At 52.9% G+C, this 70,389-nt stretch overlaps 1 protein-coding gene across 1 annotated transcript; it reads right to left on the reverse strand.

The window, feature by feature from the left end:
* Positions 1-15,945: 15,945 nt before the first annotated feature.
* Positions 15,946-35,368, reverse strand: SH3TC2 (SH3 domain and tetratricopeptide repeats 2). Its single transcript, XM_084268924.1, has 17 exons — positions 35,323-35,368; positions 31,916-32,020; positions 31,541-31,668; positions 30,457-30,562; positions 29,970-30,113; positions 29,642-29,843; positions 28,914-28,987; positions 26,953-27,148; positions 25,785-25,921; positions 25,263-25,304; positions 23,480-25,159; positions 23,186-23,366; positions 21,596-21,746; positions 20,046-20,168; positions 19,340-19,490; positions 18,555-18,751; positions 15,946-18,196 (listed from the first exon to the last, which is right to left on the reverse strand). The coding sequence occupies exons 1-17, from the start codon at positions 35,354-35,356 to the stop codon at positions 18,005-18,007; spliced, it is 3,843 nt and encodes a 1,280-aa protein (XP_084125050.1). The 5' UTR covers positions 35,357-35,368; the 3' UTR covers positions 15,946-18,004.
* Positions 35,369-70,389: the final 35,021 nt, after the last annotated feature.

The following is a 70,389-nucleotide window of genomic DNA, read 5'->3' on the forward strand; positions in this document are numbered from 1 at the left end:
TGCTGCTCCCTGTGATGGACCCATCCTGCTGAGTTGCAGTCTGTCTTCCCTCTGCTGCTTCTCGGAGAGTTTCTGTTCTTTGTCAGGCCAGGGACAGTTTTACTGAATCTTGGATTTCACATCTTCTTTTTAAACTGTCCCCAACTAGGGGCAAATTCAGCAGTTTCACTGCTGTGTGATCTCCTTAGCTTTCCCTTCTTAATTTGGGCAGTGGAGCCCTCGCATGCTGTCTCACTAAAAGACAAGATGAGAAATAAATACTGTGGCAGGTCTCAGTAGGACTGTGTCCTGGTTCCCCTGTGGCACTTGCCCCAGATATGTGCAGTGATTTTATCCCACTGGTCCTACGTGTTCCTCCTTCAGGTGTAAGTGGGGACTCCATGGTGGATGGATGATGTTTGGGAGGACAGACTCCTGAGAACTATTGGAAGGTAAAACTGCTCAGTGCGTTGTGCTGGGGCTTTAGGATTTCTGCCCAGTGCTGCTAAGAGGCTGCTGGGAACATCCCATCAAGTGATTCACTTTGTCTCTGCTTTCTCTTCTGACTTTCTGGGTAATGGGACAAGATTTTCTCTGGGGCAAGCACCAAGTTTTGTAATTGTTACTTCCCTATCAGAGGGAGTCCCAGGGATGCTGTCCACAGATAGGTACTCTGCAATCATCAGCCTTCACTGGGACCTGTCCTCTGTCCTCCAGCCTACAGTTTCTGGTCATGGTCAGGTCAGCCTGCGGGATGTGCAGGAGCTGCTTAGCTTGTGATGTCTGTAGAGGAGAGGGCCCCAGAGATGACGGCAGGGAATCCAACATATCAGTTGTCTGATTAAGCAGCAGGATGTGAATCCTTCAGAGATGGAAGTTTTTATTAAAAGGCAAGAGGGTAATTCTTCATTTGCAAACTGACACGATGTTCTGCAAGAAGGAAAAAAAAAAAAGCAGCAGCATCGTAACTGAAAACAACTCACCCAGCCTCAAAACAGTAAATCCAATCAAGCTTTCCTGTTAAATGCAGGCTTTGAAGAACATTGTATTTAATCATCAACAGGGCCGAATCGATAGGAATAATCTGAAGTGACTCCGAGCAGCAGGGGCAGTTTATGTTTACAAAGAGATGAATATTGATGTAACCATTGCAAAGCCCACTCCAGCCATGGCCAGTACATGGGACTGGTGACAGAGGACATGGGCTGCTGGGGAAGGCTCCCCACAGCCTGCCAGCTGAATGCAGGGAGAAGTGCACTGAAAATATGTAGGAGGAGGTTCTTTGCCAAATGTAGACCCAGGCTCTGCTGTTGTGTAGAAGAGCCCAAGACATAGGTTGTTTTCTGTTCTTTTCCCTGCTGCTACTCTAGCTGCTAACAGGCATCACGTTCACACCACCATCCAGGACCAAATGATGTTCTCCCCATCCTTCCACAGGCTCAGCTCCTAAGACTGGGCAGATACCTCACCTGGACCTGCTGCCCACCTCATGGTGGTGAGGAGATCACTTGAGACAGACCTTGAGCTGCTGTGCAATGAGGCAAGGTGGCAAGTTTGCCCTCATGATTTAAGTTGTGTTTGTAGGTTTAGACTATGGCAGCTGCCTTCAGCCCTGTCTTTCCACTGACGACAGGGAAGTCCCAGGGCATTGGCGTGATGCTATCTGCTTTGAATCATTCGGTAGTGAGCAGTGGTGGGTGGGTGCTGGTGTGTGAATCACAGAACTCATAATTGCAGCTCCTGCTTAACAGGCAACTGCTCGAGTTCTTGCTTAGCTTCGTTTGCTGTCCTATTTTCCCCTTCTGCCCAGCTGTATGACAGTGGCTGTTCATTACAGTGGGTTTACTGGGACACTTGGAGATGCCTGTTGCCTTTGGCTCTGGGGTGCCAATAATTTTTTTTAATTAATACTCATGAATTTCCCCCAGATGGAAACGAACAAAAGAGCTGGAGGAGAGGGTATGATTTCCAGTTTCTGGGAGCGCTTTACAAACAACTCAGATGATTAAAAAGGCAAGGGTGCTCTTTTAATAACAGGTTTTGTCAGGATTCAGCCAATTAATTTCAAAGAAAAATGAGGCATTTCGTTAAAGCAGCCACTTGAGCTTCCTTCTCTGTTCAGCTTCTCTTCAGCTTCATCGTGCCTTACAGCTTCAGCATCTAATTCGAAGGGTGTTCATGGGGGACCCCTTCAATCCCCATGAGGGCACTGGGGGGGACTGGCTGCTGTTACTGCTGTGCAGCAGCCTGCCGGCTCCTCCTTGCCACAGGACAGCTTTTGTGAGTAGTTTTGGAGTTTTTTTGGAAACACATGTAAACAGACAGAGATACCTCAACAGAGGGCACGTGTGGGTGACTGCTGAGATGGAGAGCTCACCTTGGTGCTGCTGGTGGCTCAGCCCTCTCCAGTGGCAGCCACCACCTGAGCTGGCAGAGTGCAACAGGCATCATTGACATCTCTCTCTGGGCTGAAGAAGCATCATCTACCATCTGCAGGGAGGTGGCTGCGTTGGTGGGAGAAGGCTCAGCTATGGGATAACCAAAGCAGAGATAAAGTACACAGAAAATATGGAGGAGGCCATTCTCTGGCAACTGGCAGCGCTCCCTGCCTGCTCTCCACAAAGGTGGGTATCAGCTGCCACAGCTGCACCAGGCACCGTGGTCTGAAGTGAGCAGCTGGAGCTTCTGGTGGCTTCTGAGAGTTTTCCACCATGGCCTCTGGATCCCATCCCTCTGTAGTACAGTGCACAGCTATGGCATTACCTGCTGCCTCACAGTGCACAGGGACTGGAGCTGAGAGTTTTCTATCCCAACTTCTATGATTCCTTTGATTTCCTTTTCTCTGCAGAGTTTCTTCCTCTCAGCATTTCAAACTTGGGGAAAAAAACCAAACAAACAAAGTTGCCTGATGAAAAGAATGAAATACATAAAATAGTCTTACTCAACATCATTAACTTGGTGCAGCTTGGGCAATTTCATGCTCCCACATCTCCCAGCCAGCCACGGCCAGTGACTGCAGCTGAGAGTGAAGATGGATTTGGGAAAAAAACCCCACCAAAACAAAAAACCCCAAAGCTCTCTGAGGATTAAAATGTGCTGTGTTGGTTTTTTTTAAATTCTTTATCCATATTTTTCCAAATGTTCTACCCCTAAAATTTAACTGGTGTGTTACAATACAGTATTTAAAGTTTGAATTTATCCAGCACTTCCAGTGTTTCTGAAAAAAAGGTATAGGAAATTAAAAAGAAAGTGCCCTCAGACAAATCATCAACATAAAAATGAGTGGTGACATGCAACTAGTCTAATCATACACCCTTTGTGAAAGCAGAATATTTTGAATGCTGTTCTCCAATCTAGAATAGTTGAGACCAGTATTGATCTGAGAAGACAAAAAAAAGAACAAAAGTCTAAATGGAAATGGGCAGTATTTAAATATTTTTTTTCTAGCTCTCACAATCTGGAATCATACAAGTCAGCTGCATTAACTGGGGGAAAGAGAAATAAAGCATTCAGCTTTAAAGAGCAAGTGAATAGAGTAATCAAAGCCCCTGCCTCTGTTGTCTCTATACTGTCTCATGGGTTATAAAACAAAGGAAGGGACCAAAGGAATCTGTTTACAAAACTGCATTTTCTGATTGTCAGGGGAGATGTTAAAGACACAGTTTGCAGAAACAAAAGGAGGTCTGTCAATTTAGGACACTAAAAAGAAGCCTCAAGAGGTGGTTTCCACTGCTTGTGGTTCAGTGTTCCTCACAGATGCAGTGCAGCCCCACACACTGGAGCATCTCCCACATCCCCCAGCATCTCCATAGCTTGCAGTATCTTTACTCCTAGCCCTCAGCACTCTGGTTAGGATGCTGCCCTGCTCTCCCTGCAGGCACTGCTCATGCAGCTACACGTTACATCCCATGTAGCAAAGTCCTTAGCAGTGCAGTCAGCAAAATCTGATGCTTTCCTTGCAAGTTCTTTTGTGTAGACAGCACAGAAAATAAATGCAATGGAATGGTGACATCTTCAGTGCTAAAAGCCTCCAGAATGGTTGTCCACCTCCTCCTGGTCTTTCCCAGGAGGGTGGTGATGGTGTGTTGGCTCACCACTGTGGTCATCCCCACTGCCTGAGTGCCCATGGCTTTGCAGCAGCTGGTCCAAGTTGCCCAGGGTTCCCCACCATGAGGCAGCTGTTCTGGCCCAGGGAGTCAGCTGGAGATCTGTCCATCAGACTGTGCTCCATGCTCCAGCCCTTTCTCCAACCAGGATACTGGGTAGGTACCACAGCCTGTGGGCATGGCCCTGGGCACAGCCCCTCTCCTGGCTGAGTGCCACGTCTCTCCTCCAGGTTCATCCACATTCCACACAGTGCCCAGCCTGGAAAAGGTTTCTGAGACAATGCTGCTAACAAAAGCCCTGTTGTGAATCACCCACCAGCTCAAGTTGGGACATCAGCTATCAAATTAATCTAATTAGTAGCTACTGCAGGCTTCCAGAGCCATTTGTGCACCGAACATGCCACAGTGGCTGCACAGCCATCTGGCCAAGCCTCAATCTGCAGCCCATCATCCTCCAAGAAATGTGGGCAGGGTGAGAACCACAACCTCTGCATGCTGTGGCCTTGGCATCATCCAGGACAACACAGAGGAAAAGTTGCTTGCAAATAAATGGGAAATTAAAATTAACCATGCCTGTCCTCTCCTGCTGCACTGGCAGCAGCACCTGGGGGCTCAAGGTAGGACCTGTGAGGGTGGTAAGAAATCAGGAAGGGATGGGGAAAATCAGTGTGGGGAATAGGGCCACATGTGCTGGGGAGAAGGAACCCTGCTGACATCCCAGAGATGACAGACCAAGCCCACTCCCAGTTCTGGCTTGGTTTCCCTTGGTCCCTGATCAACCACCCACTCTTGCCCCTCTCACACGTTGCACACCAGGACTGGGAAACACCACAGCATCTTGGGCAATGTGTGCCTGGGGAGCTGGGGATGCCAGGCTGGGGGCAAGCAGCGGTGCCCAAACCTGGGCATGCAGGCAGCAAATAAGCAGGCTATTGCATTTGGTGGGTCCTGCCTGAAGATAAAACCACTGGGTAGTCTGCACTGTAACCTGCACCTTGTTTAGAGCCTGTTAGCAGCCTGCTGGTCCGGCCACCCCTCTCCTGCTGCCCTCCCCTCACTATACTTGTTGGTTAAATAAATGTCTATTTTTGTGCTCAGCTCCTGCTTGTTCCCCACGTACTCGCAGGGAAATGAAGAGCTGTGTTTATACCAAATGGGTTTATTGAAGTATCAGAAGGCACAAATCAATTTACAAACGAAATTATACGGTACCCCAGGAATCAAAACTGACAAACACAGAGATTTGCTGTTAAATTAATAGCAAGCCAAGATAAAAGGCAATGCAGACCATAAAATTAGTCAGGTACAATATACTCCCTAAACTTTAGAGCACACAGACACACTGCTCAATTTCAGAATTAAATAACCAGCAGAGGGGTTTTAAAAGTCAGTATTGCTGGGCACATGGCAAAGTGAATTCCAGAAAGCACTGTGTGTGTCTGGGAATGGAGGGCTTCTGCCTTCCCAGATTCTCTGCAAGTCTAGGACAGTGCTGACTACAGCCCATGGCATGGGCTGCAGGAGGAGAGCACTTGTGGAACTTCTACGGGGAGTTGTTTCACTTTTCAAACTGATTTGGGCAGAGGCAAATTCAACGCTGCCTGCTCTGCCTCTTGGGCAGAGGCTGAGGACCTCCCCAGGTCCTCCCCCTTGCCAGCGGGGCTGAGAATCGGTGCTTCCTCATCTGGCTGTGGTACAGGGCTGAGAATGTATGTCACTGCAGAGCTGGGGCAATACCATTGCTTTGGGAAGTGAACTGAGAGCTCAGGCTGGCAGAGAGGGCACATGGCAGAACACCACCAGAGCAGACATCAGCCACCACATGGCAAACAGGCATCTCGGCTTCCCCAGGGCAGCGTAACCTGGCTCTGGTGCTGTAAAAGTGATGTGATGTTGGAAATGACCCTCAAAGGCTGGAGGACAGCCCCCAGGTGTGCCAGCATGGGACACTCCAGAGATGCTCCCTTCTCCCTGTCCCATGGCAAGGAGGGTCCCTGCTGAAAGCCAGGGCCATGGCATGCTGCTTGCTCACCCTTGGACAGGAGGTGCCCCTGGGCCCGGTGCAGCAGTGAGGTGCTGTGCTAAGTGTATTTTTCCACTGATAGAGCTGTCCTGGCATGGCACAAGCTTCTGCCTGCGCTCTGCGTTCATCCTGAATGACAGGAACAAGATGCCCAAGCGGGTCTCTGACAAAGGGCAGCACCTTGGGCTTTGCTTTCTGAGCTCATTTGACATTTTCACACATGTTTGGTAGGGCTTCTCAGACTTCTGCCGCTTGCTCTTCTGTCCCCTAATTAACTAATGAGACATATGATGAAGCCATGACATGCACAAGAAATGACAGGGCCACCGAGTGCTTCAGTGTGGCGTTCCCCTCGGGCGCCCTGCCAAGCAGCAGGCATGGGGCAAGCTGTCCCAGCCACTCTGCTAATATGCACTGGGATATGAGCGCTTTTAAAGGTGAGAATCAAGCATGGCCCAAAAGAGACTCGAGCCACCAGCACCTCAGGTGTCGGCAGGAGGGGTGGGAGAGCATCACTGGCTTCTCTGGGAGTCTGCCTCTGTGGGAGGCACTGTCACACACACTTGGCTAAAGCCACCACAGAGCTCCCATGAGCACTCATACCTCGAGGACATGGGCTGAAACTCTCCCGGAATGTTCCAGGCTTTGAGCTAATAAAGCTATTACAGGTAAATTAAGTTTGAGCTATCCGATGTTAATCTCTTTGGTTTTCGTTGCCTTTTGTTTATGAAACTAAATACAGCGATGCATAATAATAATTAAAGATTGGCTGATGAGCCCGAAATCAATCCGTGTCTCCTGGGCACCCACCGAGTATCAGTCATTTTAAAAAATCTGTTGTTTTTTGTAAACATGCAATTACTGAAACAGAATGAACACATTCAGCTGATGTATGCCTGTATGTAAAGTGACTCTGGCAGCTGGTGATTTCTACAGGGTCCAGCTTCGGCTTCTCTCCAGAATAAGTCCAGGGCAACCCAGAACAGCTCCTCTTTGGAGCTGCCAGTGTCCCTTTGCATGGTAACTCCTTTCACAGAAGGTATTGGGTTGGAGAGGACCTTTAAAAGCCATCTATTCCAACCACCCTGCAGTAAGCAGGGACACCTTTAACCAGATCAGGTGGCTCAGAGCCCACCTGCCAGCCCCAGCTTCTGTTTTTCTCGGGCAGCTTCAGAGTCTTAGATGCTGACCCTTACAAACCCATCCTCTGGGCCAGCCCACTGGGTGCAGACCCCATCCTGCACCCTAAAAAAATGCAGAAAATGCAGAGGAGCCTCTCCAGAGCAAAGTTTTCCACACTGATCTTGTGGAAGAGGACAAATCAAGCAGAGGGATGTCTCAGGAGCCACCTTTTTCAATGTCCCATTTCACATGAACCAAGGAAGCCAATGTCCCAGTTTTGCTCATGTGAGTCCCACATCCCCATCTGGTGTGGCAGGGGAGATGCAGCTCCCAGCAGAGGCAGCTAAGGCACCGACACCCAGCAGTGCTCCGGCAGCACAGACTGACTGAGGGGCTGTAGGAAACCTCCTGCAGACTCAAACTTCCCAGGCTGGGTTTAAAATCTATTTCATTATTTCTCTGGCGGTCTCAGACCACTGAGAGCTGATGAATCTGTGGGGGTGGAAGTACAGTCATGGCCAGGCTTGTTCACAGATCACTGAGCAACGATAACGAGTTTGTCGCTACTGGTGGCATGTCCCTGGGAGCTGTGATCACAGCCCTATCCATCAGCCTCCTGTGGCTGATCTGTCACAGAACAAGAGACAAGAAACTGGTGTATGGACTGTCCTTTGCTATCCTAAGCCATCCCCATGCAGAGTCCCATCAGCAACTCTCCCTACATATCCTGTTCTGTCTTTGCTGCCATCCCTGTACCCCAGCCCGGCCTCCTTTGCCAGCTCTTCCCAGCACACCAAGGAACACAGCGAGCAGCCAAAGGACACTGGCTGCCCGCCCCAAGAGACACCCAGGCTCACACACAGCCGCAGCTGCCCGCTCCAATTCACCCTCTGTACCCACACATGTGCTGCTCCTTCGCTGCCTGAATGTGCCTGCAGCTGATGCTTCCCTCATGTCAGTGGTTCCATCCCTCTGAAACCCTGAGGTGACTCTCACCACCTTTGTAAGCATGAAGAGAACATTTGTACCCAGGCATCCCCCTCACTGCTTCCCCTGGTGCTTCTCATCGGCCCATGTAACGGGCTTCCCTCATTGTACCTTGTCTCACATGACATTGCAACAGCTCCAGGACAGTGGCTGAGCTTTGCAGTATAAACATGTCATCTTGCCCAGCGAAAGGCAGCCAGAGAAGGGCCATGTTTATTCATCTATGGAACTGAACATGAAACACATTTCTTAGTATACAGGAGCGGTACCAAAACCAGCGAGCACGATGCCAGTCTGAAACTGCAGCATTCAGCCAGTTTTGGAGAGAAGTTCTCTTTTCGTCTCCTTAAAAACCTCCCTTGTCACATCTTTGATGCTTTCAACTCCTGCCAAGGTGCACTCTATGTATAAGGAAATCAAAAGGGTCTGGCAACCTGGACTTGCAGTAACAGATTAAAAACTCCATCTATTTTCTTTAAAAACGAGAAGACAGATGGGTAACTTGATTACAGCCTATAAATGCCAGCTCGGAAAAAGCTTTGTGATGATAAGAAGGTCTTCAACTGAGTAGCAGATCCAGAGCCTGGAAATTGAAATTAGACAAATTCGGACTAGGAAGCAGGGTAAGTAATTAAATAGCAGAACAGCGTGCACAGGGATGGAGTGACTCAGTATCACCCGTGGGCTTGGAAAATCAGGACTGGATGTTGTTCTAAAAGGCTGAACCAGGAGATGTAGGGGCAACAGGGGAACGTGTGTTGGTGCCTCAGAGAGCCCAGAATGATAACTTCCAGAATTAATATCAGTAAAAACCTGAATAATGAGAAAAGATTTGGGATTTTCAAGGGTGCCCTGGGGGAAAACAGCTGAGGCTGTAATCCAGTGGTTGTTGGAGCACCACCTGCTTTCAAGACCTCTGAAAACTCCACCTTGCAGCAGGGAAATGCTGTGGCTCAGTCACGGTGTGATGCACAGCCTGCACATCCTGTGTCTGCAGCAGATCAGAGCCTGCCAGCCTGAAGAACATCTCCTGAAGCTGCTGTACCTCATTTTGGGCTGCAGTTTGGTGCCTGCTGCTTTCAGATCCGTAACAAAGCCCATCTCCATTGACATTGGCATGCAAATATGCGCAAATTGCAGGATCTGGCCCAGCACACATTACAGTCCATTGAAGCTGGCCCTTACTTGCTCACAGGGTGAGGCTGAGCTGCTTAAAACCTTAGAGGTGGACTCAGTGGATAGCCAGGGAGCTATGCAAAGCCTCTCCAACCAGCCTTCTGGCATCAGGAACTGCCAGCCGCTCACTGGGGGCAAGGACACAAGTGTCTGGTCTTGGTGGGAGCACTGGAGCTCCCTAAGACTGGATGGACAAGTTTTTTGAGGTCCAGAAGGGTAATTTAAGTGTTTACACATTCTCAGTGTCAAAGCCTGATAATGACTATCATTTATTGCTCTCTAATTGTACGAGAAGCAACACATAAACAGTTATCCTGGACATGTCTTGACTTGAGGTGTCCCTTAGCTGAGTAAATCCAGCTTAATTAACGCTTCTGAGAAGAGAAAGGGACAAGGCTGGCTGCATGCCACATTCCCAAGAGTTGAGTGTTAGCTCATCTCTGCATCTACAGACTGCTGTGGGCTGCAGTCAGCCAACCTGTCTCACTACAAGAAGCCCTAGGTGATGAGGTGGTGGCCTACAGCTCTGTCCCATGTCATTCACCATGCTGCAGCATGCTTGTCAGCTCATCCCCATCCTATGCAGGTACCAACACCCAGACTCAGGTTGACACTGCAGGCAGCTACCTGCAGCATTCTGGATTTGGCTTGTGCTGCTTTTTTTCTGCACAGAAACACCACTGGAGATCCCCCATCCCAAACTGGGTCTGCAAAGCATCTCCTCACTAAAGATGTTCCATCTTACTTGCTGTTGTGGTTGAACCCCAGCTGGCACCTAAGTACCACGCAGGCGCTCGCTCACTCCTCCCACAGCAGGATGGGAGAGAGAACTGGAGAGTGTGAGAACTCCTGGGGTGAGATAAAGACAGTTTAATAAGTAAAAGCTAAGCAAAACCAGGAATTCATTCCCACTTCCCATGGCAGGCAGATGTTCAGCCATGCCCAGGACAGCAGGGCTCCATCACACGTAACAGGGAGTTGGGAAGACAAATGCCATCACTCTAAATGTCCCTCTCTTATTCCTTCTTACCCCAGCTTTACATGCAGATGTCATAGGGTATGGGATATCCCTTTGGTCATTGGGGCCAGCTGTCCTGGCTGTGTCCCCTCCAGACTCCTTGTGCACCCCCAGCTACTTGCTGATGGGGTGACAGGCAGCAAAGCATAAGCCCTGCTCAGCAGTAAGGAAAACATCCCTGTATTACCAACAACATTTCCAGCACAAACCCAAAACACAGCCCCACACCAGCAACTGTGAAGAAAATTAACTCCATCCCAGCCACAACCAGCACACCTGGATCTGATTTCAGGCCAGCATCTCTCTCCATGTGCCATCCCTTTCTCCTCCTCTGCTGCTTGTGGGCAAGATGGGACAGGCAGGAATCTGCTGCACAGGCCAGTCCAAATGGGCTGCAAGTCATCTGAGCAGTGCAGCGTGTGCTTCCCGTGCACTCTACCACAATGACAGGTACAGATGGGTTTTGCTTCCAGGCTTGGAGAGCAGGGTGTCCAGGAAGGGCTCCATAGCAGGTGGATGAAAGCCAGAGCAATATTGCAAATCCTCACAGTTCCCAGGAGTGAAGAGTGACTCCAGTTCCCCTCCTCTGCTGCCTTCATTCCTCTCACACAGATACTGGACAGCACTATTCTGCACATCAGCCCAGCTGTGAGCTTTTTTGGAAAGTGACTCCCAAACAAGGCTGGGAGGCCAGATGTGGGGACAAGACACGGGCTACCACGGGGATGGAGCAGACTTCCAGGAAAGCCTGATGCCTGGGGAGGGGAGGAAAGGCTTTGTTTACAATAGCAGCTGGCCCAGTGACTCTCCTTTGTCCTGATCATGGGTTTTGTCTATTTTTTGCATCAGCCAAGGCCTCTCAGCCTTGTTTGAAGACAAGGGAAAGGAAAGGGCTCGTTTCCCTCAATCACACAGAAATGGCAGGTGTGGTTTGGCAGGGGTGGGTTCAGGATGCCTGTGAGAGCAGAGCTGTGGCCATGAGGCTGCCCAAGGTAATGGCCTTTAGCCTGGAGAGCTGGATATCATGAGCTGTTAATTATTCCTGAGCTTCTCTCTCAAATACACCCCCTGCACACACGCTGTCACATGAGGATGGGTGAGGGGGTGTTGGCACATCTCAGCCCCCCAAAACCATGCATTTCTCTCTGCTGTTTTCTTTTTTCCCTGTAGTCCATATCTCCCAATTATTTCCCACATGTTCACCTGCCATCTGAGCATCTTCATCTCCTTGACCTATGCAGACAAGCCACAAATGCATATCCTTCCTGGCAGTTCAGGCCATGCAATCCCCTTGGAGAAAGACACTGTCCGAGGAATGGGTATTTTCAGTGTCCTCTGCTTTGCACTCTTGTTGCAGAACAGTAGAAGACTGGTGAGGGATCAGAGTGGCACTGCCCAGGCCAGGCAGTGCTTCATCCTCATCTTGCCTGCCTGTGCCCAGCACTGTAACCTCCAAGTCTCCTGCAGCACTGGGAAAACCCAGATACAGGCTGTTTCAGATTGCCAAATCAAGCAAATCCAGGCACAGGCAATAGATGTGTGACTGGGGAACAGGAAAAAACACCTGCAGCTTCCTTGATGCCTTGCCCTGGACTGAGCACTGAAGCTTGCCAGCAGTGTGATGGCAGCTGCTCCATGTTCCATTGGGCTGCTCAAGCAATGAAGGCAATACCTGGGCAACCAGGGCCAAGAAATCCACCAAGGCAAACAGAAGACAAGCGGCACCCAGAAAACAGCCAGCACAATGGCACAGCAGCCTCCAGGCACCAGGGCTTTTGGCATGAGAAGGGAAGTGTTTCAGCCTGGGCATTCTTCAGACCACAGTGGGGATGCAGCTGAACTGCAGCAAGGCTGGCTGCGACAAGGTCCTGGGGCCAGAGCAGCGGTGTTGCAAGCAGGAATGGGCAAAGGCTGCACATGCATATGCTGCTAGCATCTCTGGAACATTCCTCGACACCCCACCTGCAGAAGTCACAGGCAGGCACAAGGGGCTCGTCACTAGTGAGCAGGATCTTATCAACAGTTGTGATCCAGGAAGATAACATCCAGTTGTGAGCTTGGAAAACAAGAGATTTGTTTATGGCTGAAATTCACAAAGCACCTGACCTGTAAAATAATCCAGCCTTCAGAGCTGTGCTTTTTCATTACAGAATGTGAAGAGGGAGCTTGTCTGAGAAAGGGCACCTAAGGGCAGGCGTGTTGGGTGAGGGAAACAGGCTGGGCAATATTGCACAGCCCCGCAGAGGAAATGAGAGAGAGCAAGAGAATCACATCCTAGAGAATATGCAGAGATAAAAAGCAGAAGAGAAAGTTAACTGGAAGAAAAGGTCTGTGGGTGGTGCTGAGAAAAACACAATGGAAAATGACTTGCATAGGGTTCCTGTACTGTCACCATGGAGAGAGAAATTGTTATCCTAAAGCTTGTGGAGCAGAAGAGCAAGGTACAGAGCCTTGCCACAGCCATGGCTGAAGGTTTCTGCTATGCCCACAGGTGATGCTGCAGGTAGTGCACAGCTGCAGAGAAATGAGTGCCCAGACCAGCTCAGAGCAGGCAGATCAGCCTCAAACTCGGTCTGCAAACAGTACCAAGACATCAGGGTAATTGTGAGTGAATAGAAACCTCTTCAGCCCTCTGGAAGCAGAGATGGCACAGCCCAAGCTGGCAACGCCGTGGGAAGCGATGCAGTCAAGAGGCGTCGGTTAGTACAGACAATACCAGCTTGCAAACCCGGTGTCACCAAACCTCAGAGGAAGTCTTTGTGTAGTACAGGCAGAAGAAAATCCTTAAAGAAGTCCCAAGTGTAAGTCACATGCTGTGACATGCCTCTATAACACAGAGTGAAGTACCCAAGATGGATTTCCCGGAGGAGGAGTCTTACAGAAATGGTACCAATAAAAAGAGGAATGATTCATGCAGTATAGGATCTGCCCAGGGAAGATGTACTGCACTGACAGTAAAAATAAGGGAGGGAATGAAGTAAATTGGAAGAGAAGTCCTTCAACCGAGAAGGCACAGCCCATCACCCATTCTTAGTCCTTCATGTGACATTTTCCTTCTCCAATAGCCAGATGTAGTCAGTCACAAACCTGAGTTAAAATGCAAGTGGAAGAAAAGGACTGCCAGCAGCATGCCAGGCTGGCAGGACCATGTCACAGCAGATGACATTCTGGGTTAAGGCACAGAAACACCACCCACCACAGCCCTGTCTTAGGTCTCCAAGGAGAGGCAGGGGGAGGTTTCAGCTTGGACCAAAGCAAGATGAATTTTTCAGCTGTAGCACCATGGAAGGGACACCTGCTGACTTACAAAGGCAACAGCCTTCCTGCCAAACACAAATGCAAATCACCAGATGTCCTTTCAGAGACTATTAGGATTTGTAAAGTATCTAATAGAAACTCTTGCCTGTGTGTCTCTTTGTCCATTGTATCCTTCCACATGAAAATACAACAGATAAGGAAGATCAAGAGATTTCCAATCTGAGATGAATAGTGAGAACACAGAGGGACATGGCTCCAAAAAAACCCCAACATAGTTATGTGCTAGTTTTCAAGGCAGGTTTGGAAAGAATCTGAGCACAAACCATACTGCTAGTGATAGTGTCTACTAATTTAGCAAGACAGTGTCAAGGATATTTAAGAAAAAAAGGTGTCAGTCCCATACAAAGGTACTTCCAGGAGTTCAGCAGGACAGAGGAGGAAAGGACTGACAGAAGCCAGAACAGGCTCACAAACTCTGCAGGATAAGCCAGGTACAAAACAAGCCCTGTCACTCCTGAAGACTGGAGGTTCCAGAGTATCAAATAGCTTCCAAAATAGACATTAGATGGTAGAGACACAGAGGACAGAGAAATTACTCTCCTGCTGAATTCCGCTGCTCAGGGATACACAGCATCCCTGCAGGTGCACCTGCTCCAGGGTGGTCTGCCCCAAGTGCAGCCAGTTTACTCCCCTGTTAGATCATGAGATGGACAAGATGGGAAAGCCCATCTGCTGGGTTACAGAAGTCTGGAAGAGACTTCTGAAGAACCCAAGCCTGATGCACCAGGGTCATACAGCAACTTCTGCAAATCCTTCCCAAAGCACTGGAGCGAGGGGAGTTTAACCTGATGGATATTGTACTAATCCTTTGGGATTGAGCATGGCTTACATCTTGGACAGCGGTAAGAAAAAGTAATGCTCTAGTTCAAAACCCAGCTGCAAAGAACTGAAGGTGTCCCAGACAGAACAAATCCTTGGAGTCAGGATGTAAATGCTGCAGCTGTTGCTCCCTACACACCGGTGTAGGGACTCGATGATCTAAAGGGTCTCTTCCAACCCAGGCGATTCTAGGATTCTGTGGATGTTTGTGTGTTCTTGTGTGGCCCTGACACCACTGTCAGAGCAGGTGCAGAAGAAAGAAAAATAAAACCCAAAGCAAGCCAGCAAAATAAACCAACCACCACATAACCAGTGCACAGAGGGGATTTGGTTATGCAAGAACTTACTCTTCCTTTCTCAAAAACCGTCTGGTACTCAGGGGCTCAGTTCTTTGTATTCAGCCCAATTCCTGGCCTGTATCCCAACAGCCTTCATGGCAGCCAAATACAGAGTCTTTTTCATGTTTTCCCCTCTCCTGTAGTGTGACAGGAATTGTTGGCACTTGCGCTGTTTCCTACACTTGTCTGCAGTGCTGTGGTGAGGGGAGCCTCTTGCTGCCAGGTTTCCTGCCTGTGTTTCCCCCTCAGAAGAGCCATAGGTGTTGGGACAGCATGCAGGAGCTGAGGAGCTATAAAGTAGCTTAGCTGGGACCCTTGGTGCACCCTGGCACCGTTGTGCTCATCTGCAAGGCTGGGACAAGAGAAGAACACAGACCTCTTTGCCCATCAACTGGTACCCAGGAGAGCCAGTTGCCCTTTCATGTGTATCACTAGCTCACATGGTTTCTACCAGCTGTACACTTGGAAGGGATAATGTTTTCTGCACCATGTTTACCAGTTCACCCTCTCTGTCCTCTCCAGTCCCACAGAGATGTTTTCCCCAGCAAAGCCCACCACAGCATCCAGAGGTGGTCTCCCATCAGTCCTGCTGAATGCAAAGTGCCTATGAGAGCAGGAAGTGATTCTGGAGATCAGTCCTGGCAAGTCCTGGTGATACCTGGGTGCCCTGTGACTGGTGACAGCTCTAGGGCTGACCCATGCCTGATGCCATCTCAGCACAAGCAGAATTCTTTTTACCTCTGGTCCCACTATGCCCACAGTCATCAGCCACTCCTCAGCTTCCCTGTCCTCCCTCCCTCTCTTTTCGGTTTTGCTTCTCCCCCAAGGACATGGCAAGTTCTCAGGGCAGGGACACCAGCAGCTCCCATCTCCGCACACACAGACAGGCTGCATCACTCCACTGCCATGGTGCAGGGAGGGGAAGGCTTATTTGAGCACACACAGTTACAGTCAGTGACTCCTGGCTGCTGCTCAGCCTCCCAGCATCAACCCCCGATCCGCCTCCTGGCATACATATTTATGATCCCAATTATCACTGAACAAAAACCCAGGTTGCTGTGAAAATAAATGATTTTTAATCTAAATTGCCCAGTTTACATACTTCACCCACCTCTGCTTAGCAGAACAGCTGGTGTTTACCAACTTCTCATTACTGATCCAAGCAACACAGGAAGAAGCTGGCTGGAGAGGACCAGCCACCTCTGAGATAAGCTGAGCTCAGGTTTACCTCTGCCTCAGACTCTGCTCCTCCACATCACTGATGAGCCTCCAGCAGAGCCAGGCTGTGCTGGGGCCCAGCCTCCACTAAAGTCCGAGGTTGATGGAGATGGATAAATGATGAGACATCGTAGGACACCAGCTACAAAACCTGGACACTGAGCTCCAGAGCAGCTCTGCACAGCTCTGCACAGCCACGGTGTGCTTTAAGCTGGGGTGGTGCAGCAGTTGTGGCTGATCACTGAGGATAAGGGGAGGCACAGGTCTGTGTCCTTGGGCTGGGAGACGTGACTCCCAGCCATGCCCTGAACCCACCAGCAGCACACCACCGAAATTCAGGCTTCCCTCCCAAGCAGCATGTGCTTTCCCTGCCCAACTGCCAGGCTCTGACAGTACTGTGAGAGGATTTCTATCCCTCCCTCAGCCCACAGGATCTGAGACATGGAGTGGAAAAAGGCTGGGTCGGAGCTGTATGGTACCAGGTGGGAATAGGAAGGTCTCTCCATCCAGACCACCCTCTCTCCAGCACAGGCCCAGTGAAGATTTACAGCACTGTGCAATGAAAGAACAATGAGAGATGTCTGCTGATAATTATTATTGTTGGGTGTTATAGTTCTGCAGGAAAGAGTAGTTTCTGTATAAACCCAAATCTCTACCCTTCTGTCTGTGTCTGTATTCACACTTACCAGTGCTTCCTTTTTCCTGATGCCTCGGGAGGCTCACACCAGAGCTAAGATGATCCAGGAATTATTCTTATCATGGTACTTCCACTGTCCAAGAATGAGCATATGTTAAAGAAACCAAGTCCCTATTTATTGCAGGTCTTATATGGCTCCCTGAGGCATTGAACAAAAATGGGGTCAGAGTGCCAGTGCTGGCTCTTAGGTGGGCTTACATCAGGACTGGGAGTGCTGGTGCCCAGAGTGTTGCACTGGTCAAAGATCAGAGCAATACAGGTCGGCACCAGCTCCAGACACTGGCATGCAGAAGCACGGAAGCCAAAGCAAGGAGGTTCCTACAGCACCCCTCACTCACCCTCTGGAAGTGCTGGGAGGGAAGGTGCTGCTTTTAGCAGCCGTGTGAAGGCACGTGCTGCTGCACGTGGTCCCCCTCAGTGCTATTTCCAGCACGGCTGGCTGAGGACTGAAGGAAGGAAAACTCCTGGGACTGGGCATGGAGCAAACAGTCACATGTGACTCAGAAATAAGTCATAAGCCACAGCAAGACAACGACACCTGACGTAAGGGGAGACTTGATCCATCCTTTCCCTTTCCCCTATTTATTTCTCTGTCTGGGCTGACATTAGTGCCCGTGAAGGAAGGCTGCACACTGGTGGTGAATGTGTACCTCATGATAAATACCTCCTGTGTTTCTACACTTCTGCTCCTCCAGTCTCCTCTGAGAGCACCATCACAGCTCTGGCCAGGCTCTGCACCCTGCAGCACCCCGGGATTCGTGCCACTTATATGGTCCCTGTGCTCCCTCCTAGACACACACACTGGTACTCTCCCTGCTGTGTCTAAAGGACAGTCCAGCTGGGTGTCTGGCCACTGGTTGTCAGGGCAAAGATATGAGCTGGAAAAACTGGCAATTCTTCACTCTGCAAGAGTCCAGACCGAAAACCTCTGTTGGGATCAGCCGGGAAGCGTTCTCTGTGTGTGGCTGCAAATGTGGGCATTTATTGCTCTCTGGTGGTGAGACAGGCTGTGGAGGAGAGCTGCCTCCTCCCTCCACGCTTCCTCCATGCCTCCTGCTCCCCCTTGTCACTCCGCACGGGACACGTTGGGTATCTTCCAGCTCGCTGCCTGCCAGGCAGCCGGCTTCTCCTTGGACCTGTGCCAGTGGCAGAGCATGACACTGCTGGATGGCTTGCACTGGAGTCCCCGGCGTGCAAGGTTGGTCAGATGATGTGGCCGCCTTCACTCAACCACCTGGGCCGGTATGTGGCACAGCCCAGCACACCCTCAGTGCCCCGCGGGGCACGGGACAGGTCACCCAGCTTGGTGCGAATGAGGTCCTGCAGCTTCTGGTCTCCTATCTCCATCGCTGCAGCCAGGGCCAGGAGGAAGTAGGCTGCTGCATCCTGTTCATCCTAATGGTAAAAGGACAGGGCAAGGCATTAGGAAGTGGTTTAATTGAAGGTCACAGGGCATGAGGGAGCTGGAGCAGAGCCCAGTGGTTCCAGGCAGAACCCAGTGACACCTGACTTCATTGAAATGGGTTCTATATAGTCACAGCTAAGTGCCAGCTGTTCTTTCCAAATTGCCTTTCCCCCTTCAAAACCTGGCTGTGCCAGCATTGTTGTGCATTTACTCTAAAACTGCAGATACGAGTCACAGAATGCAGCCATCTAACATGTGCAGCTGCTCTGCCAACAGATGTCATACTCTACCTTCAGCTCTCTGTTAAGACCAGAGTGCACAACACAGCGTCATGGGAAGGTTCCCTACCTTCAGCTTGTGCAGGGTGAGGTTGCCAAGGTGGCAGTACACCTTGCAGTAGTACAAGGCCTCTCCAGAGCACTGCAGCAAGGGGGGACGCAAGGCAAGTGTCTTCAGGTAGCAATCTTCTGCCATCTCATACATATGCAGAAAGTAGTAGACTGTAGCCAGGCGGTGGAATGCAACCAGCTCTTGCATTTGATCTCCTGCAAAAGAGTTGCTGATACAGTCAGGCTGCAGTGGGCTCACAATGCACCCCCTCAACCCCCCCCATGCTGAGCTGCTCGGGATGCATTTGCTCGACAGCCTGGGGGCATGGATATCTTCATAAGGAGACACTGGGTCTGAAGGTGGTTCAGAGAAAGCAGAGCCATGCACAAGGTTGCTGATATCAAGGATGGACAGATTGTCCAGGGAGTATATCACTCAAACAGGGGACTTCAGGGGTGCTGAAAAAGGGCTATGACAAGACTGGTTCCATATCAGATGTTTATGCTGGCATTTTGCCCATTCAAACTATTTCTGTCGTAGGAAGGGATGAGTTTATCAGAAGAGCCAGGGCAGAGAGGAACTGTCCAGTCTCCTGTGCCTTCATCAGACTTCCCAGGCTTGAGTGTAACGACAACCCTCCATTCAGCCAGTCCCACCACAGCAGAGCACTCCCATGCAGCTTAAATAGGCAAGTGGCCTAAAAAAGCCGTTATCACAGTCTGACAGTCTTAGGAAGCAGGAGATTCCCCCTTTCATGTGCACAGAAAGACATTCCCTGCACCCTGTGGGTGTGCATCACTCACCGACCCTGATGCTCAGCCTGGCTGCCAGCGTGGCAAACTCCAGCGCCTTCTCGTAGCCCTTCAGCCTGATCTGCAGCTCTGCCAGTTTATTGAAGAGCCGGAGCTCTGTCTTAACGGCCTTTAGCTTCCTAGCCAAGGGCACAGCACCGCCCTGAGGAGAGAGAGCAGTAAGTCTGTGCCGTTCCTGGAGGTATCAGAACATCACTGCCCACAGAGGGGTGACACAACAGCAGGAGATGGACAAGCACTTGGTATATCAGGCAGACAGTGGGGTGGCAGCGTGCTGCAGGTCCAAGTTCTAGCCCCTTCTCTCCCTTGAAAATGAGCTTCATATCCCGTTCATTCTCAAAGTCTGAGCTTCATGTTTCTGCCCTTCCTTAGGTGCCCTAAATTCTGACTCGGAGCATGTCCCTAGGAGTGGCCACCTCATATCTAATACTACCAAGATTTGTAATGTAAGGACCCTGTTCCCACATTCCAGATGACCTCTGGGGTGAGCTGCAGCCGTTGCAAAATATGTCTGTGCTGCAGGCTTCCCCCCTGCAGCGATGTTTGCACTCTGGCACATTCAGAACAACCCCACCTCTCTCCAACCCCCATCCCTCCAGCCTGGCCATGCAGTGCTGCAGCCAGCTCTGGGGCAAAGCTCCCTATGGCCATCGCCTTTTGGGAACACAAGGACAGAAATCCTTGGTGGGATCAGTACCCTGTAAAACTCCACCACTTGCTCTCTCCTCTGGCCGCCGTTAAAAAAGGTATCGCCAGCTTTTTCATAAAGATCCATGGCCAAGGAGAAGTTACTGGATTTCAGAGCAGTCTGAATTGCTGCCTAGAAGGAAAAGGAACTGGAGTGAGACTTGGAAAGAGACATTTTCACACAGACATTGGTGTGATTAAAAAAACAAGTGATCATCAACGTGAGCCCCAGTGCAGCAAACAGCCCGGAGACAGGTTGGCCAACAGGTGTGGGAGGATGTTGTGCTGCATTTGCAAGTGATGTGATGTGCAAGGATGGAACCAGATAACCCATCCCTGTGTGGGGTCAGCGTGGCAAACCGAACAGCTGGGATATCCAACAGCATCAGGATTTAGAGACAGAACAGTGCAGCCAGCAGCTGGCCTGTCACTGGTGTGATGGAGCCATTCCTCTCATGAGGAGAACGAACAGCTTCCAGTGTGAAGGCTCATGAGGAGAACGAACAGCTTACACAGGGGAAGGGCAGAGCCAACAGGAGGGAGGGCAGGCATGCTAACTTTGGGGAAGAACAGTTATTTGTGCCAATTATACACTTGGCCCTGGTGACACCTTCCAGCCAGAACACGTTGTTCCTTACACCATGACAATTTATCACTGCCAGTGACCTTGCTTGGGAAGGGGCCCCTCAGACATGCCCTGATGAGATCTGGCATTGACTGGCCCTTCTTAATGGGATGTCATTCCTTCTTTAGCCCCTGCCTCCCCGCTGAAACCACGAGCTTGGAGGCAATGATGGCTCTTTGTTAGGGAGCTCAGATCTCCCCTGTGAGCACAAGGGAGCAGACTGATGCCAGAGCCACCTATTCACCTCACCATGGAGCAGCTACCCAGTACCAGTCACTCCCTGCCTTTACCACCCTGATTTGGGGGCAGGTTGCTGTGGCTGATGAGAAAGGCTTCTCCTTGTTTCAACCCAGTCCCACCAGTTCAGAACTGCTTTTGGATTGACAGAGGACCCAAAATGTCCTCTACATATTTCCAGGCTGGTGCTTTGCTGGATAGCAGTGCAACCTGAGCAGACCCAACCAGCCTTCTGCTCTGCTTACTCTGGGCATGTTAAAGAATTCCCCATCTTTTATTAGAAGCTGCTCACTGATTGAGGGAGCTCTTAAGATTTTATGAGCTGCTCTTCCTCTTTGCAGCTCATCTGATAAAGTAATTCTAGAGATGGAAAGAAGCCCATAGTCTTCTACTCCAAGAGGTCTCCAAGAACTTCCCTGGAACCTTACCCCTTATCTATGTGTATTTCAATGGGAATTGGCCACTTGACACCTCCAGCTTCCTTTGGCACTCCTTCTTACTTAATACATTCACTGACTTTCACCCAGGAATCCTTTAAACCCAGTGTATGGAAGGAAAGATAGGAAATCTAGTGTCAGTGCATGAGTGTAAGGCAACAGCTCCTCCTTCCAGCAGCAGGTGTACACTGCTCATAAGAACTTTCTCTTCCAGGTCTTCCAGCCCCCAAAGGCTCCTACCAAGTCACACAGCTTTGATACCTGAAAGTACATTTCCACCAGTTCATCTTCCTGCATAAGATAGTAGATCTTTCCTGCCTGCAGCCAGGCCTCTGCTGCTTTCACAGTCTCGTCAAGGTCAATGAAGATCCTTAGACTCTGCTTGGTACAGTCCAGGGACTGCCTCAAAGCCCTGTGATGGTAACAGGCCAAAAGTCATTGCAGAGAAATGACAGGACACCCCCAGCAATCAGCTGCAAAGCTACCACACCACCTCCCCACGGGCAAGCCTGTCGTCTCCTATGGTTGCCAAAGGTTAGAGACAGACAGCCACAGCTTTGAGCAATGGGACCTGGCAAAGTCATGGAAGTCTCCATGCTTTAGTGCTTGTCTGTGCACTGTCTGGCAAACTCTGACCAGCTTGGGACCCCAGTGCTCAGCAGAGTCCCCAGGCAGCCTGCTCCCAAAGGGACAGCTCCCCACCCCTGCTTGTTTCAGTTTGATACCCCCTACACTGAGCCCCAAGGTCACTCCCAGCTGCACAATGGGAGCAGGGAGTGCTTGCACCTTCACTTTCCAGACAGCACCTGGCACCCAAAACCACACCTCAGCTTATTGTTTGTCCCTCAGTGTAGCCAAAGAAGGAGATCTGTGGCCACAAGTGCAGGACCTTATATCCCTTTCTCAAGCCCCTAGTCACCAGAGGACAAAGGGACAAGCAGCTGGACAAGCCAGCAGGCTGGACACGCTGTCTGCAAAAGGCAGCTGTGGCACAAGGAGCACTGGGCATGTTTATTGGCTTGATGTCTTGTCTGCTGGCAACTGGGTGCCAGTTGCCCTTGGAGTGCAGCGAGTGGGGTGCTTTGTGATCTTAAATAGCACCACTCACATGACAGGCGTCTGCTTCCTAAATTCCTTCCCTCTGAACTCACTGTGACCTAGAATGGGAAGGTTAACGTCCAAGTTAATGACAGCTCCAGCCCATTTGTCCTTCTGGGACATGGGAGCTAGCTCACCATTATTTGCCACGCTTGCCTTCAAGCCCACAGAAAGCCTGTGGTCTGGCCAGGTCTGTTTCTCTCCCCTCCTGCCTAATCTAATCAGTCACCTGCATGTGTCAAGCAGGAGACTGGAGGGTGAACTGATACTGGGTCTTGAGCACCTCCCTGGGGGAAATATCCCAGCAGAGATAGGAAGGGCAGACTCAGCAGCTGGAGACTGAAGCCAGACTTATTCAAATAACAGATAAGGAACCTATTTTTACCCGTGGATGGATATTAATCACTGGAATAAGCCTCCAAAGGAAGTGACACATTCACTGTCGCTGGGTCCCCTTTGATCAAGACTGGATGTCTCTCTGGAAAATTGTTTGGCCAGACCCCAGCTCTGTCCCAGGTAAACAGCCCAGCTGTCACAGCACTCTGACATTGAGCTGTTCCCCTCTTCACCACACAGCAACAGCTCACAAATCTCAACAGCACATTAACCATCAGGCTGCCTGCGGTGCAAATCGAGCTACCACACACCTTCCCCACCCCTCTCCTGGGATAACCCAGGAAAGCCACTGCTCTTGCTTTGGGTGAGCAGGGACCCCACTCTTCAGAGCACCTAACAGTCACAGACAGGACTTACTTGGGTGTGCCCAAAGCCTGGTAGAGTTGGCTGAGGGTCTGACAGACATTGCCTTCCATCTCTCTGTCCTGGAGCTGTTGTGCTAAGGACACCCAGTGCTTATGGTAGGTGATGCAGGCCTGGAGATTCGGGGACACGTTGCTGTAGAAATGGCAGAGACACTCAGTGATGTGAAGCTGACCTGCATGGTACAGGGAAGGGAAAAGGACAGATCAGGGGTGGTGTTAGGGACCCGGTAGGGCACTGCATAGAGGTAAATGCTGCCCTGGTTCCCACCAGCAAAGCTGTACTCACTCTTCACGTTATGCCACTTCAGGGCAAAAACCAATGCCAGTTCATAACAGAGTCTGGCATCATCCATCTTTTGCCTTTTCACCATGGCCTGTGCTAGCCACAGCAGCACCCACACAAAGTCCATCTCCAGGTCTTCACTGCCCTGCAGCTCAGCATAGAGCCGAGCCGACTGGAGCAGGTAGAGATGAGAAAGTTGGATGGCCCCATGCGAGAGGCTCAGCTGCCCCAGGTTAGCCAGGGTGACAGCTTGGTTCCTCTTGTTCCCGGCCTCCTTGGCTTTGTGCAGGGCTTGGAGGTAGTTCTCTGCAGCCTTTTGCACCTGCCCTTGTCTTTTGAGGGCAATGGCCAGGAGATTGTGCACAACTCCTCTCTGAGTCACGCTGTCCGTCTTGTGCAGGTTGTGCAGGAGCTGCCTCATGACATCTGCAGCTGGGCTGGGCTGGCTGTTCAGAAGATACATCCACCCCAAAGAGAGGGAAGACTCAAAAACCGCCTCATCACCCATCAGTCTGCTGAAGGTTACAGCTGTGGCTGCATAAAAAACCATGTCATTCAACATGCCATGCTGGAGGTACATCCTGGATAAGATGGCACACAGCATCCTCTGGGTGGGCACAGCTTTGCTCTCACAGGAGAAGTGCAATGCCTTCTTGAGATACAAACAAGCCAGTGCTGGGATGTTGCTCCTCTCTAGCTGGGTTCCCAGAAGTTTGGAAGAATTTTGGAGGATGAAGCCAGCTTTCCAAATGGCTGTTGGTACCTCCTTGACACCACTGGGAACAAATAACCTGGCAGAGGCCAGTGCGATATTTGGCAAGTACTCCTTGTCATACAGGTAGCTCAAGATGGGGGTGACATCCAGTGGGCTGAGTAAAGTGGTGCTGAGACATTGAAGATGCTCAGTAAAGGGCAGCACTTCATCATTTTTGCCCAGTTGTAGCAAGAGCTTGACAATAAGGAAGGAGACCCTTGCCTCCAAGGGAGCATTACCCACAGCAACAGCTTCCCTCAGGACGTACATCATGACTTCCAGCTCGTTCTTAGAGGTAAAAAAGCGTCCAGGCAAGGAGACAAGCAAGGCCACCGTTTTTCCCAGCAGGGAGAAGAACTTGTGTTTCATGTTCTGCTTCAAGTAGATGGAGGTAAGGTTCACATGCAGTGCAGCCAGCAGGGGCAGATCCTCGAAACCTCTGTCCAGGATGCTCATGGCTTCCTCAAAGTAGACTCGAGCCTGGGAGAACTTGACTTTTTTAATGCAGAGCTTACCCAAGAGGAAACAGAGCCTGACATGAGCCCAAACTGAATGAGTCCTCTTGGCCCAGTTCCTGGATGTCTCAAGATACAAGACAAGTTCATCCTCATCAGAGAAACCATAAAAAGTGGAATTGAGAAAGGAAAAACTGAGATCATAGAGGCTTTGAAAACTGGGCACATAAGTGTCTTGGTTAAGGAAGGTCAATATGGGTTCAAAGACATCACCATCTTCCATATGTACAGCATTCAGGTCAATAAAGAACTTGGGATCATCAAAATCATCCAGCTTCTCCAGGACATCTTCCAACACAGCAGGAGGTGATTCACTCCCTGGGCTAGACAGCTCAGAGGTGCTAGTAGCCAAGCCATTTATTTCCTCCCAAGACTGGAGCAAGTGGGTATCTTTGGAGCTGTGGAAAACAGCCTCTGGATCAGACAGACAAAACACAGCAGGATGTTTGCCCATGTCAAAATTCACCCTCAGAAGTCATCATAAAAGCATCCCATTCTGCTGCCCCCACATACTCACCTGATGGTACTTCTGGGAACACGGCTGTGGGTTCAAAACCATCTGTACAAACAGACAGACAACAACCAGGCTCATAGCCTTGTTCAGTGTTAATGTGCAGACAGTGCACAAACCTTATTGAGATCTCCTGACATCTTGGCTCCTGCTGTGGGCATGGAAACTATGGCACCTGCCACTTTAGCTGCGCATCCCCTTTGATACACACCCAAAGGTCAGACAGTAGCAGAGGACCTGCTGTAGGCAGAGTCCTACATCCAGGATCATCAGAGCAGCACCTGCCAGGTGCTGAGGAACTGCCCTGGAAGCAGAGAAGACCCTTGCAAACTGCAGTGTGGCAAGACCCAGCTCCTGAGGGCATGTACAACCTCCACAAACAGGATGAACAGAGGCCTTGGAGGCTGTCTCAACCACAGCAGTTGTCTACCCTGCAAAGCCCTAAAGCAAGGAGCACTACAGACACTGCCCAGCACTGCTCTCCATGGGGAGCCATGGGGCTGAGCACATGAGGAGGGGGGAACTCACCCAGCCGGTACACAGAGGTGATGTCAGTGCGTGCCAGGTCACCAAGCAGGGTGGTGAAGCGCTGCTCACCATGGTAGCAGGGGATGTGCAGGAGGGAGGATTTTTCTTCTTCATTCAGGAACACCAAGCCATTTTCCCTAGGTAGAGGCAGACATCAGCAGAAAACAGTATTTCCTCATCTGCTGACACTACAGCTGTCCTGTGGCACGAGGCTGTCTCATCCCTCATCTTCCTCCCCTTAGAAAAGCTGTGCTGTAGGTGAATACAGGGGTCTGGACACCTTCCCATCAGAGCTCTCAGATACAGTTTCTCCAAGGAGGAACTGGTAAGTGCCAGAGTGTGAGACCTATTGGTATTTTTTGTCTCCAGAAGCCCTTTCTGAGGTCAGAGCACCATCTAATCTCTCTGGTTTTTTGTCAGAGAAAAGTGCCCAAGACTTAACTCGAGTAAGCCTGATGCAGGAAAGCCTAATAGACCTAGCAACAGGTCAAGACCTCATCCTCCCACATGTAGTCTTGGAGGAGAAGCCTTCCTTTTTGGATGTGCATTGAACTGGAGCTATGTCTTTAAGCTACTAACAAAGACAACTGCCTGGATCATCAGAGTGGGGTTGTATCACCCTCTCTCCCCAGCCAACTCTTGTCTGTATCCTTTGGAGGGTGTTTAATTCTGCTCAGTGAGGAACCATGCCAGTGGTCGTTTTGCCTCAACATCCCACAGAAAGCAAAAAGGCAGGAGGGACCAAAGCAGGGCTTGGTTTCCTTGCCAGTGATCACTCTCCCCACCCTTGCCAGACACACAGCCCCTCAGGCAAAGCTGCAAAGTCAAGAACATTTCAAGGTGAAATTGAAGCCAAATACATCTAGTACTCAGATGTTCTGGGCTGCCTAAACATAAAGCCAGGTCTAGCCCAGGGCAGATCTGCTCCTCTCCAAGAATCACCTGAGACAAGTGAAATGCAAATGCTTTGTCTGGGCAGAGACTTCTGCAACCTGTTGGCAGCAGAGTTTGGCCAAAGCTTCTGGACAGACCTCAAATGGATCCTCTATGAAGATCTTGCAAAGCAAATTACCTGCCCTGGACGCACACAGACTTGAGTTGGGACTTGGAGCCTTTCCTTCCTTTTCCCCTAAGTTTAAATTAATCTAGATGGTAGCACTAAACTTACAGAGGTTCACAGGTTTCAGGTTTTGTGCATTTGGCTGGGACAAAGCCTATGCTCCCACTGCTCAGGGATTTGCCCACAAACCACGGGATTCCTGGAACGAGGAAGCCAACAACTTCTATGCTGTCTCCTTTGGAGAAACTCAGTTCATCCCATGCTGCTCCTCTGTGGTCCTCTGTGGCTGTGCACTTGCCTTTGACTGGGTGTCGCAGCTCTGCGTAGCTGGGTACTGGAAGAGAACAGAGGGCTGCAAAGATGAATACTGAGAGAAGCAGCTAGAAGCTCTCTGCAGGCCCCAGGCAGTAAACATTGGCTGATTCAAGAAGGCCAGAGTTGCTGCTGAGCAGAGCTGAGCCAACCAGCGATGGTCACAGCGCCTCTGGGAATCACATATAGGGGAAAAAAACCTGCAAACAGCTGCATTTTGCCACCAGAGAAGGGAATGAGATGTAAGCAGCTGTGCAGACACCAAGGTCAGGGCGGGGGAAGAGGTGCCCCAGGTGCCAGAGAGAAAGATGCCCCTGCAGCCCATGGAGAAACTCATGGTGGAGGGGGTGTCCCCCCACAGCCCATAGGAGGTTTGCTGAGGGGAGGCTGGTGACCCCACAGAGGACTGGGACTGAGAGACATTGTGATTTATGACTGCACCCCATAGCAGTGACCCACACTGGGGCAGCTGGTGAAGAGCTGGAGCCCCATGGGAAAGGGCTCACATTGGAGAAGTTCGTGGAGGACTGTCTCCCGTGGGTGAGACCCCACGGTGCAGCAGGGGGAGCGGGTGTGGAATGAATGCCCACCCCAGCCAAGAAGGAAACCAACTTGCAAGGAACTGATTGAAGCCCCCATCTCCCAGTCCCTGCCCCTCCCTGTGCCACGATGTGGGGGAAGAAGGGAGTGAAATCAGGACTAAAGTCTGCTAAGAAGGGATGGGTGGGGGAAGGTGCTTTAAGCTCTGGTCACACTTCTCATTACCCGACTCTGGTGTCACTGGGGGTGCAGGGCAGTGTAATAAGTTAAGAGTTTTCTTTCCTTCACTCTGTGTTGAGTCTGTTTTGCCTGTGACATTGATTACAGGATGATCTCTCCCGGTCCTTATCTAGACTCCTAAAGCTCTCAATATCTATTCTCTTCCCTGTCCAGCTGAAAAGGGGAGTGATAGGCTGACTTTGGTGGGCATCTGGCCTCCAGTAAGGCCTAAACCACCACACTGGGAAACCAAGGCAAAAAGGGCATTTCAGTGTTTGGCCACTGTCAAAACCTACTTGTTGGAAAAGACTTGGGCAAGGAGAAACTATGATTGAAGCTTGAGAAGTCTGCCTCTCTGTCCTCTATGCTTTATTGTGCTCTTGGACTAAGATCACTGAAGTTTCTTCCTCAGCATTATGATAAATAATGATATAGATAAACCCCACATAGCTAATTATTGAAACCTCTGAGAGCTACAGGATGGAAGGTGGCTGGAAACATGAAGTTGCTGGAGCTTCATAGAAGTTGCAGTGTGTAACTGCTTGCCAGGAGTGAAATCTTTAACAGATGCCCATCATGCTACATGCCAAATTCACACCTGCAGTGACTTCCCATGTCCAGCCAGGAATGGCTTGGGGCTAACTGGTGAATGTTTGGTACAGGTTTGGGTACTGGTGGGACTCTTAATTGTTTAAAACTTGTGTCTTTAAATAATTAAGAAACAAAATTCTAGTGTAATAGGCAAAAAAAGCAGTTGCAGAAGGATGACATCAGATCTCTGTACCCTGTGTGCTTCAGATCTCCCTACTAAGTACATGCAGTTTGCAAGCTCTGTTCTCCATTCAAGAGTACAAGGGTGCAGCTTCCCTAAGGGCACTTTGCAATGGAGTGCCACTCTCAGAACGAGATGGGCCCTTTACATTGGTGGCCAAGCCCAGCTTTGCAAGAGCCGTGCCCTTCCCTGGGCACTGCAGATGCATTACACAAGTATCACTCACCAACTGGCTGAGAGGTCATCCCACTGATCTCTTGGGAGATGCCAAAACTCACAGCATAATTCTTCAGGAACCATCTGCAAGGAAAAGGGAAACCATGCCCATCCTCTCTGAGCAGTCCTGTCCTCAGGCCCCCACCAGGGATGGTCTCACACAAGCCAAACAGATAGTCTGTTCCCTGGAAGTACTGGAGCTGCTATGGAGCATGGCCAGCACAGCCAGCCCAGTAATCCCTTGCCAGGGACTGGCCATGGAAGGCAGTTTGTACCCCACAGCTGCAGTCTTACACCACACAGTATGGAGTTGCACAACAGGATGGTTTTGCCAGTCTGTAAGGAGGATTCCACTGTGTAAGAGGGGCTGTGAGTGTCTCTCAAGCTCAGACAGGCATCCAACAGGAGGCCCCACTTTGACTGGCATTACCTACACTTTGGGCTAGGTATTTTCTCCCACTTATTCACCTGTAAATCACAAATAATCTCATGTATGATCTAAATCAGTATCACATGAGAATGGTATGTGAAGCACGTCCTCGCTCTGTCCCAGTAACAGGATCTGAGTTGATTCCAGTGCTCGTCTTTACGCATAACATATCCCCTCACAAAATTATGTAGGTCCAGCCCACTGCCAGAGACAAGAGCAGTTTCTCACCCCAGGCCTGGTGCTAGCTCATGCAGCAGGATCAAGAGAGAATCTTGGCTCGTGCACTATTAATTGGGCAATCTACTTACTGGTAAAATGGGTAAGGTATTTGCTTTAGAGCTGACACAGGCACATGGCCTCGGAGACCCGTCAGTAAGGACATCCCTTCCCACTTGGACTTGTCTCTGACATTCTTCACATGGATCAGGTCATGCTTGCAGAGCTGCAGGCCTTCCTCTCCCTCCTGCTCTGGCTGCCAGACACCAGGCACTGGTCTGGAATAAAAGCTACCTGCAGACAGAAGGAGTTGTGCCCAGGTCAACGGCACCAGTGCAAGAGATAGCCCAGCACAAGGCTACATCAGAGCCCTGCTGAGATGCTTCTGAGGAATTCCCTACACATGCAGGCTCTTCCCACCTTCCTGGAGTAGCAGACCCATATATATGTTGGCCAAGCAATCTTCATCCACAGTAACTCTGATCTCTGTGTCCTCCACCAGTTCACAGTTTAGCCAGTATTCCTGGTCAAAGAGAAGCTGCTCCAAGCACTTGCCTACATATCCTAAAGAAACCAAGAGGGAAAGCAGTGTTAGTACCTTCCTTCAGTGTGCTCTTTAGATGTCTCCCAACCTGCCATCTGCAACCATGCTGTGAGGCAACAGCCTCTAATTCTGTGTCCTTCCCCAAGTTATGAGAGGTGTTACCCAAAAGGCATCCTCCTGGGTCTCTTTTAACTGATCCAGACAGTGGTGTGTTAGATCCACAGATGTACACCATGGTCTTGTAGTTAATATATTTTATCTGTCCACCCTATTACATCGCTGGTTTTAGGTGTCAAAGATTATGTTCTCCAAAAATTCTTCTCATACTGTCTGTTCAGACGTCCCACACCTTGGAAACATTACCTAAAGTCAGATACATGGAAAACTTCCGGACTTCTTCCACAGTTTTGAAGGTGAGGAAGAACCTATCCTCCTGTGCCTGCATACAGACCAGCCTGGCTGACAGCTCCTATGCATGGAAGACAAAGCAAGATTAGGAGACAGTCCTGGGACCCTGACAGGAAGTGTCCTTTGTCAGTGTGGGAATAATATTAGATCCTGGAATGAGACTAGGCACTCTTATTAGCATTGCTGAGACTGAAGCTGTGCGAGTTGGTTGTCTGGAGTTAAGGGGAGAGCACTCCATCCAGCTGAGTCCTTCAGCCAGGAAGGATGGAGTACCCAAAGTGACAGCTCCTCATGGTGCAGCAGTAGGAGTGTGAAGAAGCTCTATCTCCTCTTTCTCCAGATCTTTACCCTGTTGTGTACACCAGAACCACTGTGCTTCTGAAACCCAGACATGTGAACCACACCACACATGGGTTAATGTTCAGTCAGGGCAGGTACAGCTTCCAAGCTGCATCTCTCAGGCTGAAAGCAGTAACTGTGCCTGGAGGGAGAAGCTCTCTTTTCACCATTGCTGGCACTAGTATGTCTGCACTGTTCCAGACACTCTAGGATGCTCTGCAGGGAGCCCTGAGGAGCCAGGGCCTTAAAACCAGCAGGGAAGGAGACTCAGTCCAGTAAACACCTTTACACCTGTAGTGATTTTTCTGTATGAAGCCAAATACTCTGAGAATCCCTGTGCATGTCCAAAGATGCCATCTTCACTAGGGACCTGGGTCTGGCATGCAGCTTGGGTGATGCCTGCCCTGTGGAATGCTGGCTATTTAGACTCAGAGCTATCTGCATGATCCCTCAGGCAGCTCAGAAACTCCAGTGTGAGGCTCCTGACATGAGGCCCAGCTTTGCATCTGCCTCTCACCTGTTACCAGGTCATTTCCCCATCACCCTAGTCCCCTATGGAGTCCTCATGTGCAGGAACACAGCCTGCAGCAGTCATGGAAGAACTTAATCTTTCTCAGCTGGGTTTGGTGTCCCATCATATATCCTATTAGGCCAGGAGAGTCCCAGTACATGCTCTGGCCTGCCAGGATTGGGCTCCTACCTTGAACAGGGCACAAACGTATCTGTCATCACTCTCCAGGCTGCGCAGCTTCCTTCTGGCCACTTCCTGGAGCTGGGAATTGAGGCCCTGGGAGGAGCAGCTCTCAACAAAGAAGAGAAGCGAAATCTCTTGAAAGGAAAATGTGCAGGATTAAGGGAGAGAAGTACCTCCAAGCCTCTGCCATCCTGCTTCCCTGCAGCCAGCCCCACCAGAGCCTCCAGCCCTTGCCTGGTTAACACAAACCCAGCCTGTCATCTCCCTCCAGCAACAAAGATGAGGAACCCAAGGGGTGATAGGCAGCCAGTTAGCTGCAGTGCTGGGTCTTGCTACATTCAACCACTGGAAATCTGGGTGAGGCCAAAGGCAGCATCTTACCTGATGGAAAGCCCTTCCCAGCATCCAGCAGCTCCAAGGAGGTGTCCGATGATCCTTCTGCTGTCTCAGTACTAAGGTCATTTGTCTCTGAATCCCCAGCGTCATCTAGCAAGGAGGGGAGACACAGAAGAGCTGCTGTCAAATTTTGTGGCAGAGGTCTGTGAGATTCTGCCTAACCATGCCACCTAAAATCAAAGCCCGTGGGTTGCACTGCAGATCTGGCTGGGGATTGTGTCAATCTGGTATCACCCTACAATCATGCTTAAGGGTGGAAGCAAGATCCATAGGATCCATGTGTCCTACCTACATGAGACCCTTGATGACTGCCTTTTTTCCTGTGCTGGAGTGGCTGTGAAGTGAGGGCAGTGTCCCTCTTTCCTCTTGGGACAGACCCTCACGGAGCAGATCCGATAGAAGGATGATCCCGTGACAGAGACTTTTTTGGAGGAGACCTCAGAGCAAGAGCAGCGCAGGACACTCAATGACTTGCAAAACTCTTTGCTCATCAATTTGACAGTCAAAATGAGATTTTTCTCCCGTGCCTGCTCTGGTCCATATCTGAAATCCAAGCTGCATTCTGCTTCACACATTGACAACTATTGCCATATAGGATTTGGGAACTGAAACTTTAGCTGGTAATTATGTTAATGAAGGCTGAGGCACATAAAAATCCTGTGTGCTCTTCCACAGCTGCATTGGCTGTGGAGGGATAACAAGATTAAAACCCAATCAGATTGGACTTGTAAAACAAACATGTACCCAGAGTTCTGGGACTGGACCCTGCAGCAGCTTAAGTCACTTCCATGGCCATAGCTATCTCTACAGCTCTTTTTATTGACCCAGCTTTGCTAGCCAGACGAATAAACTGTTATCTGCCCACGGGCTTATAATACTTATTTATAATCAGCAGTACAAGTATTTAGCAACAGTGGGCAGGAAACAGCCCCAGCCTGGAGCCAAGTGCAGGTCTGGGTGCCCAGGGCTGCACCCCTGGCAGTTGGGGCTGAGGTGCTTGTGGCACCCGGTGTCACCGGCTCTGCTGGGGGACATGACTGTTGGCCCTGAGCCATCTCCCCCACCCCTCCCATTAACACAGCCCCCTTAGCTCACTTGGGGATGGTGGTCCGGGAATCGCCACCAGCACCCATGGGGTGGTCCCAAGCACCCCATGCTGCCCACCCCACACGGGCAGCAGCACAGGGGCGGCAGGGGGGCTCCTGACAAGCCAACAGCATGGGAATAAAGCAACCCCCGAGTCACCCTCTCCGCCCCCTGACCAAACTGCCCTGCCTCGCTCCGCGCACACACACACCAGTCTGGCGCCCAGCAAGAGGAGGGGACCTGGTGGCCACGCCGGGAAAGGCAGGCGAGCGCCAAAGGAGCCGCCCCAGCAGCACCATCAGTGGGGTGAGCTCCGCAGCCGCACCCCGCCAGAGCAGGGCTGCGGCATCCCCACGGACAGCTTACCTCTGCTCTCCAGGCACCAGCCTCGGTGACAGGGGGTCCCGAAGCAACCACCCATGTGTCCAGCAGCACTGCCAGCTCCGAACTGACAGGCTGGTGCTGCGCTGGCAGCGCTGAGCTGCCGCTCGCTGCCCGGACGCTGCTCGTCTGGAGCAACAATGCACAATGCGCTGAACCGGCCACCATTCCCCGGCGCGGCGGGGGCGATGGGCACACTCACAGTTAGAGCCGTAACGTCACAGCATCATTTAGGTTAGAAAAGGCCCTTAAAATCGTGCCTAACCCTAAACCTAGCAGTGCCAAGTCCATGGCTAACCCATAGCCCTGAGCACCACATGTAGAAGGACAGATTCATCATAGAATCACCGAATGCTTTGGGTCAGAAGGGACCTCAGAGATCACCTAGTTCCAATCCTCCTGCAAGGATACCCTTCACTAGATCAGGTGGCCCAAAGCCTCATCCAACCTGGCCTTAAACACTTCCAGGGATGGGGTTTCCACAACCTCTCTGGGAAACTTGTTCCAGTGCCTCACCAGGCCTACCTGTCTTTCAAATACCTCCAGGGATGGTGGCTCAACCACTTCCCTGGGCAGCCTGTTACAGTGACTGACAACCCTTTTGGTGAATAAATATTTCCTAATATCCAAGCTAAACCTCCCCGTTTCTTCTCTTCCTATCACTTATTATTTGGAAAAAGAGGCCAACACCCACCTGGCTACAACCTCCATTCAGATAGCTGTAGGGAGTGACAAGGTCTCCCATCAGCCTCCTTTTCTGTGGCGTAAAGAATCCCAGTTCCCTCAGCCCCTCCTCATCAGACTCAATGTTCCCTAAACCCTTCCGCAGCTCTGTTGTCCTCCTCTGAAACACGCTCCAGCACCTTCCTGCTGTGAGCAGCCCAAAACTGAGCAGAGTGTTCAAAGTGTGGCCACACCAGTGCCCAGTACAGCGGGGACAATCCCTGCCATGGTCCTGCTGGCCACATTATTACTGATACAGGCCACCTGAACACACTGCTGGCTGTCAACCAACACCCCCTAGGTCCTTTTCTGCCAGGCAGCTTTCCAACCACTCTTCCCCAAGCCTGTAATGTTGCCTGGGGTTGTTCAGACACAATGGCAAGACCCTGCACTGAGCCTTGTTGAAGCTCGTGTGATTGGCCTCAGCCCATGAATCAGCTTGTCCAGACCCCTCTGTAGAGCCTTCCTACCTTCAAGCACATCAACACTCCACACAACTTAGTGTTATCTGCAAACTGACTGAGGGGTCACTCAATCACCCTCCACTAGCCCAGGGTACCCAAAGCCCCATCCAACCTGACTTTGAACCCTGCCAGGGATCCAGGGGCAGCCACAGCTTCTCCGGGCACCCTGTGCCAGGGCCTCACTGCCCTCACAGGGAAGGATTTCTGCCTAACAGCTAATCTAAATCTATGCTCTTTTGGTTTAAAACCACTGGCCCTTGTCCTCTCACTACAAGCCCTAGTAAAAAGCCTCTCTCCATCCCTTTTATAAGCCTCTTTTACGTGCTACAAGGCTGCAATCAGGTCTCCCCAGAGCCTTCTCTTCACAGTGTTTCTTGCTAGGAGAGGGTTTCCAGCCCTCCAACCACATCCATGGCCCTGCTCTGCATCCTCTCTCACAGGCACAAGCCTTTCTTGTGCTGGGGGCCGTGGCACTGGACTCAGCACTCTGAGGGGTTCTCATCCTGCCTGCTGGCATTGCTGCCTTGTGCTGGCCCCGCCGTTGCCCTGGGCTCCGCTCTCACCCTTGCCTGTGTCACCCAGCCCACGTGGCACATTCCTCTCATTCCTCCGACCGCCACAGCATGGGAAGGCCCACAGTCCAGAGCCTGCCTGAGCTTCCAGAGAGCTCCAACACTGATCACCCCCCTTCTCCAAAGGCAAGCCTGTTCCCAACACCGCTGCAAACACGTGCCTCACCTGCCAGGATGCCCCGCTGGGGCTCCTCCAGCATCCTCCATCCAGGGCCGGCTGTGCAGCTGTTCCTGGAGCACCTTCCCGCACGGCTGAGCCGGCGTGCTGCCCGTTTCACAGCAAGGGCAGCTGGCACCAATGCCTGCTCCACACTGGCTTCACTGGAGCAGAGCTTTGCCCAGGAAAGCTGCAGGTGAGTTCTCTGCAAGCGCAGGCACTGTGGGCTCTTGCAGGGCTATCAGGGCTCATCTCATCTCTGAGATCAGATCCATGTGAACCTCAGTTGTGAACACCAGGAAGGACTGATTTCGCTACTGTGCAAGATCCCTTGGGCTGCCCAGGATGGAGTCTCATTCCCTCTTCACTCACACGCTCTGACCTTCCCCATCCTCCAGGACCAGGACTAGGTCTGTGGTCTCACTGCAGTACGGGTGGCAGATGTCTGTAAGAGCATCTCTGGGGAAGAGCAGCACAGCCCTGCAAAAGAAAATCCAGAAGGTATAGTGAGAGAAGTCTCAGACAGAGAGGTCTTTCAGGGCTGGACCTTTACTTCAGCAACCAGCCAGTGCCAGGACCATCACAACACTGACTTGTTTGCTGTGGGGTGCTCCAGGAGCATCGCTGGTTCTCCCAGCCAGCCACTCTGCATCCCAATGCATGACAAGGCCTTGAGTTTCTCCATAGTAGTGAGTAATTACCACAGTGAGTAATTTCCCAGCAGATAGATTCCCATGCTGTGATGGGGGCTGCCTGGCACCACTGCAACACCCCTAAAACAAAGCACGAGGAGTAACTAGCTGTGGGACTGGATGTGGCAGGATGGAATCCATGTTCATGGAGCTGGCTGGGAAATTTCTAGCAAAAGTGTAGTCAAATCAAAAGGCTTTGCAGGGAGAGTTGCACCAAATGATGCTCCTGCACCAGACTGCCTGCCCAGGAGAAGGCTCAAAGAGTGAGGATTACTACTCCTCATCAGGAGAAACGAGATGTTGAAATGCTGGGCTTGCCTGGAGAAGTGACCATCCTTCTCTTCCTCCTCACTGCAGCTCACCCACCCTTCCAAGCCCCTGATGTTAGGGTGCAAAGTGCTGCAGGTCTCTCCCGGCGTGCTGAAGTCAAGCTGATGTTTCCCAAGCAAAGCTGTGTGGCCGTGGGGACCTGCACGAAGGTGAGTTGCTGGGACAGGATGGCACAGCTCTCCCTGTGGCAAGGACACTGTCTGTTCCTGTTGCACACCAGTCCCGGAAAGCTCTGCATTTAGAAAACTCCCCCAGTCATCCTAGGGATGCTCTGAAGGTGCAGGAACTGGAGGACAAATTGAGGTCCAGGCACAGGTTTCAGCCTGCCTGTGCTCAGAGCATGCAGCCCATGTTTCTGTGATGGAGTCAGGCACATCTTTACATAAAAGACACTGCTGTTTGGGGCCCGTGTGGTCAAAGTAGTCAGCACTGGAACTGGGCAGGTGTTTTCAGACAAAACTTTCTCCTTCACTTGGAATGCTGTTGGTTTTAGCAATACCTGCTCACCAACTAGCATGAAATTCCTCTACCCAGGAAAAGACATATTTTTTAAATTAACAGAAGGTTACATTTCATTTTCTAAACACAAATATCTTCCTCTGTGGTTCTGAAATGTCTTTTTGCTTTTAAATTTGCCTAGACAACTTAATGACCAAACTCATCTCTCTCCAAACAAAGGTATCAACCTCCTGTTTGACTTTAATGGAATTTTCCTTTGGCCAGCAACCCAAAACCTGCCAGTTCCACCCCCTACCCCACTGCTTACCACCCCTGGATCCTCCCTGGAGACACACACACCACCCCCCACCCCCACCCCATTGCTGCTGGTGAAGACCTCATCCCGTCCACCCTGGAAAAGCCCAGTCCTAGCAAGCACAGAAGCAGTTTCCCAGCCTGTGCTGGCTGGGGGTCCCTGCCCTGCCTGTGCCAGCTCCCCAGGGCTCTGCTCCCTCTGCAGAGCCGGTGCAGCCATGCCAGCCGGGCAGCCTGTGCAGGCACAGCGCCAGCCGGCCGTGCTTCCCTCCCCCGGGCACTGAGCGGAGGCAGGGTGACTGCCTGGGCACCCTTTGCCTGCGGGACGTACCTCCTGCAGATACTGTCAGTCTCCAGGGCTGGCACACGGCAGCTCCCTTCCCTTTAGGAATCCACTTTCCTAAATCCAGCCTGCTGTGGTTTCTCCTGTCCTTCTGTCAGTTCCTGGGTATGAAGCACCCACAACAAAACCCATCCTTCCCCCTGGTGTCCACTGCATCTAAGGGCCAAATTCAGTCAGGACCAAAAACACAAACTCTCTGCACCAACCTGGATTTAAGCAGCCATGTCCTTGCACCAGACTGCTCCAGCCACCTGCAACCGCCGCGTCCCGGCTGTGTTTGCTCAGCTGGGGACGAAGGGCACAGGCACGCAACCGGCGCCCAGTGAGACGCCCAGCGCGCCGGCTGCATGGCAGAGGGGTGCAAGCAGCTGTACTGACCTGCTCCTCCACACGCTCCTGCGCGGGGCCCCTCGCTCTGCTCCCCAGCTCCGCTTGCCTCCCAGAGAAAGAACTCTTGGGCCACAAAGTTCCGACCTCTCCAAGCCAAGTTCCCCTGAGGGAATGCCGCCGGCCCCAGGACACGGCGTGTGCCCCGTGCGTGTGCACAGGGCTGTCTACGTGTTTGCAAGGCGGGCGAGCGTGCCCAGCACCGCCACTCCCTCGCGCGAGGAAAGGAATTTCTTCCCGAGAGCGGCTTATCATCTTGGGAACCTCTACTTCCCAGCAGAGCTACAGCACAGAGGTCAATGAATTACCCGGCGTTACGCTATAAACAGCCCAACGCGCCGGCAGACCGCTGGCTCCCGAGGGGGAAGCCTGGGCACCACCCTCACCCTGGCTCTGCAGCAAACAAGAGCCAGCGAGGCTGCCCACGGGCATTGCATGGTGTGGGGGGACAGCTCGGGGTGGCCACACTGGCTGTGGCTCCCTCCTGTTGCAAGCGGCTGTTTGCACCAGCAAAGCCTCTCCCAGACTCACCTGCCCCTGCTCCTGTCCCGGTGCTGCGCCCTTGGAGCTCAGGGCTCTGTCCTCGCTGTGTGCTGTCTGTCTGCTACAGCGGAGCGGCAGGACGGGCTCTACCCGCACCCCAGCCTGGGCATACCGGGGAGGTCTGACACCCTCGTCTTCTCTGGCAAACTGCAAATACAGACACATGGAACAAGAGATCTGTGGACCCAGCAGTATTTGTGCTCCCCAGCTAAACTCTACGAACAGGGCTAGCGGAGAGGCACACAGGGATTTATTTTTCCCTAGAAAACAATGAAGGAGTTAATATCGAGCTTTTCTAATATTCCCGTTTCCTTCTGGAAGTGCTGGGCTGACCATTCCTTGGCAGGTTCATAATGAAGCCTCCTTGCTTTTTGCTTTGTTATTTAAAAATGGACCTGAAAGAAGAAGGAAGCCAGGCTCAACCCGGCTTCAGCTGGAGGAAGAAAGCAAACAAACAAGATGAAATGTTTTGCTTCAGGTCAAATTCCTGTTCCATGTTTTTGACTCTCTGATATGGGGGGGGCTGGGCCTGTTCTGGCGTTAGGTGGAGCAGGGCTTTCCTTTTCCCAGCCAAAGTACCGACTGCAGCTGGGAGGGACGTGGGGACGCTGGCAGGAGCGAGCAGGGCCAGCAGGGACATTTCCTCATTCTTGCACTCTCTGCCTTTGCTTTGACCCTCTTCAGACGGGCACAGAGTGGGGATAAGCACCGGCTGCACCATTCCCAGGCCCCCCACCCTGCAATCCTGGGCCCCTCAGGCTGCGCACTGGAGCTCAGGTGGGGGTCAGGACAGTGTCCTAAGGGACCTGCCCCCATGCACCTCCATGCCTGCCTCTGTGTGCCCAACATGGGCTGGCCGTGGGACAGCGTCTTTCCCTGCGTGCTGGGTTCCCACATGACTGCAGGAGGAAGGGGAAGCACAAAGTTTTGCAGCAAAACCGGCATGACAAGTCTCTGAAAGGCAGCTGGACGGGCCTGGCTGTGAGACACGGCTTTTTTCTGATGGCCCTCACTGGAGGCTTTTCTTCCATCCCTGGGACCCTTCTCACTTTTCTCCGGGCTGTGCTGCGCACGGCAATCCAGAGCTGCTGCCTGCCCTGGGGAACGTGCTGCATCCCGCAGCCAAAGGGTTAAGCGGGCTGCGGGCTGAACTAAGCTGAACTCAGCGCTTCGTTTTCAGAACTGCTGAGCCGGGCTCCTCTCGCATTGTTTTCAGCCGGAGGCGGAGGAAATAAGTGCTCCTGGAAAACAGACGGCGTGTGTCAGCCGGGCAGGCTGGGACCACCCTTGCAGCACACAGAGCGGCCACCCCTCTGTCCGAGGCAGCCGTGCAGGGAGCAGGCGGGGGGTGCCGCTTTGGGGGTCTCCTCCCCAAAGGCGATGGATGGAGTGCGAACCCCAGGCATCCTCCCTGAGACCCTCTGAAGGTGACCACTGCTTCAAAGGCAGCGGCTCGGCGTCACCGCCCCGGGGAGCCTCCAGACTGCGCGGAGACAGGGCCAGGGAAGTGCTGGCCACAGATAAGGCATGGGAAGGAAGAAGGAAGGACCAGAGCCAGCCAGCTGAGCTCCAAGGTTTGAAGATTGCTGCAGCCCTTGCCTTGGGCTGCGTTGCTGAGAGGAGACTTCTAGCTCACCCCTGTACAAGCATCTTGGTTTTTTTCCAGTTCAGCTTGCAGGAAGATGGGGAGGCTTCAGGGAAAGCCCCACTGCAATACCCCACATGCCGGTGTCTCAGAGGCACAGATTTCCCTACAGAGAGTTTAATGGTGCAGGAGAGCAGCAAGAAATGGAAGTCACAAGTGTGCAGCCTCACAGTGCTGCCTCTCCAAACTCTTTTTGAGCTCTTTTGATCATTGCATCCCTTCCTTGGCCATCCTTCCCACAGCAGTGGCTGCTCCAGTGTGTTGCCTTGCTCAGACACCCTCACCCAGGCACAGAACCCAGGGTGACAGCCACAGCATCACACATCGTGGCTGGTTCTAAGCACAGGACTATCAGGGAAAACCTCTTTCTACCTTTAGAACAGCTTCTTCCAAGGTCGTAGAGGTAGCCCAGACCTCATGTCCTCCACAAGAGCTGAGCTAACAGCTCATGAAACCGCTGCACACCCTCAGGATACTCCTCCCAGCTCCCTCTGACTCCTGTCAGGTCTCTCCTGCCTGCAGTATGACAAGGTTGCAGGGATGAGGGGTGGGGTGCCTGGCTCTCCGCCCCCAGCGACTCCATCCTGCACAGGGACATTTGTGCCCCAATGGAGGGCACAGGGGGACACAAGGAGATGTGTCGTGAGCCTCTGACATTCCCAGCTTGTCTCACATCCTCAGGCAGCCCAGGCAGCCCAGAGCCTTGACTCTCCTGGGGTGGAGCAGGGGCTGCTCTCCATATCACTTGAAGAAGAGGAGCCCTTCCCACCACCCCTGAAACCAGTGCATCCCCTGGAGCTGTTGTGTTCCCTCTCACCCCACACTACTTTCTCAGCCCTCCCCCTGCCATGCTGCTGCCACAAACCCAACCAAGATATTCACCCATCCCTGGAAACAGCCCCAGCAGGACAGACTCACAGCTGGCAGCCAGATCCATGGGAGAAGAGAGTCCCCTGGTGATGAAAATTCTCTCTTGGCCACCTGATCTGTCCCGGCCTGGAAGAGCTGCTGTGAAGAGGTCCCCCAGCTCCACCCTTCCTGCTGCCCCATCCAGTCACAGCTTCTCCGCTTGGTCTCTAGTTCCTGCTCTTCTCCCAGACTGCAAGTATCTCTGCCCAGAACATTAAGTGGCCTTAATCCTATCAATAATGCAGGCAGCTGGAGGACAGCTGCCAGCTTCTGAGGGGCACTGAGACCTCCCTGAATGTGGCCTGGCAGGATCAGACGTGCAGATAAACACCTGCATCCCATGCCAGGGGTGTGAGCTCAGGCAGGATCTGACTGGGAGCCTTGCTGCCTTGCCTCTCTCTGCAGGCCTGAAGGGACCTAAAGAGGATCCTCTCTGCTGACCCAGGAGAGGTGGCTGCTCACCAGCCAGAGGGGCACAAGGAAGCACTGGCTGGATGCAACTATGTGCAAGTGGCCATCTCAGCTATGTCTCATCACCGTGGCCTTGGATGTGCTGAGCAGGTTCTGCAGTAGCCTCAGGTAGCCCAGAGTTACCAGGCTGTGCTGGGGACAGTAGAGGAAGGTCTCTCTGACGTGTCCCCTGCATGCTGGGGAGCTGTTGCTAAGCCCAGAGGCTGTGTTATTCCCATCCAATAAACTGGAAGAAAGTGGCACTGTGGCTTTCTTTGCGAAGGTGTTTGGAAAGCCATCGTGTCAGGGCTGCATGCCCATGTCAGGTGAATCTGAGCTGGTTTCCTGCGAGCTGCAGGCTGGTCTGGGAGCCGCTGGTGTGCAGCTGCTCTATGCAAGGCATGAGCCAGGCAGCTGCTCTTCACTCGGGGCATGTGTGGGGCCCATGTCAGGGCATCGCAGCCGGCACCGGGATGCCCTTGTCAGCAGAGTGGAGATGCCAGAGTGCATTGGGGTTCTGCCGTCTGGGGACTGGGGGTCCCCACATGAGACACTGGGGCTCTGCCATCCAGAGGGAGCACAGCCCCATCTGCACCCCGCTGCATCGCCCAGCTCCCTGCTGCAAAGGGGCCAGTCGTCTGAGGGGTGCTTCTGGGTGCTGGGAGATGGCATCTCCTGAAGTGAGATGCAGACCTCCAGCGTGCAAATCCCGCTGCCTCCACGAGTTTGCATGTGGCAGGATGTGACAGCACATTTGACCTCCACCAGGAAGGGCAGGGCTGCTGGGACCAAGCAAGCATCACCTCCAAGGATCTTGTCCTAGGCTTTAAAGTAGGAATGCCCAACCTCTGCCTTTCCCCACTGTGCCCAGTGTCACCTTACGTGACACTGGGCCACCTTCCAGGCTCAGTGTGTCCCTGCAGCCACCCAGCACAGCCCCTTCCCTACCAGCCAGTGCAGGTGCACAGTGCCACCAGGCTTCCCCCTCCTGCATATTAATTGTCAGAGCCATTAGATGGCAGCAACTACCACTCCACCATCGCCCCGCTCCTGTGCAGCCCAAGCTTTGCAAAAACCGGGTTTGGAACCGGTTTTTGGGCTGCTGCCCCTGCTCCTGGTCTCAGGGTGGGGAAATAACCCCAGCATGGGGCAAAAGCTGCAGGACTGCGGAGATGGGCTTGCAAGGGAAAACAAGAGGAGGCTCCCAACTAGGGAACTGGCATCCTGAGCAGCACTGTTGGGCTCACTGGTGACATGAGTGCGACCAGCCAGGTCTGGAGGGCATCTCCAGGGATGATGACTCTCTGGAGCCCATCCGCAAGGACCTGCTGTGAGCACTCGGCTGGGAAATGCTGTTTGCTGACTCGCAGAAGCCACTCTCCGTGCACCACCCTAACGAGCAGTCAGTGCAGCCACTCTCATTTCCAGCAATGATTTTATTGCCTCTTGTGTTAAAGACACTACGGGTCACGGAACACGCTGGGCAAACACCGCCTGGGATGCGCAGCCAGGGCTTGTTCCGGGGTTGGGTTGGATAAAGCTGGCTGAGAATCGGAAGGAAAAGATGCTCAAGATGTTGAAGTTGGAGAGGTTTCCAGAGGAAATGTGTTGCATTTGGAAACAGCGCTAGGAAAATCTAACTTGTATAATATTTCATCTTAACTTCTCAGTTTTGCTGTATTTCTCCCTTCTAAGTCTCTCCTTTCCTTTTATTATCCCCCCCGGCTCTGCCTTTACCCTGTTCCTGTTTTGCCATCGGAACAGAAGTGACAAAGTGAGCACAGCTCCCCACAGCTCCAATTTTTCATTTTTCAATTTCACCCACAGTAGGAAAATGGTCATGAAACCGGCTTTTGTTCATCCTTAGACTGCAAACGTATAAAATCCCAACCTCCGCATTACTTTCCCTTCCAACATCCACAACATGAGTCGCAGGGAGCTCAGTAGCCATGTCCCACACACAGAGCTCCCAAACCCAAATCCCGTGCTGCTTTCCCCACCACCAGCCCAGCAAGTGTTGGTATGAGCAGTGCCCATCACGGACCCTGAGCATCCTGCGACCACCACGGACCTGTGACTGGTATGAACCACTCCTAATTCACACAGCTCAAGCTTCCCTGTACCATAAAGGGAACATATTTAAACAAATCTTTTGATAATTTGGGATGAAAAAAATCAGTATTTTTAGACTTTCCTCTGAAAGAAAAGGAGAAAAACTGATTAAGATATTAATTGCTTATGCTGATCTAGGCTTGTTTTTGAAGTTCTTAATGATCCAAGATGCTTACAAAGGTGTTGGTCTTGATGCTATTTCCTTTTAAAACACAACAAAGCAGCTCAGTGAGGCTAAGCATCTTGTTTTGATATTTTCAGGGTGGAACATTTTGATTTTTCAACTTACAAAGCTTGGCTGCTGTAATTTTTTTTTTGTACATAAAGCCGAGGCTGAAATCAGAATGAAAGCTCTCGGTTTAAGCTAATTAATCTAAACACTTTGATTCAAATCCCGTTGTGTTTTCTCAGTTTTGTTCTCCGGGAATTTATTTTAAGTGCCAGGATTCCTTTTTTTAGACCAGAATGAAAAAAAAAAAAAAGAGAAGTGAGATTTCCTAGAAAAGAGATAACCCACTGCCTACCCAGCGCTAGCCATTCTGCAGCACTTCATATGCTTCAAAGTGTAAAGAGAATAAATATTTGCTTAATTACATGTTTGATCTCCTTCTGAACTGCACAGGCAGCGAGGTCCAGAGACCCGGTGTGAGCTTTGCCACCAGCCCCTGGAGCAGGGAGTGCCATGCCCCAGGCTGAAGGTGCCCCAAAGTCTCCTGGAATCACCCTGATTCCCAGTTTCCCCATGAAACAACATGAGGAACACAAGGAAAAGCGAATTATCTTAGCAAGATATCTAGCAATAAGAAAGAAGATGGGAGGTGTGTCAGCCAGCTTCCACAAGCAGAGAGGTCCAAGGGCTGGGCTTCTCACAGGCGACTGGTGATGGGCAAGGCTGCCCATTAACAACATCTTGGGATCCTGACCTACTACTGGCTGATGGGAGGGAGGGTGTTCCTTCCATCAGCCCTCGCTGCTTCAGGGCTACTTAAAAGGGAAAACTAAAAATAACCCAAACTTCCAATGACCTTTAATGGGTTGAAACACAGTTGGCAATGGGAAAGCAGGTCAGGTACCTTGGGGGCCAGAGCTGCAGCTGGGAGAAGTCTCTTTGCATCGCTTTGCCAGGGCTGCTCAGCAGGCGCCGCTGGCTGGGTTCTGCTGGGCAGCTGTCCCCAGTGGGTCCCTGCATGCCCTGCAGCGGGGCTGGAAGCAGGGGCTGCACCCACACCGTGCACCCGGGCTCAGCTACACATGCAGAGAGGGGAAAAGAAGCATCCCTGAAATACCTGACCTCGGGCAATGAGCTCTGGTACCGCCCATGAGCCCCAGGCTTGCTGCCCACCATGGCTGTGTGCTCCTTGGCTGTTTGGGCATGCTGCAGTGGCACAGCTCAGCCCAGGGATGCTTGTTCTCCTGGAAGGCTACAGAGTGAGAGACTCTTGCAGGTTTTAAGACAAACAGTGGTCTCCAATGCCCTAAAGCCTTTGCCATCACTCCTTCCATAAGCAGATCACACAGCACCTCTCCTCTCCCAGTGTCCTGATCTTTCCAGACAGGGGGTGAAGGCCCAGCACTCCTGACATGCAGGATGAGTAGCTCCAGAGTTTGTACAGCACTTTCTTTCACTCATCTGCTTTGGATTTGCGAGTATTTGTTGCACTTGACCTAAGGACTCAGCCCCCATGATAAGGTGGATAACACCAGAGGACCTGTCGCTACTCCCGTGCATCCTTTCCTGGCTTTGCAGGATGGCTCCAGGGCACAGATGGGCTGTGGTGCACACCAGCGTCGCCTGGAGCAGATCCAGCTCACAACTGTTCTCTACTGTCTGGTTTTGGTATTTTTTTCCCCCAAACCATTTGCACAGCACTAAAATTAATGACTGAAAATGTGAGTTTGCTTGAAAATAATCTATCATTTGATTATCGCTTTAATGCAGGCAGCCTGGGGAACATCTGCCTCTGACTGTCTGTGTCTTCTCCTGCCGACATGGGGAATTGCTGGGAAGAGCTGTTGTGCTGCTGTGTAAACTGGAAAAAAGCCAAACCACTGGCAAATGATTTGGTAGTTGCTGTGAGTGAGGAAGAGGAGTGTGGTCCTGTGCTGGATGAGGCATCAACTCTGCTGTCAGGTCCACCACAGCCTCTCAGGGCCCCTCTTGAGACACCCACTGCCTCTGTTTCCAGGGGCTCCCAAAGTAAAATGCTCATCTTCATCATCTGGAAAGCAGTTTTTTCATCCCTGGAAGAGTGAGCCTGGCTTTGCACTGGGGCAATGGGCAGCACCATCTGACCACTCCTGACTACCTCAGCCAGACCTCCCCTCAGAGGGGAGGCAGGGCACAAGAGGAGCTGCCCAGCGCTGCAGAATCTCCTCCATCCCACGACACAGCCCATGTGCTGTGGAATAACGGGGTCTCCAGACCCCTTAGGCTTCTCTGCTGCCTTTTGGGAACATCACAGCCCCAAACTCACAAGCTTTTTTTGGAAAATGTCACCAGTTCCCGATGAGTCAGTCCTGCTTCTCTGCAGCCCGGCTGTGTGCGAGGCACCAGGCTGTGCCATGCCGGGGTCCCCATGGGCATCTCGCTGCCGTTGTTTGGACTTCAATCCTTCAGAGACAGGAGAGCCTCTCGCTGCTGGTGCACATGCAGGCAGGCCTGCCGGGAGCCCAGGCTGGCAGGGACGTGTTCATCCAGCTGCTGCCTCCAGGACAGACAGACACATTTGTGCTACAGCACCCCGGAGCCAGGGCTGCAGCTGGCATCTCTGGCTGAGGCATTTCCACTCCTCCTGTGAGTCTGATTCCCAGGGGCCAGCAGTGAAGGTTGTTGACCATGATGACTACCAGTCAAAGGGGAAAGAAAGTGGTGGAAAGCCTGGGGGTCCTACAGAGAGACCTCTCAAAGCTGTTCCACGTAACACTGTGTGTGGTTGTACATACACATGTGTCTGTCCCTAGGTGTGCTGAAAGGAATGCTAGGGCTTCAAATAAACCAGAAATGACAGAGCTAAGGCTGCTGCTGAACTGTCCTCACATAGGCTTTGAGGACAGAGACATTTATATGACCTTTTAACTCTCTGACCTCTCCTAACACTGTCTTTCCCAGCTTTGGGACCTGCTGTCTGATACTTCCCTTGCAGCTTCTCCATTCCTCACCTGGTCTCCAAGTCACACAGGGGTGAGGAGGGATCCCCTTTCCCAGGGCTTTCCCTATAAAGGGGCGATGCCCCTCCAGCCCCAGTGACCAAAATCCCTTTCCAGGGATAGCAGCTTGAGCACAGCCTTGAAGGGAAGCATGCAGGGGGTGGCCACACAGGCTGCTGTCCAGAGAGGCAGTGAGCCTGATTTCTCCAAGTTCCTGGTGTTGGTTCAGCACAAGAGACATTTCTAGCCCGGCTCCTGGTGATTCCACATGCAGCCAGCAACTTTCAGCTCTTCCAGTAATCAGCCAGCCAGTGTTCGAGTAAGGCATCAGGGAAGAAGAAACAGAGTTATCGACCAGGTGGAGAAAGTTTGGTTCAGGTGACTCCCTCAGCATCTCAAAAGCCCAAGGACACAGCAACAAGAAACCCCGTGTCCAGTCAGTAAAATTAAATGGAGTTATCACCCCTTTTCCCTCCATCTTCTCACTCCCATCACTACTGTGTCCCTTTTCACTGACAGATGTGGGGTCCTGCAGGCAGCTTCCCCTGCACAGCTCCGCAGTACACACTGGGTGCTGAATGAGGCAGGCGCCTTATGGGAAAAACACGCATCTAGTAATTGCCATGAAAGACTGTGTTGCAATGCACAGACACAAAGGGATGAAAGGAGGCTGCGTGAGAATCTCTCGTTTCTGACTTCTTGTCTCAGGCATTCCTAACACCGGTTTATGGCAGCTTTTGCAGCCAGTTTCCTCAGTCAAAGAGAAGGAAATAGGCTTTCCAGAGCACATTGGGACAGTGCTGATAGCCAGGGGCTCCCACCAGTGCCCTGCACCACGGGTCTCTGCTGCAGCCCAGCCAGGGACCGGGTCCCTGCATGGGAGACACCTGCGGAGGTAGCGTGGCAGGAGTTTGATCTCCCTGCTGTCAGCTCACCAGTGCTGAAACCCAAAAATCCCATGGTGGGGTCACCCAATGCCCTGCCTGCCTGTCCCACTGGCAGTGCCAGCTGCCCCTTACCCACGGCGCAGCTCTGTGCTGCTGGGATGGTCTGGCTGGGAGGGGATGAAGAGGAAGAAGTCCGGCGCTGGTGCCCCTGAGCTCTGCCAAAGCACCCTGTCCTCCTCCGCAGCCCTCTGCAATACAGCCTGTCTGTGCTGGAAATTTCAAGTTGTTCTGAAGGCAGCAAGTTAACAAGATTTGGAAACCAGGTCAGCGGAAGAAGCTTAATTAGCTCGCTGAACCATGGGGACCAGCTCACATTGCCTCTATTTTATTGACTCTCCGAATGGACATTATTGATACAACAGGTGTGAACCTCACTGCAATGGGGTCCCCTCGAGAAGGGGGAACCTTGAACACTTGTTAAGCGCAAGGAAACTTCACAAAGGGCCCCAAATCGGTGCCATGGGCAGTCCAAGCCATCCCACCATGCTGGAACAGCAGCGCTGCTTTCCCTTTGCCTGTTCCCCTCGGCCCTGCTGGGACCCCTGGATCCTCACCCCTGCAGCCGGTCCCACTCTGCTCACCCACCCGACGCCTCTCGGGAGGGGACAGCCGGAGGGGACAGGCCCAGGGCTTGCAGCGAGCTGGCTGCGTCACCGGCAGCACAGGCGTAGCTCACACGACCTGCTTACCTGTCTTGTCATGTCACCACAAACATCTGCTGCCGCAAATAAAACAGCAAGAGAAAGGGAAAGCAAAAAGGCCCTCTCCGGGCGGCACTCCAGCCTCGGGAGTGGGAGTGATGCGGCGCCTGTCACGCTGCATGAAAAACCCCTTTCATTAGCAGCAAGATCGGAGCTTGCCCGGTGGAAACGCAGCGCAGCTTCTCGGGGGCTCTGCAGGCAAGGCGGGCACAGCCCCAGCCCCGCTCCCATCCTGGGAGCCGCTCTGCTGGGTAAAGCCTTATTCCCACAGATAGCACCTCCCAAACAAAACGAGGAGCTAATGGCTTTGAAGCCTTTCCAGGAATCCTGGTGTGCTGCTAGCAGAGAAGGCTGCTTGCTGATCCCGAGGGAAAAGACCCCTCTCCATGCTGCAGCCAGGAGCTGTGCAGACACCCACAGCCCCCTCCCCGCCCCTGGCATGGTGCAGGCACCCCGGGCTGCCATCCGCGGGGCTGCCAGGACAGCTGGGGGTGGCCGGCCTGGAGCTGCCGGAGGGGAACCTCGGCACTTGAGGAGATCCAGTGTGTCAGCACAGATAGCATCCCTCTCCACCGTGCCCCTGTCCCGGGACAGCGTTTCTCGGCCAACACAGGGCCACGCCAGAGAATGGCAACGGGTCCCACCCAGGGCTGGCCAGGAGCCCCGCGGCAAGGAGCGGCCAGCCTGGGAGCCCCGGGAGCCGCAGGCAGAGGCGCAGGCAGGGCTGGCGGCGGGGCGGCGAGCGGGGCAGCAGGCAGGGCAGCTGGCAGGACGGGAGCCGGGGCAGCAGGAGGGGCAGGGCAGGGCAGGGCCGGCCCGCGGGCAGGGCTGCCGGCAGGAATGCAGGCAGGGCAGCGGGCAGGCGGTGCCCGGCAGATGGCGGCGGTGCCGAGGCGGCGCGCCCCGCAGCCGCCCCCCCCCACCGGGGCCGGGCCGCCGCCCCCCGCGCTGCCCTCCGCTCCTCTCCGCGCTGCCCCGCCCGGCTCGGCCGTCCGCGGGCTGAGCCGCCGGGGCGGGGCGAGCGGGCGGGGAGAGGCGCTGCGCGGCACTGCGCGTCCCCCGCCGCGGCCTCACGCCCCGCTATAAGAGCAGCGGCCGCGGCGGCGCTCCGCAGTGCATGGCAGCATCTCGCCTGGGACGTCGCGGTCACGCCGGGACCCTCCCCAACGGGCCGGTCCCGGGCGCCCCCCTTCCCGCTCCCTCTCCCCGCCTCGCCCCCTCCCGGCCGCCGACACCCTTGACCTTGCCGTCCGGCAGCTCGGCAGCCGCGCCGGGTCGCGGGGCTGCCTCGGGATGCGTTAAGCCAGCGGATCGCACGGAGATCTTTCTCCTAGGAAGGAGAGCGGCAGCCTCCTCCCGCTGACGGGGAGGCGGGGGGGCGGAAGAAAAAGAGGATTTAAGGAGCATCTTTCCCCCTTTTCTTGAATGAGAAGGACAGCGGAGGGCCGGCGAGATGAGCACTAGCAGTAAGTATGGCTTTCCCTTGCCTTCCCTATGGGGATGGGGCTGACAGAGCACCGATCTGGCTGGGAGGAATTGGAAGGAAAATGTCACAACAGGGTTGACAAGCCTAATGGGATGGATGGGGGTTATTTTCCTGCCTGCCTTTTGCTTCCTGGCAGGGTCTGGCTTTGCTGGCCCTTGTGAGCCATGGTGCTTATCTCCACTGAGGACTTTTCCTGGCTTGTATTCCTGGGGTTTTGAGGGCAGATTGTGGACTAAAATGTCGAGATGGAACATAGTGAGAGGGAGCCAGGAGAGCTCTTGACATGCAGCAGGCTCACTTGCTGATGCTGCTGCCTTATGTGTAAATGGACATGAGGGAACAGCCGATGGGGAGGAGGAGCAGGGTAAGGAGAGACCCAGAAACCAGGGACCTGAGCAAAGCACAGGTGCAATACTGAAAAACATCTATCTTCTGCAGCTGGGATGTGGGTGTTTCTATTGTGCATGTGTGAGAGATGGGGACAGAGCACTCATGTACTATGTATGAATTTCTAAGGCAGAGCTTGGAAATGTGCTGCATAAGATGAGGATTGGCACCTGGTACTAGTCTGGTTACTTCTGGTTTCGTGTTCCTGTCCAAGAATTGGGAAGATTGATCAGATTTGATCAAGTCACAATCAATCCCTTTCTCTTCACTGATGTCATATGTGACAGCTGTACCTGCCTCACCAGCCCGGCTTTGATCCATTCCTTTAGAAGCAGGCAGCCCCCAACCAAAGGCATTGATGCTGATGGCCACCTGAGGGTCTTCCTCTGGGGATAACAAGCACAGGGAAGGTGCCCTCCCTCCCATGGGCCCTAGAGGCTATGTGAAGAAGGGAGGGCTGCCCCAGGCAGAAAGCGGCTGAGCAGTGTCTTCTCCATTGCACTGACGTGTTGAGGTTTCTCAATCCGAGGGCTTGGGGTGGTTCCCAAGCAAAACACTGTGAAAAATGCTTTGGCATGCTGCAAGGCAACAAAACAGGTGATTCCAGCTCTGTTGGGCTGTGTCAGAGGCAAGGAAACTTTCTGGGTGCCCTCTGCATGAGCCACACCTGGGAAAGGAGCTGTAGCCCCCCTCCCCGAGGAGCGGGGCTGGCAGTGCCCAGGTAGCAAACAATAGGCACAGATTCTTTCTGAGGCTGAGGGATGCCTGATAACAAAGGGTCCTCGTCTGCCTGTCTGGGTGGTGAGCTTGGGTCGGGTGCAGAGGGCTGGGATGGCACACAGTGCTTGCTGGGGGGTCACTGACCGCACTGGTCAGGTGAGGCTGCTAAGCTTCCTCTAAGCCAATTTTGACAAATGCCTGTTGGTTCCTGTTAGGATTCCTTTCCAGCTCTCAGTAAGGAGCTTGGCTGCTGATAGTGGTGAGGGCTCTTTATGGCGCTGGTGTGTTATAACTCTCTGATCGTGCCACTGAACTCCCTTACTGCGTCCTCCCCCACACAGCAAAGTGCCAGCAGACCCAGAGGTGCTGCCTGCCTGTTGCTTTGATGTGACTCACTGGAGGAGGCCACTGGGCAGGCAGCAAGTGCAGAGCTGGGAGTCTTCTGGGAGGTGTTCCTCTGCCACTGCCTTGCTCTGTGACCTTGGGCACATCACTTGACCATACCTCTGCTTCTGGGTTTGCCAGCAACAGGCTGCCACTGTGGTTCCTGTCCAGCCCTTTGGATGGCTTTGCAATGTTTGCCTAAATGTTGCCATTAACTCTTTGTAGGAAGCCATGTGTTTCAGTAAAGGTTTGGGAGCTTTGTAACAGCTGCTGAACGTTTCCTGTGCTGTGGGTTGATTCCTTAAGGATTACTTGTGGTCCCTTTGGGACCATGCCTGGTGCAAGGGCTGTGCAAGCCCTGCAAGACAGTGGGCTCTGCCTTGCTAGGCTTTTCCCCAGTAGCTGAGGGGCTCAGAGCAGGGCCTGCCGTGCCTAAATGCTGGCTCATGTCTTTTCATAGCGATTGCATGATCCTCTTCTAGCTGGTTCTGTGAGCAAGGCATGGGGTCCAGGGCCATCTCTTCCATAAGCATCTTCTGTGACTGATGTGACTTGCCAAAAGCTGTCTCTCCTCTCAGAGCTGCCTCGCTCAGCTCTGCACATCCCTACCCAGCCTGTATCCCTCAGCTCTGTGTGCCTACAAGGCAAAAACAAGGTTCCTGGGCTCATTTATCAGTGCTCTCTGTGCTGTCTCTATTTCACCCCACCAGTGCTACCTAGTAGTGACCTACAATGGCTCCTGCATCCCTCTGCTAGCAGCCAGTGGCTCAGGGGAGCACTTAGAGGGTTCCTCGCCCTGCTTGGAGCTCTGTCTCCCAGGCATGGCCAGCCCTGCTGCTCTCTGCATTCATTATTTGTTTGGTTGGTTGCTTTCCCCTCAACCCCAGACACTGAAGGCTCAGGTGTGGTGGGATCCAGCCCAGGCTCAGCTGCACTCCAGCCTCCCCAGTCTGGCCTCTCCTGGTACATGGGGACCTGTGCACCTGTGAGGAGAGAGGAGGAGGAGGGATGATGAAGCCAGAAGACTGTGCATGGGTTGATGACCTGTGGCTGCAGGACTGAAATGCCAGGGCTGGCAAATCAGCTGAGGCTCTATACAATATGTATCATATAATATATGTGATCTAAAATACCCCATGGTCTGATCTGCAAATGCTCACCACCCCATTTTACTGGGTGCATTTTGATAACACTTCTGTCTGCTCTGAAGCTGAGGTGAGGCAGGAAACCTGGGGCTGTGGGCTGTGGCTGGCCTCGGGTCATGATGTTGTGCAGAACTATCTGTGAGGCCTCTGGGAGCTCTGGACAGGACTTGCCAGGCTCTGCAGGTATATCTTGGTGCTTCACATGGGGCATACAGAATCTTGCCTACCCTTGCTGCGAGGGCAGGGGTTTGCTTTTCACCCCAATATGGGTCCCAGGGATGGAGACACCACATCACCTTCTCTCCCATGATGCAAGGAAGACAAAGCCATATGGAAATCTTGCTTTTAAGGGGAAGAGGAAAAGGCCCTTGATCTTGGGTGTGAACTTGTATCCTGAGGCTGCAGAGCAGACCAGGCTGCCCTAAGGGTGCAAGGGTTATGCTGGCCAGGAAGGCAGCCTCTCCTCCCAGGCTCACTGGTGTGCAGTGAGTGTTTGGAGGGCACAGTGTTGATATTTACATTAGCTGTGTTATTTACACCTCCCACTCTGGTTAGCACTGCTAATTGGGTCTGGATAAATTTGTACACTCCAACAGGTCTATCAGTGCTGTTAGAAATCCAGCAATGGAAAGCCAGCTTGTATCCCCATTGAAGCTGGACCCTGCAGTACAATCTGCTGCCCAGGAGAGTGTCCCTTAAAATCATTCCCTTAAGTCCCCTAGGATGTTACACCTCTCCCTGAGAAACTGGCCTGGTGCAAGGAGGCTGGTGTGGCCATCACTGGGTTTGCACTCATGGGCAGGTAAGGGGCTGAAGTGGTCAGCTGCCCTAGGGATTGAAGGCTCTCTGAAATGTGTGAGTGACCCCTTCTGTGGCTTATGAAGGTAGCCAGTGGGTTTGGGTGTTGCAGGTCCATGCAGCAAGTATGTCCTGCAGGGAGGGATCAGCCTTGTGGGACCCATGGGAGGTGGCATTTATGTGGTGTGTCTCCTGGTCCAGCTGGGTTGGGTTGAGAGGGGTGGGGTGCTGCTGGAAGTCTTGGTACTGGTTTTCAGGAGCTGTTGGTATGGGACACACTGGTCTGAACAAAGACACACAGAGCTACTGAACAGAACCCAGTGAACTCTGGGGTCAAATATGTCTTGGCTTGGTCTGTTCTGCAGAGTGCTTGGAACTGGCTCACAAACTAGAGATCCTGTAGAACACCGAATCCATCCTCATGCCAAGTCAATTCAGGATAGGGGGAACTAGTAGTACCCATCCTCTTCCCTCTGAGAGGATGGAGAGGCCTTGCAGGGGGGTTGGTAAGCAAGATGGAAAGCTTCCACAGACCCTCTCACCCCCACACATCTCAGATTCGTGCTCAGAGGCCCCGCTACACTGAGAGAGCTAAGGAAGGAGACCTGAGGAAAGGCTGGCCAGCTAAGCATTTGGGCAGGAAGGCTTCATGGCAGATACTGATGAATGCAGCATGTTTGCTTGGTTATTTTTGTCTTCCCTAAATCACGCTCCCTGTTACATGGTGATCCACTAAGCATAATTACCCAGTAATCTCTAGGCACAGGCGGTTACAAGGTGTTTACCAGCAAACCTTATTAAGTCCCTGTGTAATTAAAGGGGAATCACGTGGTGCTGCATGGCTGTGTGAGGTCCAGTTCTGCCTGGTCCAGCTCATCAGGCAGGAGTGATTCACTGGGTCTCCACACCCAGTGGGGTCATGGTGTCGCTCCTGGGTTCAGAAGTGCAGTGAACCCCAATGGGTCAGCCCACTGGTGTGATGAGCAGTGTCAGTGTTTTCCCTGTGAGGAGGCTCTAGTTATTTTGCAGGGGTGGCACCTGGAGGATTATGGTGAAGATGAACCTTTTCCATCATAGCACTCATGGTTCCTGTTTGACTTCACAGTGTCGGAGGCTGTCACAGGCACACAGCAAACTGGGGACACAGTGTTGCTCCAGTGAGGACCCAGCAGAGCTGCTGCCTGGCCCCCAGAGGGCTTGGTGACATGGCTGGAGATCAAGGCCTAGGGAGATGTGGGACAGAAGAAAGGTCACAGATACAAGCTCTTCAAGAGATGAAGAGCTACCTTCCCAGTATGTTCTCTCTAAACCCAGCAATGACCATTCCCTAGTGTCCATGCTTCTCCAAGGAGGACTCCAGCACTGGATTGGGCTGAACTGGAGAACCAAGGAGAACTCTAGGCTCTCCATCCACCTCTTGGTCCTCTCAATACACAAGCCTGGTTGTAGAGCCACAATCAACCCCATACAAACTGTGCCCTCTCTTCTCCTGGGCAGACTAGCAAAGGGACAACCATCCACTGCTTTCACTTTGGTGCCAGAAAATTCATGACCTGGGCAGTTACTCTCCGTCCTCAGGCTGGTGGATGGACTCTGTTCTTGCCAAGCTTTGTTCAGGCTCTCCTGCAAACCAGTTTCTTGGCAGCTTGCCCTTCGAAGAGCAGAAGCCATAGAACTGGCCCTGCAGGCCAGTGAAGTGCATGCTGTAAAGTCAATTGAAGCAATTGAATTATTTCAAGGGCCTGCCATGCTCTTGCAAAATAAATAGCAAGTTTTCTAATGACAAAGTGACAATTGGTTTAGCCAGATAATGATGTTTGTGATGCCATCAGGCTGGACTAATGACAGACTGTCCTCTTATCAGCAAGGAGGCAGTGGGATGCTGCCTTTGCTCCCTGCAAAGCTGGGAAGGAGTGAAGGCAAACCCACCCAGTTCCTGCCAGGCCCTGCAATCTTGTCATGACTGTGCCATAATGAAGTGGTTGGAACATCTAATTAGGTATTTTTAGATAAAATACATCAGTGCCTCAGTTGTGAGCACTGTGACACCTCAGGAAAGCAGCCTGGGTGGTAGGCTGGTGATGGCAAGGACATAGATGGAGTGTGATGGGGGAAGCAGTGGGCTTTGCAAGACAAAAGGGGACTGACTAGGAGTGACCACAGTAGCCATAGGGAAGATAGAGCCCAAGTCCTGGTTCTGTAACACCCAGAAAGCTTACTTGTGAGCATGGTGGGGGACTGGGACCTCTAGCAGTGAAGGTGGCTCTTGCTTGGAGGACACTTAGTTTGTCCCAAGTCTTCCTGTACCAAACCTCTTGGTCTGAGTCCACACTTCAGTGCAGGGTGCACAGCCCTGACAGACATACCTTGCTTTCCAGAAAAGGGCTGTCTGATGCTTACCAGTGCCAACCTGATCTAGTGTGGCAGCAAACTCTGACAGACAGGCCTCATTTGATGGTGGCTCAGGTTTTGGGTAGGTATAGCTAATACAGACATTTTTCAGTCAGGGTATTGTTTGCTGAATGCTTTATCAGTATCAGCCAGTAGCCCTGGGCTCAGACTTTGCCTTCTCCACTGCCTGGGGTGGACATCTGAAAGAAAAAGGAGCTGGTACTATGGTCTCCTTATGTGTTCTGGCTGACCTTCCTTGCTTCTTACCCTTTTTACTCTGATGAAGTCCTTCCCTGAGCCCCAAGCATCCCTTGTTGTTCTGTTCATGGACACTTTATCCCACTTCCATTTTGAATCATCTTGTCTGAGACTTGAGCAACTAGGAAAGTTGGGGGGGAGGTGTGTTTCTCTAAGGGATAGGACAGCTTAAGAGGGGAGCTTGTGTTTGAAGGTTTGAAGCCATCCTGTTGGCTTCTGTGTTCTCTCTGGGCAATGTTTTGGAGTGCACCACGCTGCTGTGGGGCAAGAAAGCCCCTCCTTGGCTCAACCTGAGTCCAGTGCAATCTGAATTTAAGTTTCAGGGTTTGACCTGTTCTCACAGCACTGAATTACATGACTGTTCTTGGATGTAAGTGGCCAGCCTGCTGCTGGACAAGACAAGCATAGCCTAGACCAGGACCTGAAGTGTGAGCTCCCAAAGTACGTGTGCCAGGCTCTGCAGTACAGCACCCCTCACAAACATGTCTGTAGCATCCTGCTCATGAAAGCACATTGCAAGGCCCTGCTTGTTCATCCCAACATCTGTGTTTTGTACTGGCTGGCCCTGAAGATCTTCCTGCTCTTCTCCTGGCATCCAGCCCCCTGCCAGCCCTGGAGACTCTTTTGCTCGAAGGTGTCCTGGGGAAGACCACCCAGCCTGGGGTGCTTGCTTGCAAAGGGGAGGTACTTTTAAAACAGCTGGAGGACCACATGAGTTGTTTCCTGGCTTAGGAGTACTTGCTGGGACATGTCAGATACTGTGGTAAGGATCTCCCAGTTGCAGCTGCTCCCCAGCCTGGATTCCCAGCAGAAGGGAGGGTCCCAGTAGGGTGCCTGGCTCAGGTTGACTGTGTTTCACCCTGGTCAAGGATCTTTCACTGCTAAAGGTTGAGGAGGAGGGAAGAAAGCTGTGTGTGAAACCCATTTCTGTTGCATAACAGGAGCTGCAGCCCCAGAGCTATGGGAGGGGGGCAGCTGCCTCACCCTAGCAACTCTTCTTTGAAAAATGGGGCTCCCTTGCCTTGGCTGTGAGGTAGGGCTGGGTTGTCTGTCACCTGCTGCACTGGATCACTGAGTGCTCTTCCCCTGTGCTACCCAGCTGTGGCTGTGAGCAGCCTTCTTGTTTGGTGAGGCTGCAAGGTCTGCATCAGCTGGGATGCCTGTGTGTGCCTAAACAAGCAACAGGCCTGTCCTGCCAGGAGGGACCTGTAGCACAACCTCATGGTTTGTGCTTGCCCTGTGATCAACAGTCAGGTACTTGGTATGGAAAGGTTCTCCTTGCCTGGCCTAGAGAAATGGGGACTGGGGCGGGCAGAGGTCTCAGAGCCCCTCCAGAGGTGGTGCAGAACCCTTTGCTCTCAGCACCCAGCTCAAACAGCCCATGGGGCAGCTGCCTGTGCAGAGCAGCTTCTCCTGGTGTCCAAGCAGGACAGATTTTCCCCTGTTATTTCTACTTGTATCACAGCTGTCCTCAGTGGGATGGAGTGCTGGCTTCCCCCAGCTCTCCTCTATGCTCACACAGCCTCTCCAGCACTCAAATCACAGTGCTGGTCCCTCCAAACCTCTCCTTTCCCCTACCTCAGCTGCTCTGCGCTGTGCCAGAGACTGTGGGGTGTCTCTCCCCATCGTGCCGTTTTCCCTTCTGCCTTGGCACCTTCTGCATCAGCCATCGGCCCTCAGAGGGGGAAGAAGGTGGAGCAAGGTAAGGTAAGATCCTTCTGCCCTCTGATGTAAATAACTCTGTCACCCCAGCATCGTCTGAGAGTGGTGTGATGGAGTTTGGGAGATGTGCCCCCTCCATCGCAGGCGCACCCAGCACTGGGTCACGGGAGCTGACGGGAAGGAGGTCCCGCGGGTGGCAGGGAGCGTGTCGCCGCGTTAGCACGCGGCAGGACGCCTCTCAGGTTCTGCGCAGCCTGATCCCATCTGGCAGCCACCGAGCTGGTGTCCTGTGGCTGGGTCAGAGTGCCCCCACCTCGCTGGCCGGGCAGCTTCAGCAGGGGCTCTTCCCCCTGCAGTAAGGACTTAGCAACCTGTCTGCAGCTTGTGCCAAGCTGTGCTGGGCACCGGTGGCATGGACTGGCTGGGAAAAGGGTGGGTATCATAGAATCATAGACTGGTCTGGGTTGGAAGGGACCCCAAGGATCATAGAGCTCCAACCCCCCCTGCCACAGGCAGGGCCACCAACCTCCAGGCCTGGAGCTACACAAGGCTGCCCAGGGCCCCAGCCAACCTGGCCTTGAACACCTCCAGGGACAGGGCATCCACTACCTCTCTGGGCAGCCTGTTCCAGCCCCTCACCACTCTTTCTGTAAAAAAACTTCCCCCTAATATCTAATCTAAACCTCCCCTCCTTTAGCTTTAGTCCTTGTCCTGCCATTATCTGCTCTTTTAAAAAGTTGAATCCCCTCCTGCTTATAAGCTCCCTTCAGGTACTGGAAGGCTGCAATGAGGTCCCCCTGCAGCCTTCTCTGGTACATGTGTCAAGTCTCCAGTCAGACCTTTGGGAGAGAAGGGGAAGGCAGCTTTTCTGGAAGGAATAACCAGATCTGGGAGAGAAAAGTGGGTCTTGTAGTGCTGGCGGGATGCCTGTGTGGTCCCTGCATGTGCCTTTGCTCCCTCCATCCACACTGGGCTGGAGTTCAGAGTCACAGAATCGTAGGGGTTGGAAGGGACCTCCAGAGATCATCGGGTCCAACCCCCATGCCCAAGCAGGGTCCCTGGGACAGGTCACACAGGTCGGTGTCCAGATGGGTCTTGAATCTCTCCAGAGAAGGAGACTCCACACCCCCTGGGCAGCCTGTCCCAGGGCTCCCTCACCCTCACTGCATATTGGTGTGGAACTTCCTGTGCTCCAACTTGAGGCCATTGCCCCTTGTCCTTTCGCCACAGACACTGAGAAGAGGCTGGCCATGTCCCTCTGTCTCCCACACTTGAGATATTCATAAACATTGATCAGATCCCCTCTCAGTTGTCTTCTCCCGAGGCTGAACAGCCCCAGCTCACTCAGCCTTTCCTCACAGGGGAGATGCTCCAGGCCTTTAATCATCTTTGTAGCCCCTCTGGACTCTCTCCAGGAGACCCCTGTCTTTTTTTATACCAGGGAGCCCAGAACTGGACACAGTTGATCAGGAAACCTTGGTCCTCCCTATTCATCCTGGCTGCTTCCAGAAAGATTCAGTTCTTTGTGCTGGCTGTACCTTAGAGAGGGAGTTTTGCTGGCAGCACCAAAATATCCTCTGCTTCTTGACTCTCTTACATCACCTCTTCACCACCAACCAGCAAGGGAGCCAAGCAGAGCAGCTTACATGTGCTTAAGCATACAGGGAGAAACAGCCATCTTCTCAGCAAGGAAGCCCTCCTTCATCTGGTGGCAGATGCTAAGGCATGAAGCTGGATGATCCCCAGCTCAGAGCCTTTTATTCAGTGAGCAAAACCATCCCTTTATACACCCACAGATGCTACTTGAGAGGGCTTGTGCTGTTGCCCCACCATCTGGCCCAGCCACCCCCCTGAGAGGTGTGGGTTGGACCTGACTCTTCCTTCCCCTCTGGGACAGGGGTGCCTGGCGGTGCTGCCCTGTGTGAGCTGGCCAGGGACAGCCCAGGGACCAAGTGTGGATGTTTTCCCTCCCTGCTTCTGAAAAAAAGTCACTGCCTACACGGTGAGTTATCTGGTGATGATGGCTTGTGATGGGCTACATATAAAATCCCTGGCAGCCCTGGGCTGCTACCAGTTGAAAGCTTTTATGGCGTTTTAAAGATAGCCACGGAGGGGGAGAGAATGAGAAGATGGATAGGTAGGTGGATCCCTAATAAGGAGAGAAGAGGAAACAGCCAGAGAGGGAATGGAAAGACTTTAGTGATCGGCATGTGAGTGATTACTGAGGGAGGGGGTGGTGTGGTCATACCGAGCTGCTGAGCTGCATGCCCCGCGGGGATGGGAGACCCTATAAAAAGCTTGGCCATGAGATATGCTCCTCGCACGTGCTGGGGAGAGGGATGGGGTGAGCATCAGCTTGGGCTGTGTCTGTACTGCGGGCACTCGCTGCACTCCACAAGTAGCTGTTAAAAATAATCCATGACTCTTGGATGGCTGGGCCTGGGCTGGCTGCTACTGCGCTTGCGTGACTCCCCGAACAGCTCCAGGCTCATCTGTGCTCCTTTCCTGCCTTGAGGCTCAGGCTGACAGCTTTGCCTGGGAGCTGATGGATGAGGTTGGTCCTGGCCCTGGCTTTCCCCAAGGCGGCCTTTCCCACCTGGGCTGTGCTCCAAGAAAGATGCTGAGAGCTGCCTCTCCGCTCTGGCTTCTGGCTTTCTGCTGCCTGACAGCTTGCAGCACCCAGAGATGAGATCTGGTGGGTCTGGGTGAGGATGCAGTGGCCCCCAGCAGTGGTCCCAGAGCTGCTGGCAGGATGTCCCTTCGACAGGACAGCCCTGCTGTACCTTGTCTCACTGCCAGCACGGTGTCTGCTCGGTCCCAGGAAGCAGCTCTGGGCCCTTCCCTGTGCTTGTGGCAGCTCTCCCCATCACTCAGGGAAGATTACACGGAGTGTCTCCAAGAAATGCTAATTGCTTTGGCTTGTGCTTGGTGCAGCAGAGCCACTAGGCATTCAGAGCTCTTAGTCAGCTTAGAGATCTGCCAGATCCATCCTCTCCTTCCCCGGAGAGCTGGCGGAGGTCTGCTGTGGCAATTGATTCCCACATCCCTGGGCCCCAGCTGAGCTCACACCCGACCTGAGACTGCAGGTCTGGGCCAGGTACCTAATGGCACAAGGCATGGTGCCCTCCATTGGGGTGCTGCAGCCTTGGTGTGAAACACCCCAGGCGTGGCATGGGGTCAGATGCACCCCTCGTGCTGGAGGGACAACAGGAATTTCCCATCCTGGGGGAGGAGGATGGAGCCCATGCTGCAGTGGAAGCAGCAAGTGCTGTTCTGCTCTCCCAGACACCTCAGTTGCTGCTGCCCACCCTGCTCTGCCACGGGCAATTAGAGCTCTGCACAGCCAGGCTTGCTTGGTGCAGGCTGCTGGGAACTGTTCCTTGGCTTTGCCCCGGCTCGAACTGCAGGGAAAAAGTGCTGCTAACGAGACTCCTCTGTTGAACCTGCCAGCCTGTCACATCCAGGCTGTCTCCCCCTTGCTTGCTTTATTTTTGTCTTGCCTTTCTTCTTCATCAGCTAGGCAAATAGCTGGGGAAGGAGAGGCTGGTGATAGTTACCCCAGCCCAGCTCCAGGCTGGGGGAGGGTGAAGTTGGACAATGTGTGCTGCCTGGTCCTTTCACTGGCCTCTTGCAAAGCCTTGCTGCTCATCTGTCTGCTCATTCTCCAGCCCACAGCCTTTCTGAATACTGTAGCATGGAGCTGAAGTCCAAAGCCAGCTGCGTTTTCCAACCCACCTCCTTTGCCAAGCTCCAGGGCAGCCCCTGTCCTGGGGAAGGTGAGGAGGTGCCTCCTGGCCTCTTTGGCTTCTGCTGACTCTGAGGAGCTTCTCACTTGAAATAACTTCTGGAGAAGCAGTGGAGGGGTCTGGTCCAGCAGCACAGGCTTTGCTACCAAGTGCCTGTTAACCTCCCCAAGCTAGGGGTGCCCCCAGTCCCTGCTCCCACCTTGCTCCCACCTTGTCTGCCCTTTGCTGGGCTGCCGTGAGAGCATCCCATGGGCACGTGGCAGAGCAAGGGCTGGCCAAGAGAGGTCATCTGTGGCTGCCCAGGCCTCGTTGCTCCATGCTTGGCTGGCTAGGTGGCACAAAGGGTCCAGTTTGGGGAGCAATTCTGTTCCCTGGCAGGCGGGTTTTGGCTCATTTAGGCCCAAAGTGTGCACAACAAAGCACATGTTCATTTTTCCCCCCTTGAAAGAGGACTTGTTCCCTGGAAAATGTCAGCTCTGCTGGGCCTGTTGATTGCCTGTTAATTGCCACTAATGAGGAGCTGGGAGATGTGGCTTCCAGAGGCTGCTGGGGACAGAGGGTTGCTTCAGCTCGGGTGGGATGTCTCCACAGGGAAGGGAGCTGTGACCTCAGCACAGGAGGCTTGAGCTGTGTGAATGGTTTGTTACTGGAGAATGCCCCAATTCCAGTGGCATGGGGTGGCAGCACCTAGCCCCAGCTCCGGAGCAGAAAGCGTGGCGAGTTAAGAGGATCTCTGGTGCTTACTGTACACAGATGGATTTATTTACGTGTATATATAGCAGGGAGGTGGGATGGGGAGGGCTAAACCCACCCTGTCTGAGAGGGAGGGCTAAATCTCTGTGGCTGGTCTGTGTGGGGAGCACAGGGCTGCCAGGCAGCAGGACCTGATGCCAGGGCTTGGCTGCTTGCCTCCAGCCCGGTGGTTGAAGGCTGTTTTTTCCCCTGATGAAAGGCACCAAAAGCCTTTTAGCAGGAGACAGCCGCGTCTGCCTGCCTGCCGCTTCCCATGCTGGCAGCCTCCCCCCCCCTCCCCTCCTCCTTTTGAAGTCGGGTTTCTGGGCGTACACAGGAGCTGAGAGAGCACAAGTGCGGGAAGGAGGAGGGGAGAGGAGGGGAGAGGATTACGTCTGTGCCGAAACCCTCGTACGCTCATGGGAGTTTATTGTTCTAAATGTGCCTCGTCCTGCCGTGTCCCCCACTGTCCTTGCCTGGTGCTGAGCCCTGCTTGGTGCCTCCTGGCCCCGTTCTGGGCCACCCCATGTCCTACCAGAGGATGCTCAGGATGGGGCTGGGAGGGACATTAAGCCCCCTTAAAGCGTGTTGTGCTGTGTGAGTGCCAGTGCAGAAGTGTGGCTTTTACCTGCGGAGACAGCCCCACAGCAGGGGTGGGTGCTTCTCCCACAGCAGCAGCTTTCTGGGTGCCCATCATGGGCTGCTCTGCTCCAGCCGCTCCTGGAACATCTCCACTAATGACTTCAGTGGCTTCTCTCATCTTCTCTTGGCTAAAATGGCTGAGCTGTTACGTCCAGTGCTTTTTTCTGAGAGTTTTCCCAGGTTTTCTCCCATTCCCATCAGGCTTTCATGTTCAGCCAGCCCTGCTGACCACCCCCTGGGTACCCACTGGTGTCCCCGCGGTCAGTGGGCTGAGGCACTACCCCAGCACTTGCTCTCTGCCTGCAAGGGCCTGTTCCTGTGGTTACTGCTCAGCCATTGTGAGGGAAACTCAGCAGAGGGGGGCCTTCCCTTTAGGATTTGTTATTTCATTAGAATAAACAGCCAAGTGGGATGGTTTTTTTTCCATTCCAGCTGAGAGAAGTTGTAGTTTCTGCTTCTTGACCCAAAGCCTGGTCTGTTTTTGATGAGGTGGGATGCAGAGGCTAGAGCGCAGCATGCTTTGGCAGTGGAGTCTGGTGTTCTTGCAGTACAAGGGCTTATGTCAATATATCTGTGGTTGCATCTCTGCTTCCTACTCTGACCTTGGATTAGGGGTTCAGGTGAGCCCCAGGCCATGTAACAAGGTGTAGTTTGTCCTCTGCTGCCAACCAGCCAGGGAGTTCACTCACCGCTGTGGGTCCGGAACTGGTTATCGCTCTTAAGGGTACTGGGCCACTCCAGGGTCTTGATAGTGTGGACTCCAAAATGCCTTTCTGGGGGCTCTGGAAATGCAGGCACCCCTGCTCCATTTGGGAAGCAGAAGGGCAAACAGCTGGGCTGAGAAATAGGCCTGGACCCCAGACTTGAGGTACAGCAGGGAGTGGGGGTGTGGGCAGCCCTGAGCTGGAGTGCTGTGTGAGATGTGCTGTGACCCAAAGGCTGGACCCACCCATCAGTGCTAGTGGAAGAAGGAATGTGTTGAGTAACCTGGCCCCAGACACCCATCCATTCATCACCTTTTGGTTTGGGGGACTGGCAGGAGGGGACAAGCCATGTCCTGGAGGGACCCTCTGCTGGGGGATGCAGCCAACAGACAGAATCTCAGTGGTGCACTCGGTGTGCGCCCTGGGTCACCTTGCTGAAGGTCGTCCCAAGGTGAACAGCCTAAAGGCAGCTGTTCTCTTCTGCAAGGGCTGTGCTTCCCCCTGCCCCATCCTTCCCTCCTGCCCAGCCTTTGCTCCATGACTTCAGGCTGGGTTGGGTTTTTTTTTTGCTCTTCCCCTCCTTCTTCCTTCTCTTTTTCTGGTTCTCTCCTGTCAGCTTTGTTCACCCTGCCTGTGTACTGGGGTTGCCATGGTGACTGCCAGAGCATCTCTGCATCCCAAAGTAGTGGTCCTGTGACTGCCTTGGCCATGGGGAGTGGCAAGGCACCCTCCTGACCCTCGGAGGGACCAGCTGTCCCCTCCTCCCAGGGATGGAGATCCCTGGGGACATCCCAGCAACACATCCTGGTATCTGGGGAAAGTACAGGTCAGGGCATGGGGTGGCCCTTGCCAGCTCAGGATGGGGCCATGCAGCACCTTGAGCAGGGGGCTGGGGTTGTCTGTGTGGCACAGATTTACTCGCCTCTTGCTGCCAAAACTGTTAATCTTCAATAAATATGTTTTTAATGAGCTACTTAAGGAAAATAGAGGAGCTGCTGCAGCCTGGGCAGTCCCTTTAGGTTTAATCGGGCACCACTGCCTGCCAGCAGAGAGGAATATGAAACTATAAATGCAGAGCTGCTCCCCATTACAGGCTGTGCATCTTTCCTCTTGCTCTTGGGAATAAGCTTCCCTTTCCCACCCTGGGAGCCATGCTAGTTCTTCTCTTGATACCATCCCTTGTTGCTGCACGAGTGACTGTGGTGATGGGACTGTGGCTTGGCCAGGCTCAGGGCCCAGGGGTGCAAACCTCCCTGTGTCTTTCTGCAGAGTGTCTCCTGGATCCCAGATCTGGGCTTTGCCTGTGATGTGTGGAGGACTGAGGCTGGCAGAGGGGACTTGGATGCGTTCCCTGGCCACGGTCTGGTGTAGGACACAAGTGGAGCTGTGGTTTGGAGGCAGAATGCAGCTTGTGGCTTTCTGGTGCTGCTTTGCAGACAACAATATATCTCTCCAGTATTTGTCAGAGCTTCTGTGCCCCTTTCATGAGATAATTAGGATGACATGTTATTAGCTGATTACTAGGGAAACATATATTTACTGAAGATTTATTCTGGAAACATTAATCTCTTGTATAGTTGCTAAGCCCCCATAAATAATCTGATTTTGATAATCAATTGCTATTGCACCAGCCCCCCCCATAAATCTCAATTAAGTGCACATTTAATTCACATAAAGTTGCCAAATTTGCCTGTACGTTTCCGCCCTGCTGTTTGCCTCAGGCAGATGTCTGTGTATGGTGTGTGTGCACGCTCAAGTCTGTTCATCACACAGCCTGAGAGGGTTTGCCAGGGCGGAGTGGTTCCAGTGACAGCAACGTGCTTCTCCTGTGGTCCTACACAAAGAACACAGCACATCCCAGCTTCTCGCTGCCAGAGCTGCTCAGCCACAGGTGTTGTGCAGGCATCCCTGTGCACAGCCCTTCCCTGGCCATTATACTTGGGCTCTGCCATTTGGGGAGCAGGAGCAGCCGTAGGAGACTCAGCACCTGGGGCAACCCAGGCTTGCCCAAAGCACACGGGCATGGATGCGCTTGGGGAGGGGCAGGGAGGGGAGATGCCGTTGCCAAAACCCGTGCAGAGGTTTTCAGCAGCACTAGAAGCTGAGGTCTTGTAGAGGGAGACCACATTGATTTATTTTATCCCCTTCTTTTTGCCAGTAGTAGACAGGTAGCTGCAGCAGTGCACACCCCAGCGAGGGCGGAGAGCTGGGCTCACAGACACCGAGCTCTGGAGGTGCTGGTGATGTGGGTCCCTACCCAGGGTCCTGGTGGGAGCATGGCAACCCCCCCCCTTGCTCCTCACAGCGTGGGGTTTCATCCCTCACAGCACTGCTTGGTGCTGGCCCCACAGCTGCTGGAGCTGATGCTCTTTGGAGCACAGCCTCCCCATCCCTGCTGGGCTGCCAGCTCGGGCTGTGATGTTCTCGGTGATGGGACCGCACTAGGGGAGCTATAAAAGAAACGATGAAGCTGTTCAAATCGCTGAGAAGACGTCTACTAATATCTCCTCCTGAGCCTGGCTGGAGCCCAGCCTGCTAATTATGGTGGTAGAGGAAACACACAAACATACAGATGGCAAGAAGAATGAGAAACTGCTGTCTGTTAATACTGAAAGCTCCATTTCCGGCCAACTGAAACCGACACATGGCAGAAGCTGAACACTGACAGCTTTGGGTGAGACCAGAGCACCTCGCCAGCCTGAGCAGGAGCTCTTTGAGCTCTTGAGGAGCCCGGAGGGGAATCTGCCTCTCCTGGGGCAGTGGGATGGACACGAGCCCACATCAGCTGCCAGCAGAGGAGTGGGGAGGCCGGGGGGCAGTGGTGGCTGGCTGTGCATGCGTGTGTGAGCACACACCTGTGTGGGCTAGGGGACAGCCATGGGACAGCTTGCAGCATCTGGCTGGCAGGAGCCCTGCACTGGCTCTGCACTGGGGGTGGCTGGTGGCAGCTCCAGCCTGCTCTGTCCCAGGGACTCCTTAGTGCATCCCTGTGCTGCAGGGAGGGATTTTCCTCTGAACCTGCCTTTTGCTTCTGCTAGATGGGTTGGGGTAGTGGCTTTTAGAGATACCTTGGACACTGCCATTAGGCATCTGTTGCCGTGTTGGACAGATCCCCATCACTGTGTTCTGGTAGGAGAGTGTCCCCTCCAGTACCTTTCTGCTGACCCTGGCAGTGCCAAGGGCTTGTGCCCTTCATAGCCAGTAAAGATGCTCCATCCCATAGAGCGTGGGTGGGATGAGGGTGGGGTGAGACAGACATCAGGCAGCAAGGGGCTGGTGATGTGGCATTTCCCAGCGCTGTCCTGAGGAGACTGTGGGTCGATGCACTGATGCTTTATGCTGACCCTGCAGTGGTTGTAGTCCCTGAAACCTCTTGGTTGGTGGCCACGGGGCTCTCCCTGGCACGGTGCTGTTTCCTGCTGTGCTCCACTAACCACACCACCCTGGTGCCTGCAGTGCTCCCCCCTCTGCCACCCGCAATCACAGCCAGGGGTCCCAAAGAACCTTCCTGGGGGCGGGTACAATCTCTTCATGACCACTGAAAGGCTCCATTTGCTTCCTCTAACAGAATTAAACTGGAGATTGCAAGTAGATTAAGAAAAGCAGTAAACACCCTCTGTTTCGAGCTGTGTGGCTCTGGGCTGCAGAGATTCTGCTGGGGCTGTCTGAGCCCTTCTCTGAAACAGGGTTGCACAGCTTTTTGGGGTGGTCTGTGTGAGTCAGCTGCAGGTGTATGCTTTTATCTCTTCTGGCCCCATGGTTTGCAGGCAGTCTGATGGTTCAGCAGGGCTCCAGGGGATGTGGCAATGCCCTTTGTGCTGCAGCCTGGGCTGTGTTGGCCCCCTCCCAGGAGCACAGCTGATGAGATCCCAGTTGTTTTAGAAATCACCTTCCCAGGATAGAAGAGTAGACAGAGGAATTTGGAGCCTGCTGGGGAAGCTCCTGATAGTGTTTTGCTGGCAGCCCTGAGCTGTAATTCATCCCTTGGAGTGGGACTGGCCTGGGGGATGGCTGGTTTTGACCCTCCTGTGCCTCTGAGCACGCACTGATGGCATTGTGATTGGCCTGTAATATATACCCCTGCCACACATCCTATTTATGGGGAGATTGTCCCCTCGGTGACGCCAGGGCTTGCTTTGCCAGCTGTCCCTTCCAGTCCGAATTCCCATTTCATTGCATTAATATCTATACAGTGTCTCTGGACAGAGATTTGATTTCAGTTCCCTCCCTGGAGTAGAAGGAGTTAAATATAGCAAATCCAACACCACTCATTCCCTGGCTATGACGCAGTCTCCCAGGTTGGAGTTACAATGCCAGTGTGAATATGCTTTAAAATAAAACAAGTGAGCGTACTGCACTCTGCAGAACAGAAGAACAAGCTCCAGCCTGGAGAAATGACATGGAGTGGTCTCTGCTCTTCTAACCTGTGCCTGCAGAAGGCAAGAATTCCTCTTCCTTGCAGTGCTTTTATTGGCCAGATCAATGATGCTATGCACAGAGCGATTAGTGGAGCATTACAGGAGGTATTCAGCCCATCAGGGAATCAACTGATCACAGAAGAAGCCGGGAAGAAATTTGCTCAGTGCATTATGGTTTGGGGCTGTCTTCCTAGAGCATCACGTGCAGCCCACCTTGCCAAGTATCATCTGAGCGGTCAGGGAAGAAAGGTGCTGGGCTCAGCAGCCCTGTGGTCCCTCTGAAATAGAGTACAGACATGCAGGCTGACCAGGGGGGGTCCTCTCCCAGAAGTGGGTGCCAGACTCTGGATGCAACAGCCTGCTGCAAGGTGGCGTGTTGCCAGCCTGGCTCTATCTCATCTAACAGGGCTGTTTCTCTGATCTGGCATAGAAAATCCTAAATCCCCACATTTTTCACTCTCAGCCACTGCCCTAGTTTAAAAATGCTGGCTCCTGGCTTGCTTTGTAATATTTTAAATATAGCATCCTTTATGTTTTTGATGTATGCACCATATGTTTTGAAAAACTGCAACAAAATCCACGGGGCTTGTGGGTGGAGGTTAAAGGGGAAAAGCGTTTCCATACGGGAAGCTGCAAACACGAAACACAGCAGCAAACAGAAAATCCCTCCATGCAGCAGCCAGAAATGAGCTCCTTTCTGTCCTGGCTGCCTCTGGTGAGCTCGTGTGCGTGCGAGGAACCAGCCTGAATGTTTCCATTGTGTCAGCTCCTTGTCCCGGACACCCTGGCACTGACTCCACAGCCCCCTCCAAGGCGCAGCAGGAGATGCCACTGTGTCGGAGACCATCTGACAGCTCCTTTGCCCCTTTCCCTTCCTCAGAAAGCCCCTTTACTGCTTTCTCAGTTTGAGGGGTGGGGTTTTATTCAGCTGGGACAGATCCATCCTGCTAAAGCTCAGCCAGGATGCCGCATCCCTGGCTGGCGGCAGCGGGTGGGCTTTGGTGGTGAAGGGGAGAGTCCCCCTGGGCTCCCTGCACTCCCACGCAGCATGGGCTGCCTCCCAGCATTCAACACAGACTCTATTTAGGAAGGAAATTTGGCCTCAGCAAAATGATGAGCTGATGGTTTCCATCTTTTGTCCAGGAAGTCAAGTTTAGTCTCTCCTACCACGCACATCTGGTACCCCTTGACTGTAGGACTCAAGGGCATCTGCTCACATGGCCCCCCTAAAGGTCTAGAGCAGAGAGTAGTTTTGAGGTGTGTGCCTTCTGTGTTCTTGCTGTCTGAAGCTACTGGGTGAGCTGTTTGGCTGGCAGCAGCTCTCCCACATGCCATGCTTCTGAGTATAGTCTGGGGGAGGAGGTAGGCTCTGGCTGGCACTAGGCTTCCTCCCTCGAGACCTCCCTGCCAGGTCCCTACCCCAGGTGAGCAGGGAAGAGGTTGAAGTGGCCAAGGGCAGCAGTGGGGCTGGTGGGTGGCCCAAAGCTCCTGCTGGAGGGGGCAGCTTTGGTTTGGCCCCGGACCTGGGGAATGAGTGGGATGCAGCGGCCAAGTGTACTGAGGGAGTGGATGTGGGGAAGGATTTAGTATTTGCTCCTACTCTGCAGCATCCCTCTGCACTGGAGATTTGGGGCTGGGGCTGTGTGTCACCCTGTGGGGTATGCATGTGTCATGCTTTAACCTGGCTGTTTGTTCACGTCCCACTGGGATGGGGGAGAGAATCGAAAAGATAAAGTAAAACTTGTGGGATAAAGACAGTTTAATAGGACAGGAGAGGAAGATAACAGTGACAAGTGATGCACAGCACAATTTATCACCACCCAAAGCCAGTGTTAATTCCCAAGCTGTGATCCTGCCTCCCAGCTAGCTCCCCCAGTTATATCCAGAGCATGATATCACAGGGTATGGGATATCCCTTTGGTCACTGGAGTCAGCTGTCCCAGCTGTGTCCCCTCCCAGCTCCTTGTGTGCACGAGAGCTACTCACTGGTGGGGTGTGAGGCAGCAAAGACCTCGACTCTGTGTAATCCTTGTGTTACCAGCACCGTTTCCAGCACAGCTCCAAAACCCAGCCCCACACCAGCCACTGTAAAGAAAATTAACTCTATCCCAGCCCAAGCCTGCACAGCATGCCCTGGGGACAGCATGGTCCAGCAGCAGGGCAGTGGGAGGCTGCTACCCTGGAGCTGGCTGTATACTGCAGACAGTTTCCTCCAGAGAATGTGGCCTCCGGTGGTCCTTCTGCCCCTGGGATCCCCAGAGGGCCACCAAGAGTGTGTCTGTGACCACTCAGATGGGTTTGTGCCCACACAGATCCCTGTCCCAGGGTGGTCCTCAGCCCTGCTTTGACACCCAGGCAGGGCTCAGGCCGATGTTTCGTTATGAGATGCGCTCATCTGCCTCCCGCCCCCTCGCTCATACACAGTTTATTTGTATCTATAGCAGCTCAGGCAAGATTTTTTAAGCTGAACCAGATGTAAGGATGAAATCCCAACTTCAGCCTCTCAGCAGGGATCCTTCCTCGCCCGCCTCAAACCCTTGCGCAGCCCAAAATGCTGATCTCAGAGTGCTGCACATCTGCTGGGGAGGTGGCAGCCAGTGGGAGCAGCAGCCAGTGCCAGCGGTGGGAGCAGCTCCAGCTCAGC

Source organism: Gallinula chloropus, assembly GCF_964237585.1.
Source record: "Gallinula chloropus genome assembly, chromosome: 10".
Classification (NCBI taxonomy): Eukaryota; Metazoa; Chordata; class Aves; order Gruiformes; family Rallidae; genus Gallinula; species Gallinula chloropus.

Coding starts and splice junctions, on each gene's coding strand:
- SH3TC2 (XM_084268924.1), bottom strand. CDS start 35,356: ATGCTGGAGGAGCCCCAGCGGGGCATCCTGGCAG. Junction 29,844..29,969: donor GGGTCTGCTACTCCAGGAAG/GTGGGAAGAGCC, acceptor TTCTGTCTGCAG/GTAGCTTTTATTCCAGACCA. Junction 18,197..18,554: donor TCACCCTGCACAAGCTGAAG/GTAGGGAACCTT, acceptor TTTTACCATTAG/GATGAACAGGATGCAGCAGC.